The sequence below is a fragment of the Pieris napi genome, chromosome 1, assembly GCF_905475465.1.
Source record: "Pieris napi chromosome 1, ilPieNapi1.2, whole genome shotgun sequence".
Classification (NCBI taxonomy): Eukaryota; Metazoa; Arthropoda; class Insecta; order Lepidoptera; family Pieridae; genus Pieris; species Pieris napi.
In genome coordinates, this window is record NC_062234.1 from 9,432,146 (window position 1) to 9,493,093 (window position 60,948).

At 33.1% G+C, this 60,948-nt stretch overlaps 2 protein-coding genes across 2 annotated transcripts; one reads left to right on the forward strand and one right to left on the reverse strand.

Annotated features, from left to right (window-relative positions):
* Positions 1–13,413: 13,413 nt before the first annotated feature.
* LOC125053498 (lachesin-like) lies at positions 13,414–60,023 on the forward strand. Its single transcript, XM_047654855.1, has 9 exons — positions 13,414–13,583; positions 36,630–36,746; positions 51,504–51,610; positions 51,979–52,164; positions 53,656–53,848; positions 56,574–56,702; positions 57,225–57,344; positions 57,633–57,803; positions 58,178–60,023. Exons 2-9 carry the CDS (start codon positions 36,686–36,688, stop codon positions 58,435–58,437), a joined length of 1,227 nt encoding a protein of 408 aa, XP_047510811.1. The 5' UTR covers positions 13,414–13,583; positions 36,630–36,685; the 3' UTR covers positions 58,438–60,023.
* LOC125054543 lies at positions 25,635–29,069 on the reverse strand. The gene has a single exon (XM_047656547.1). It carries the CDS (start codon positions 29,067–29,069, stop codon positions 25,635–25,637), a length of 3,435 nt encoding a protein of 1,144 aa, XP_047512503.1.
* Positions 60,024–60,948: the final 925 nt, after the last annotated feature.

Genomic DNA, 60,948 nt, shown 5'->3' on the forward strand with positions numbered 1-60,948 from the left:
TGTAAGTTACCGAAAGAAACAACAAAGTGCTAGGTACAAGAACATATATCACACATAAACTTATCTCCGATATTAGAAAAAGTATACTCAGACACAAAAAGCCAAAAGATAGCGTGCTTACAACGCATCCAATCGTTTATTATCCTGGTATATCCGCAATGTATCAACGTCTAACACATATATACGTATATTGTCAAAGCCACTGCAATACGACTGTTTGTTCCACGGTCTTTTTATAACATGCCCTCTCGACTTAAGAGTTTCGGTCGATACACCTTGTAAAGTTTGAACCACTTCAAAGTTAATACTGTCTTCTTGGACCGTAGTGTAGTGATTTCATCTCTTTGTTGAACTCAAATTCATTTTATTGTATTCAACTGTTATTACATACGTTCGTATGCTTCGAAAGTGTTTCTTTTAAATCTTGAGGCCAAAATAGTCGAGCGTCGTGATATGATAATGTAGTTCGTCAGAAAGTTATGTAAATTATTATGTTCCATATATTGTTAAACTATAAATTTATATAATTATATATATAATAATAGTAATGATGACGAACACTTTTTATTGCAAAAAAATGAAAAGTATGGTGAATTAACTGCTAAATACAGATTATTCCAAATAAACTACAAAAAACACATATATTGATGTTCATCATCAAAATATATTGTTATGTACAAAAAATATTTGTAATAAACCTCTTTGGTCAATATTTCAATTACTTGCACTATGTGATTTTAACTTTAATGGTCTAACCACCTGGTATCTATATCCAATTACCAATCATAATTTCTACGATACGTAGGTGTTTCTTTTCCTTAATTCCGAAATACTGTAGTATTTTGTAAATATATAGAAAACAAAATTTATATGGAAATATTTTTCGCTATCATTGATTGTATTGAAATCGCCAACCAACTTCATACTGGTAATTATTTAAAAGCGCTTGTAATCATTTCATCGCCTGCCATTAAATATCAAACGCGATACGTGATTTGAATATGTCATTATGATTGTAATTGTCAAATGCATTTGGAATTCAATACATGTATTGAGTGGACGGGCTGACACGCCTTTCTGAGTGATACGCTCTATTGAATCCATTGTTTAAGCAATTTCTTACGATTATTCTGCTGTACTGGACATTCAATCGTTAACTATCTCAATTTTATACTAACGTGCAGCTATAAAAACGCATAAGTTACATTTTTTGAAGTTATACTTCTTTAGGCGCGTTATGAAAAATTGATGAGAGTGAAATTTTACAATGCGCGCGCGCCGCGCACCGTGATATAAAATTAACAGAATGAAGTTGCCCACGGATGATGCTACGGCATTGGGCATAATTTAAAAACAGCATTTGAATAATAATAGAATTTATGTTACACTTAATGTAAGAGAATAATAATAAATATTTATTTATTTAATTTTTCAAATGTAAACTGAACTTTATTGACTATAATGACTCCTTTTCCAGTCTTTGATTATTTAATTGTAATTAATTATTTGCATGCAATCAAAAACTATTTTTAATAATGCCAACGAAGTATAACTTCTTACGCGCGTACATAAGTACACGCACCCTTTTTTTCATCCAGTTCGTTTTGAAACATTAATAAGTACACAATTTAGACTTTAAAAATATGATCAAAAAAACAAAAATATCTGCTTCCTTAGAAGAAAGACGTCGTTCTTTATTGGACGAAAAACAACACAAATTAAAAATGCTGTTTAAACATATTTATACCTATATACTATTGTAAAATCCCACTTTTCAATAAAATACTTCTCCATAATATTAATATCGAGGCAAAAATGTCACGTATGCACCGGTATTCAGGAATTGAAATTGATTATTTGAATTTGTATCCATATTCTATATAATATGAAACCTTTTAAGGGTTATTGCAAAATAAACTCGCTTTTACCTATAAAGCCGAGAGTGACATTTAATGGTCACGCGGATGAAATGTCAAAAGAAAATCTAATATATAATGGTTCAGTTGTTAGCTGGATATGGCCTATTTATGATAATATGGCTCTTGCAACCTACGTAGGGAATTAAAAGGCAAATATTATAATAGACTTGATGGTCATTTAAACTGCAATTAATTCCATGATTTAAGAATACTACTTATTTTTACTTTGTCTACTTTGTATTTTTTAAATACTTGAAATATAATATACAATATATATTCTTATGTACTAGGCCACGTAGCTGAGTGATTGAGAGTGCAAGTAAGGTCACTAATGATTTTTTATTTCAGCGTATTTGCTCGTGCGTCAAACAAAAAACAAGACCGCTGTGATAATAAATATCAATCAAACCGGTGCAGAAATGTGTCTGTCCAATGTTCAATTTGGGGCAGGGGACTACAAGAACAACATTAGAATTATTTTAAATTAAGACAATTTAATATTACACGCTAAATACCCGCACAAGAGTCGGCATTCAATAATCTATTTTATTCATAGCTATGCATGAAATACACCGGCTAGAGTCCAGCTTTGGAATCTCCATTGCTATCGTGTCTGAGTCTCTGTTTCAATATCCAAAATACGAGACATGATTGCTCGACATTTTCATCGAGAGCGTATTTAAATAAAAAGAAAAAATTACGACTTGCAGTCCCTAGAATATTGAAACTATCGTCAGTTGATTTGCAAATTACATAATATCGTGTTTACGGTTTTTAGCACTAATACATGACTATATCCAACCAAGCAGCATCGTTTCGTCTTTTGTTTTACATTTTCCACCATTTTGATTTTTCACCGTTCCATTCAGATGTAACAAGATTATTTTCAATAACAATTAAATGCAGTGCAGTTACTATGTATAGATTTAAATTTACCTGAAACATAGAATAGTACTAATAAGTTTAAAAAAATGTATATGGCGCATATTAATTAGCCTAATTAAGATGTTAGTTAGCACTGGACATTCATAAAGTCCAAGCTGATTATTAAGGAATATTCTGTACAATTTTTATTTAAATTTCAAAAAGACAACCTCTACACTAGGGATAAGTTAGCAAAGGATGTCAACCGACATTTTTCTCATTAAACAAGTTTGCTGTGAAATCTTGAGAATTCTCATGAAGAATTCTTTACTTTTATGAGAGTTTCTATAATATGATCCTAATGATCGTTAAATTTAAAAACGTACGCTGAGTAATAAATTAGGTACAAAATATATTGACAATGATTATTTTTAAGGTCAATTTTATTTAACACCTTAAAAAACACATTACTTTCAAAGTGCTACACACTACATTTTACTACACTTGTAATATTAATCCTGAATCGAAATCTTACGTTTCTCATACTGTTCGTATATTTTATTCTGTTTTTACGAAGTTAAGCTATAAAAATTAATAATTTTACGTAATTTAAGACAATTTTTTATGAATACTAGCGGACCCGACAGATGTTGTCTTATACACACGTCTTAAATACAAAAAAACAATCTAATTGTAAAATAATAACACACGGACAGAATATTTATATATATATATAAACCGATATAAAAGCCCTTCGCCTTATATATATGCAGGATTAGGCGAAAACTCATTACACTGAACTGAACCATATACTCTCCGCATTCTAAGCAGCAAACATTTCCTTATAAAAAAACAGGTAACTTTAATACATTTAGTTGTGCTATAACAGTAAATCCCCATATAAAGGAGCGTCTAGGATTTAATGTGATTTCCTAAATCGGATGGCTCTCAGTCCTGAGTGCACTTGAAGCGTTCATTGAGTAAAAGGCACATCCCCAGCGCACTCAGCTGTCCGCTCCTTAAACATCACCACCTACAACATACATGTAACACATTATAGCTATACCACTTTGTTTATATACAGCTAAGGGCTTCCGTTTCAAAATAACGGATCAAAATAAAATTTTAAATTACTTAGCTAAAATGTCAAGACTAAACAATCGCGTATTATGTTGCTCGATGGTCTAGCCCAACAGTCACCAGCAACACGAACCATTTTTTTTCGCTTGGAACCAAAGTAAAACAAACTCGCTTTTATTTTATTTTTCATTTGATGTTCTAATCTTAAATGTTCTTCAAAATGCACTAACAAGAGACGACCGTATATTAATATTAATAAAGGACAAAAATAGATATGAGATAGTGTTAAAATAAAAATAAAATAAAAATTCTTAAAACGGCGAGATATAAGACTCTATATAGCTTCACATACTAAAGGCATAGCAACTTTTATAAAACTTCATAAGAAGTTCAGAAACTTAGGCAAGAAGCGCTCGTCCGGTTTCGAGAACTATTTAGGCTCCGCGAAATGGGTTAATGAAGGGTAAAATGACGTCATCTATCTTAGTTGGATTCCCCTTAGCATCGCAAGCCTCGCTGGCCTTAATTCACTTCATTATTTTTTATTTTTATCATAAAAAATAAACTGCCTGTGTTTTGATTTACATTATAGGCTATTAGAGTATTTATTTCGTAATTAAGAAAACAGCTCGAAAGAGGGAGAAATATTATCTAAATAACAAGGAGGCGCGATATGGCAATTTATAAAATTACTCAAATAAAGCATCGTTAATGGATATAACGTGAATTCATTTCAATTATACATATATATTTCAGACTATGACTGCCGAAAAGAACTGTAAATAATGCATACAATTTACAAAATAATTTAAAAATTATCATTTATATCCTACACAACTTAGTGCTTACAAACTTTATATACAGAGTATAAGTCCCTTATAACCAAGTCTTGACGGTACAAAATTTGCATCACAACGTATCTCAGGCTGAGTCTTAGTAGTCCTCAGTCCGTTATCTTAGAACCCACACGGTGCTTACTTTATATTGCCTTGCATTGAGAAACACTTGCACTGAGTATTATACTTATAAATAACGCATTTACATAATATTTCTTTATATACTATAACTTGTTTTTTATATCACGTATGCGTTAAATACTAATTGCATATTTCGCCCTTTTATCAGTAACAAACAGTTTTAGTAATATTAAGTCAGAAATTCTGAATTATTGTTAAAAAAAATTGCTACCACATTACTACAACCAAAACTTCGTTCTGCTATCGAATATATAAAAAGTAGACTGCTAATTAAAAAATAAGTTTTATATTAAACCTGTTAAATAAGACACATTCAATTTCATTCAAGTTTTTAATTTTATTCTGTGTCCAACCAAAATTTAAGCCAATTATATGTACCAGAGCGAGCTACAATAGATACCTCCACATTAAAGTGATTTGCGGCTATCTATCCACTAAGAGGTATCTGGCAATCTATACTGAGATATCATTTCCGGTTTGCTGAACACGTTGCTTTAACTAATAGTTAGATGTATCACTCGATAAGCTTAATTGCACCGGATATAATACGTATAAGGTCAAAATTGTATTATAATGTAATTTCAGGAATCAATATGACATGGCCACTAGGGTGGGTCAAATTTTTTTTTTTAAGTAATCGATTTCTAATAGCGAAAATATGTTGTAGTTAGGTATTGTTATAAACCCTTTAAAATATTATTTAATTATTTTAAGTGGAACAGCCCGCGCAACGGCCTCGAAGTTTTGAAAAAAATAGCTCAGGTACCCACTTTTACACCTTAAGTTACACGTTTGACGTTGGGTATAGTTTAATGTTTTAATAAGTATCCATTAAAATACACATTACTTTTCTTATATAAACTGTGTTATTTATTAAAAGAAGATTTTTTGAGGTAAGTACATTCAGAGAATTCATGTATCAATGTGGCTAGTTTCTAGTGAAATGTTGCGAAATTGTAAACTATGTATTTTTGCTTAAGAACTTGGAAATCAAATTTTTCTATCATGTCGAATAATAGACAGTTTTACAAGTGCCCTATATATATTAAAAACTTTAGAAGATATAAAAGAAATCGTGTTATCAATATACCAGGATGTCATGAAATGATACGAGTGGATAGACTACAGAAAATTAAAAATAGCAGTAAATAAGAGCCTGCGTTTTCCGAAATTGCAGAAATTGTAACTCAGAAAATTGAAGAAGAAAAGGCATCAATCCCTGTAGCTTTGCATACAACAGTCATTCAGCTCCTGAAAGCATTAAAAGGAACTGCGAAGGCCATTGAGGTATCAATAAACGCTTTTCTTTTCGCCAAAAATATAAGTACTGTTGACCTCCTGGCTATTTGGATGCGATGGAACAGTAACAAATACAGGTAAATTTAGTAGTGTCATAAGGCTATTTGAAAAAAGACTTCAGAGACCTTTGCAATGGATAATTTGCTTGCTGCATTGAAATGAACTGCCCTTGAGGCATTTGTTTGATTATATGGATGGTAAAACTTCTGGCCCATCTACGTACAATGGTCCTATTGGTATGTTGCTGGATAAGTGTGAAACGCAAGCTGTAGTTGAATTGGAGTCAATACCAGGTCAAAACCTGATGACTTAAGCACCAAAGTATTTGTATGAAATTACCTTAGCAGTAATTACTGGAAGAACTTAGCAAATAAATCACCTGGATAAATATCACATGCTCGTTGGTTGACTAAGGCAAACCGGATCTTGCGGCTTTACATTTCTACACCAACACCATCAACTAATTTTATAATTTGGCCCAATACATTGTAAAAGTATATGCCCCCGAGTGGTTCCAAATAAAGACACACTCATCATAAAAAGACGGATCACGGCACCTCTGGACATTGATTAAATGTTCGCGATTTTTATCAAGTGCATTAAAAGCAGTCCTAAATCCTATTATTCACAGAAACACATATTTGCCCACCCTAAAAATCTACTATTAGCGATGTTAACAGATAAAGAAAAGCGTATAAGAAAACTTGCAGCTAGAAGAATTCTAAAAGTAGTTCATCTACAACGGGAAAACTACCACGCACTTTTGAAGTTCCTAAGCTTAATTTTGATGCTAAATGTTACATTGATCGAATAAACTGGCCAGAAACCAACTTTCATCCACCTATTCTAAGAAATCAATGACGAACTTATTCAGATAATGGAGAAAAAGGTGACGAAAGGATGTTGTTTATTAGGCTACCTTGCCATATACTAGCGGTTGAACCAAGTGTAATGATAGTGACAGAAGCTGCAATGTCGGCATGTGATCGGAAGTGAAACTCACTTCAAGGAAAGTTATGGCGAAATTCAATAGTAGGCGGGATTTGTCGTATAAAAATAAATAATTTTTTGATAACCTTTATGTGTATTTGTTTAAGTGTTTTGTTTTAAACGTGAATATATATGTCTTTCACTTAATATTTGTAATGTTTCAATAGTATTTTAAGTAATTTCTAATAAAGAACTATCGTATTTAGTAATACATGTTTTTCTCAAAAAGTAATAACTTTGAAGCTCATGCGCGGGCTGAAAATGTATGTTTTATTATCCGTTTTTTAGCTAAACATACTTTTTATAGTACACTACAACATAATATTACTATTAGAATTTGATTCATCAACTTTTATTTTTTCCTAACTAGAGTGACCCACCCTAATGGCCACATTTCTACGTCTGTTTTATTTACAGGTTTCTAAACAGCTCTTTTATCTTTCTAAGTTGTAATTAACCTGTAGCTGTAATGTATTGTTTTTAGTAAAAATATAATTTTACAAAAGGTTTTCAGCTTTTCAATTAACAATCTGGAGAAATCCGTGTTGTCCTTTATATATAATAAAAGGTAAGTATAACTAATATGTAGCTTTTTTAAATGTTTTTCTTTTAGCAGTTGCACAATGACTTATCCAGTGAGCTTAGCTTTCTGCATCCATTAATATTGATCGTGAATCGCCGTTTCTTCATTATGCCTTTACCGGATGAGCAACTGTTAATGGCTCACATATCAAATTAATGTATGATAATTAGGAATACACTACATAGGAATAAAGTACTGTGTTTGAACGAACAACCTCAGTATTGTTAATGGAACACCACTGCGCTAAAGTTCCTTCATCGATCAATACGAATAAGGAAAAATAAAATCTTTTTTGCCTTCATTATACCAATATTCTATATCGAAATTATAAGTACGGTCGCAAAACGAAGCCTAAAAGTTGGGCAAGAGATAATACTCGGCGATTCTATCACGGCCTATGCTCGATAACGCTAATCCGATTTCAAGTCGTACTAGTTCGTCCGCTCGGAATATAGGTACAAAGAACTTCCATTAACTGACAAAAAAGCACTAGAAATATTTTACCTTAACGCCTTCTGTTCGTGCATCTCACCTTTTAGGATTTAGCTTACCTGACGTCACTTCAACGAACTGTCTGAATCGCTTCGCGTATCAATTATCTTTCTTCAATTTATGGGTTTATTTCAATGTAGGGTTTAAGAGTATTGTTACTTTAGTTATGCCAGCGATTTTATCTGAGCTCACGTGCTTTAATCCCAGCAGACTCACAACAAAACTCTATGAAAAGGCACATAAATGTCTGCCCTATGACCGATTGGGATCTTATATAATTTGTAGTTTTATACAGACACTACATTTGTGCTTCGTTATTTGTCACGAGTTTCTAAAATATATTACAATTATCAGAAAAAAAATCAAACATTATTAAAAAAATTGTATCTGTACAAAAACAATAAAGTATTACTGTTGAAAAAGTATTACACTTTTATCTAATAAAATTTTTTTTAAAAGATAAAAGTCATAATTATTTTTGCTATTTAGACCAGTGCAGATAGCCTTCAAAATAAATAAAAAGTGAAAAAAATTACAGTTGGATGAAACCCATTAGAAAGGCAGGGGAATATGATCAAAATGAAAGGAAAAATAAATTACGGTCGATCTGAGGTCGGGAAGGGGTAGGGGGGGAGTTTTAAGGGTAAAAAACGGTTTATCTCGATTTCCGGCAAAACTACAAGTCCTATCGAAGAAAGTTAAATGGCAAAGTTGTAGGTAATAAAAAGATCTAAAACTTTTGTATTTACACATTTTTCACATAACCTCAAAATTGGTGTGAAAAATTCAAAAAAACCAAGTTTTTGGTTTTTTATTTTTATCTTTTACAAAAATTTATTTTTTTAAACGAATTTTGGTGAAAACTTACCTTATTATGTCCCAAATATACTGTAATTTATTTGATTAAAAATATTTATTTGTTCGCCTTATTTTGAATTAATATCGAAAAAACACCCTAATTTTCAATCGAAAATTCTGACGTCAAAATTTCAGCTTTTTTCAAAGGGTTGGTGTGCTTTCAGTTCGTTGAAATCTCTACTTTCCTATGGTAAAAAAATATATATATATTACCATAGTAAATCTTCTCAGAAAACGCAAAAAATCGTATGCAGTAACGCCCAGACCTGTCATCCCCTTCCTTACTTCTCTATGAAATACGAAAATTTTAGCCCATCTAAAGGCTAAACTTTTTTTTTTAGGTCATTCAGGTATATATAAGTTATCTTAAAATAGTAATAAATAGGCATCTGATTATAATTTAAAGAAGATTCATAGAGAAGTAGGGAAGGGTATGACGGGTCTGGGCGTTACTGCATACGATGTTTTGCATTTTCTGAGAAGATTTTCTATGGTAATATATATATATATTTTTACCATAGGAAAGTAGAGATTTCAACGAACTGAAAGCACACCAACCCTTTGAAAAAAACTGAAATTTTGACGTCAGAATTTTCGATTGAAAATTAGGGTGTTTTTTCGATATTAATTCAAAATAAGGCGAACAAATAAATATTTTTAATCAAATAAATTACAGTATATTTGGGACATAATAAGGTAAGTTTTCACCAAAATTCGTTTAAAAAAATAAATTTTTGTAAAAGATAAAAATAAAAAACCAAAAACTTGGTTTTTTGAATTTTTCACACCAATTTTGAGGTTATGTGAAAAATGTGTAAATACAAAAGTTTTAGATCTTTTTATTACCTACAACTTTGCCATTTAACTTTCTTCGATAGGACTTGTAGTTTTGCCGGAAATCGAGATAAACCGTTTTTTACCCTTAAAACTCCCCCCCCCTACCCCTTCCCGACCTCAGATCGACCGTAAGTTATTTTTCCTTTCATTTTGATCATATTCCCCTGCTTTTCTAATGGGTTTCATCCTACTGTAATTTTTTTTGGTTTCAAAAATTATCGGCTCTGGTCTAATTATCTTGAATAACAAAATGAATTCTAAGTAAATTGCGCTGGTATTTCACACCGTAAACTGTTCTAAGACAAAATCAATGGTTTGATAAATTAAAGATACCTCATAAGTGAGTAATCAAAGAGCCTTCGCTTCTGTAGTGAAGCTTTTTAGATTCGCCGTACAAGGAAAATTAATATTTTCCTATTCCTATTTCCCGGACAAAAGTACAGTCGCGACTATTAATAGAAATATAATTATTTTGAGGTAATATTGCAATTTGTGTTCAGATTTTGTGTATAATGTGGGCTATCTGATAGAGACATATATGCATAGACAACATTACATATACATTATAATATCATTAATAAATAAATAATTAACGATTGCTAAAAGGTAAGACATACAACATTTTGTGATATTTTTAATGGATCATAGTGATCTAGGACACTTTAGATTTCTTTATTACACTAACGAAGAAGTCATTTTAGTAAGCAGCCCGCTGATATTACAAAAAAGTTTCTTTATTCGAAAGAAAAATTTTAATAAAGCGTCCCAATAAAAAGTGGCTGGAAGAAAACCAACGAAGTAATTATTCGACATTAAAGTGGAGATTAAAAAGTAACAATCTAAAATGGTCGCCAATCTGTGTGACCCTTATATATTGGCCCATCAATATATAAATGTTATTTAGTTATTATTTTTAATGTCTTAATGATTTCTCCCGTTTTAATTCAAGATCATAAGATATTTAAATAAATTTCCAATATAAAATAATTAGGACTGGAAATTAATAATAATCCCTTTTCAGGAAATTATATTTTTGTTATAGAAATTAAAACTGGCTTTTCTATCAAAACATAAAAAATTATATTTAATCATAAAATATTTAAATAATTTAATTAACTAATAGCATCTAATAAATACGTAAAATAAAATAACATTCCCTTTGAATAGATCAACCGACGATGGCTATCGAGAGGCTGTACTGATACCATCGAAAACAAGAGTGTATTGGACCTCCAATAATATTAATTGCTACGCTACAGTGTATAAACGATAATGAAGGTCTGTGAGATTGTTGAAATTAATTAATAAAAGCTATTGAGTAGAGTTATTCTGTTACTTTTCAGTATCGTATCGCATAATGCTGGTAACAAAATAGACTGACAAGTTACTTACCTAAATGTCCCGGTTACTCGCTGTTTACTGATGGTACGAAATCATATACCATGTATTGCAGCTTAAAATTTAAATAAAGTTTATCGAACTAGTAAAACGAAAATTTTCTTTTTGCTGTCATTGAACACAGTTTTGATTTTAAACAGTAGAAATCTATAATGTATAAGCAAAGAGATAGAGTCCACAAAGTTATATCATGAAAAGCAATATTGAACTCACAAGTACCGATTCACAATATCTACTTATTATATCCCTTTTTATTCTTGTCTTTGGAGCTGAACATTTATTACTGTCTTATTGCTTGTGGAGTGCTTGAGGCCGTGCGGGGGCAACAGTGTCAACATAAGGTTATTATGTTGAGACTGGCGAAAATTGAGCAAGAAAGCTCCGATCGCCAAGCGACGCTAAAACAACATCCATTCATCTTATTGATCTCGGCAGATGTTAAGGCTGCAATAGTTGTCTTTTATAAGTTTTTAAACTAAAAACTGTAAACTAAATAATGTTTACAAATAAAATTTACTGTTCCAGTTAAAATTCCAATTAAAATTCGTGTAATCCCATTCCCTTCCCTTCTGAAGAATGCGTTTCGGCCAAACCTATCTCATGTCCATAGTAAGCACTCAGATTAACAAGCTAGGTTTGGTCATGCACTGTTGTTTCCCTCACACTTTAAAACCCCTGTAAAAATTTAGGTTTATATTATTTTTACTCGTATAATATATAAAAACATAGTGTGTTTTTATTCTGCCACATGAAATATAGTATAGTTTAATAAAACTAAAAATAAAAAAACCTTTTAACATGATATTATTACTGTTATTTTAACATCCGCACTAGACTCATTTAGCCATAACTCTTATCAGTATTCCACGGGGTCGCTTCCGCATTCTATAGGGTAAAAAATAACTACCTTAATACTACGGTCATAGCTCATGCTTTGGTTCTGATTGAATATAAACATATTTCAAAGTCATAGGATAGGGTTAAAATACCAAATTTAAATTTAAATAACAATCTATAGAAACAATATAAATATTTAGATCAACTGATATTATATGCAAGTATAACAAATACTTTAAATTATTCAGTGAGAAGCCTTAAAGCTTAAAATCTCTTCAAAACGAAAAGGCAAAAGGATTACGAATGTATATCTGTAATAGTATGATAAGCAAACAGCAGTAAACGGATACAGATACGACTTATTTGTTGGATTTAAAAGCGTTGTGGGGCAAAAAGAAAACTCGTTGTTATGGCATAATGCGTATAAAGGTACATTTGGAAAGGATTTATGAAGGAGGCCTCGGCTGGTTTATTATGACAATGCCGCCGCGAAACGCCGAGAGCACCACCTCATTTCCTCACTGAAAGTTATAAAAACATATTGAAAATGAGATTCCCGCTGAGGACCTACCGAATGTTATCTTGTTTGTGATTTCACTGTTTTTATGTATGCTCGTATACCAAAGAAACTCGGTGAAACTTTGGGGACGCGAAGAAATTTATGTATTATGAAGTTACTCATATTTGTCAAAGAAGTTTTACAGTGAGAAATTAGCTTACTGTTTAATTATATAAATTTTTTTGTAAATTTGAGATACCTATTCAATAAAAATAAAATTTGAAATTGAATTCTATAAAAACCCGACATTTTTATTACTGTTTTTTTTGTTCATAAAGCTCCTAATAATACGTATTTTTGACGTGCAAATATAATATTGTAAGAACCTTATATTCGAATAAAAGGAAATCACATTTATATACATGATATATATTTAATAGCTTCAGACTCCAACTGGGCGTGTAAATTATTACTCTACAAACGTTTTCTGTGGCAAGAAAACCTTGTCTCGTATATCAATATTTATTCGTCACTTAATTAATTCGATCAAAAATATGTATATAATTTAAAATGTGACGAAGAATATAAATGCTTTTAAATTTACTTTTTAATAAAGACCTAAATATATATTTGTATGAGACTTACGCATCCATAGATCAATCACATCTTTGTAGCATATGAAACTGTTGTTGCTGTGAAAGCTGACAAGTTGCTGCTAGCTGGGGCTACTGTACTGGGAAAGATTGTCTTGTCAAGAGGGAAAGCTCAGTACGATGCGCCCCGCGAGTACGGGTGGACGGATTCGCGCACCTGTTTTACAAGCTTCGTAGAGATTTCGTAGCGCTACGAAAAGTTTAAGCCACTACGACTTGACAGTTTAACGTGAGATCATTTGTTAATAGTAACTAATAGTGATGATATATTTACGTGGGAATTATTTTAAGTAATTTGTGAGTATTTTATTACATTTAAATTATTAAGGAAAAAGTGTAGTAAAGAATAAATTTGAAGTCTATTTAACTTTTCTTATAATGTTTAATAATTCGAGATTCATCTAAATAAAAATAGGAAAATTAATTTTTAAACTTACAATAGAAAAATTAAACTTGAAAATAACGATATAATTTTTTTCATGTATAAAATATTTTCACTGTTCATTGACGGAAAAACGCACTGTGAAACAACAAAGAAAATTACTACAATGATGCCTCTGTTAGGAACTCGCAATTTTCTTTAGGGGCGCTTTGTTTTCGGCTTATACCAGCGGCTTTTGTCAAATCACTTTACCAGTTATAAAGATAAAAGGAAAAATAATTAGTCAAGATCATGTTAATCTTTGTTTCTCCATGTTGAAGTCGACCGCCTTATGTTTATAGATTTAGAAGAAAGTCAAATTTTGTGTATTATAAAAATTCAGAGGGGTTTCTGGGTTTGGTGTTAGCTTATACTAACTATATAAAATGTATACTGGCTTAATATTTTTGATGTGTTGACAAATATGATTGGTAAGATAAGAAGCAATACATTCATTTTAAATTTTAAAGTCCAAACTCATTTTTTTATCATTGTAAATAACAAGCAAAAGCGTTATAACGTTACATGAAAATTATTTCATATCTGATAAAATAATAGATAAGGTTCACGACAGCTCAAAATAATGTTAGTTATTAATACTGTCCAATAGTAAGATACATAGTTTTCTTCCAAAAATATTTGTTTATTAGAATGAAGTAAATTCTGCTTTATGCACTACACAATTGCTGGAATCAAACATAAAATAATATAAAAATCCACTAAGCATGTACGTTTTTAGTATTTGTCAAAACAAAATCTCAATTCAAAAACCTCACGCCTTTTTTATAAATCAAAAGCAAAGATACTAGGCTCATTTGAATACAGTAGCTTTGCTATTAGTCACTTTTCACTGCATGTCGCTTTCACGGACGTCGGTCACTAAAGAACTCAAAGAACAAAGCCTACCAGAATCCTTTCGGATCTTTCCCGGACGGATTTTTGGAACATTTTCATTACACAGTCTAAACAATGTTCACATTGCAACTTCCACTTTATGATTTTCCAAACTATTATTATATAATTATTATAATTGTCAAAATTGTCGAACACCTGGGATCCAATAATATCCAAATTGAAATCTCAAGAAAAACAATCCGCGAAAATAGAGGACACCGTGAGCCATTTTTGCCAAAACCCTCCATCTTTTAGTCGATACCAACTCCGGGGAAATAAATACAGATAATGCAACTTTCTCTACAGTTGTGATACTTTTTTGACATCCAACACCTTTTGTCTTCAGTCACCGTGACCACGCACGCTGTAAAGCACGCGAAACGCCGGATTAATTTAAAATTATGTTAAATAGTTGTAAATTTATAATAATACATAACTTTAATCCGGTTAAAAAGTTTTTTCTTTAATTATTATAATCTAGCATTAATGTTGGAAAAAAGAAAAATAATTAAACAACTTATTTATTTAGTTAGAAAAAAAGAAACAAGGTGTATTAGCTAGACCTAACTTGTGGTCTTGATAATAGGTTTGGATGGCGTGCGAAGACACAATGATATAATATAATCAATTTATATAAACCAAAAGTAACAAAAATAAAACGTGAGCCATCACAGACAGACGCCTGGCAGATGTGAAATAGCGAAATTAATTTGTTCAAGTAATATGCATAAAAGAACAGATTACGGCAGAAACTACGTAAATATGGCTAATGATAACAAATTATATTATAATATTTTATTGGAATTGATACCTTTATTAATTAAACATTTATTTTCATTTCAAAATTCAACAACTCAATTCTTTTAATCAGTAATTTCGGTACTAATTATATTTTCATATGGATGTTACCTCTGACGGTATTACGGTAACAATAATTGGTTGATGGTGACACATTACAACATAAGTATTATATTACCCGCGGCTATAGATGTTTCACATTAAAATAATCAGATAGTCCACAAGTATTTTAATTAAAACAGTTTCAGCACATTTTGGCTTTTAGTTATAATTACCAGCAAAACTGACTTCCGGGTGCGTACATACCATAAACAAAAAAACTATTTATTTATTTATTTAATTATAAGTAACTATCATGCAACAAACCTGAATCTGAAAAACTAAATAGTACTAAATTACATTAGATAATGTCTACTAATGTATTTGATTTGCAACTAAACTCTTCCAAGTTACAGTGATAAAGATCTTGTTTTTTTTAAATTATATATTTCTATTGTACTTTGTAAAGTGTAACTATTATCCTTGCAGAACTATATGGCTATACTTGCCGAAAAACATCCTCATATGTAAATCTAATTCATTTGTGTGACTTAAATTTTGTATTATATATCTGGATAATCGTTAGCTCGTAAGTTAAGGCTGATGGCAATCAAAGTGATTTCGAGGCTAAAAAGGTGCCAGTGTTTGTAATTAGCCGATGACCTCCATTCCAAAACCCACCAACCCCACGTTTTCTGAAATAAAATAGGAAACTAGTACATTTTTGATTTCCTTTATTCTATCAAAACATTACAGATGTTGTTTCATTAGTGAATCAAATCTCGGAAAGATTCAAACTAAAAGTTCTTCAGATGCTAGACAGTTTCTTTTTGGTCGTCCTGCAAGCTCGTTTACCCCCCCTATTATATAAAAAGAAGTTTAATTATCGAGAAACGTGTTATAATAAACATGATAATATGACTCAATTGAAATTGGTGAAACCGCGCAGGATAACATTATTTTTAATAATTTCAACCAGTCACTTTACACCTTCGGGACCTTGATCGACTACGTGTTTGTGTTTTATTCTCAGTATGGTAAAAAATTGACGGAGATTTTCTAGTACTACTTGCTTTGATTAAATGTAAATTTAACCCTGCCGTTTTTAATATTGGCGTACGTTACGTAACAGCTATCAAAATATATTAATTAATTTTGATTTTATAATGGAGATGGTATTCATTTTGGGTTGAATGTAAAGATGATAAAATATTTTCACTAACATTATGGCATAATCCATTAGCGGGATCAATAGTCGGGTGCACTGTGGAGTCATTACCGCGTCGATGCTGTCGTAACTTATTATCGTTTAATTTATGGCCATATTATATTAAAGCTTAGTCTTAAGCTCGTGATATAGCGCGGTATGATAAAGTATCACTCAAGTAGTAGATATTGTGACTTGAAAAATATTTGTTTATTGTTTAATTTCAGCTGATTACTATTTAAGAGAAAATTCGGCTTTTAGCTAAAGTGATGGACGGTTTGGTCTATGGTATCCAATTGTTTTATTCAGGTTTTCACAATTCCTATAGTTTATGTATAACAAAAATAAAAACTCGACAACTAATTAGTGTCCACATTTATTTTATTTTATTAATTTACAGTTCAAACAATCATCTCTAATATTGGGTTTTAAATGTGTTTATCACTTTAAAAAAAAATCCCATCTTTATATCGTAAATTCCCATTTTATCTTAGATATCGTAAATAAACTAAACACGAATTAAGTTCCGTGGCGGTTGTTGTAGATATGTTCAAATATATGTTAAATGAACACTATTAAATCTAATTATTGACTAAAATATATATACGTATATGTAATTTAACTAATGTTAGGTTACATAACTAACGTTTTGAATTGTATGCTATACTACTATATAAGGAACTTAATATTAATATTATTAGTTAATTGTAGTGCATATAACACGCATATATTTTTGGGAAGAAAGGTTTCTTGTAATGTTTGAAAATATTTGAAACACTGGCATGTTATAAAAACTACTTATCGGAACATTGCAATTTAAACATTTTCCTCTGTACTTTTCACAAGCTAAATTAACTTATCAAGTCTCATTGAAAAATGGAGTTGCGTCGGGAATACTATTAAGCGATATTTTTAACGATTCTAAATTGTCACTTGAACCTAGAGGAATCCAATGGAATTAGCAACCGAGGTTCTAAATTATCCATCAACCATTGATTCTATGAATTTGACGTTGTAGGCTGAAGAACATTCCAAGAATACTTCCATTCAAGTTTAGTGGCTGTTAAATAGAGATATAAAAGAGAAAGAGATAATGTATATTTGAATGAATTTTTGAGTCGAGATATTTGTTTTCTAAACTAATGAGATGTACTCGTAAAGTGCAAGGAAAATTTTTGAGCGCTAGTCTTTTTTAGGTAACAACAATATTTTCCCTGAGAATGTTCATTTGGCCACTGATATTGGCAGTTAAATTTAATCCACGTTATCTTAATTGTTATATAAATATCGAAATAGATTATAAATATCGTATTTATCAATGTTTAACAATTAAAAACAATTATTGTTCTACCTCGAAAAAAACCCATGCTTGATAAATATTAATCAATAAGAAAATAATAATTAATACAGAAAATATATAACAAATAATAATAAACATGCAAAATCTGTTTCAAGAGAACAGTAAAATGCTATAGTCCATTAACTTTTCAATTATCGTTCTATTGTTATCTTACAATCTTACAACTAAATTTTCACCTTGGTGATAAATATAATGAATTAATTAATAAAGCTTTATACTAATATTGAATAACTACTGAAATCGTCATATATCTAATCGGATTTAGATAAAGTTTTGGACACGTGTATTTTTTTATAAAAAAAGAAATTCAATTCCAATTCGCTATCAATTAAAAATCTGTGACAAGGATTTTTGTATAATCATAATTAGTTTGCTAAGAGTATCATGATTGTCATGTACTTTGACATAATAAATACAAGTACATTGACATGTACTTGTATTTATATTTATACTTTTGTGTTATGGCCTTAATTTAGTTCCCATAAAAGTAATTGGTGAAACACATATTTTGTCCCTTAATTCAAGATTAACAAGATAAATCATTATTACTTCGTGCTCAGCATGCGCTCGTCAATTTATCTCACATAAATGGTTTACTGTGCTATCAAGTATCAAATAAAATAGGTCGCAGTATAGTGCACTCTGTTTGTACTGCTATTATATTGTGTTGATCCATGAGATTAATGGATATCTAATTTATCACCTATTAATGTTTTATAACTCTCGTAATTTAATAAGCGTTCGTTATACGTTCCAATAAGCTGGGTAATCCCAGTAATGTTAGCTTAAACTCTGAACCATGAGATCATGCGTTCGTATCACGGCTGTGCACAAACAGAATTTTCCTTCAATGTTTTTTCCTAACACTTGCTCTTTTTAATCGAAAATGTCGTCAGGAAACCGGTATATCTTGAAATCCATAAATCCACGACATGTATCATGCACAGAAGGCTGATCACCAACTTGTCTTAGTAATAAAAAGATGACTTATATAAGATTGTGGCTCCACTAGATTATAAATTTGATTACAATCCTATAATACTGTATATTGATGCATATATTAATTCATGGATAACCTAAGATTATTTCACTGATCATTTCTCTCCATAGACCTCACCTACTTGATGATGAGCTTCCTGTGCTTGATACACGTCTAATTATGGGTCGATTTCGTCTAAGAAATCTATAGATGCACAGTACGATTACAAGCGAAGCCCACTTCATAATACAAAAGTAATTATATCTTGTTGAGTTTTATTAAAAATTGCTAAAGGTAAAAAACCTGATTATTAAAAACATTGATTTATTTTCCCGTAAGGTATCATTTTATTTATTTATTTATTAACACTTCGTTGCATTTTATATTGCTTTCCACATTTAACTTTGTAATGTTTCTATCTATTAGTATTAAACAGGTTAAGTTCAACTAGTTCAAATGTTCTATGATTTTTTCATAAAGATTTACCGAAGCTTTTACTAAAAAGCATTCGTATAACTTAGGCATTACAAAAATTTTTGGAATACTGTATAATATAGCTATATCTCAATGAAGGTAACAAGTAGTTTTTAAAACTAACAGCAATTTATGTGTTAGCAACCCGACTGGAGTAGTCATTTCTCAAAGAGACTAATAAAGGAAAAAGCCGTTTTGTGCAAGCGTTTAGGAAGAAAACATACCTCGAAGCAAGTGCTAATTCGCTTCAGGCAACACGGTCAAACGCGGTTAAGTTCATTTCTAAGAGGAATTGCTTAAATATGTTTACGTATGTTTAGTTTGATGTTAAAAAGTCTTATATTTTCTGTTGATATTTTAAATTACTTTTTTTTTGTTGTTCTTAGAATATCTGACGTTTTAATGAAGCTATTGATATGAAAAATGTTTATACAATTATGTATATAACAACATTGCTAAACAGTAAAAAAAATAAAAATACATTTTGCTAAAGTTATTCCTTACTTCACTAGAATTTCTTTAACTCGAATATAAACGTTATTTTACAAAAACATTTCATGTGCAATAACGAATAACGACAAATTTCTCAATTAAATCATGCACTAAATTGTATTGTTTAGATTTAGCTTGTATACGAAGTTATATAAACAATCTGTTTATCTGTTATATGCATGCGGGAAAATAAGCAGAAATAGAACAAAAAAATTGCTAATGTATTTTGTACTCTATTCTTGCGTTTCAAAGTATGTTTTAATTTGAACATACCTGCGGCTACGGGCTACCTAGACATGCATACGACATGCAGGATCGTTATAAAGGTGGACGCGTCCCTCAAAATATAAACAATGTCCAGATGTCGCAGATAAGCGAGTACAGCCTTTTCCCTAATGGAAAAATATTTGAGTAAAACTTCGCATACAGTAACATAATCTATTTTGTATTGAGTTTTCCGTCTAACACAAAACTACATCCTCTGACACTCCGGTTTCTGACGCAGAGCCTGAGACGTACAGTGACGGATGTAGAAAACCGTGATTTTTAAATTCAAAATGGTTTTAATTTGTTAAGGTGTGCTTGTGTCAATACCGATGATATGGTGGATGGTAGTATAGTGATGTAACTGTTACCATCTACTGCTCTATGATCGTATTTTTATAGACAATTTTAGTTCAAGTAGTTTGCCATATGGTTTAAAATATCCTCGTCTTTTCACGATGTTTTATTTCACTGTGAGTACATGTGTTATTAAATTTATAGTAATATCAATTTCAAAAATGAAATGAAATACTATTCCATCGAAGAACATGAAAGATTCAATCAATCTCGAAGCTTATTGGTTATCTGGCTATGGACTCCAATGATCTAAAACGAAAGACGTCAAAAAACATATATATGACATTGAATGTAATACACAGCGATCCAGAAACAACATAATGGGATTCTATTAGGCAGCTTTGTCTTACAAGATTGGGCTCCCCGATAATAGACCATACAATGTTTAATAAGACTGACGAAGGAATGCCCTCCCCAAGTCGCCGAGGTTTGTCTGACTAATTAGGTTTGCCCTAATGAATACAGGGCGAGCTTTATCCATAGTTGGCGGGGTAATTAACAGCTGAGATGGGAAATATTAATATTTATAAGCCTCGGGGTCGAAAGTAAATTTTCGTTATTAACAAGGCTCAAAGTGGCGCGATGAATTTTATACGTTAATTACAAATAGGCGGAATGGATCCTTGAGTATCGTTTATTGATCATATTTTAATTGAATGTGGGTTGGATGGAACGAAATGTAATATCAACAAAGTAATGGGTATATTGAAAGTGATTTAATTTTGTATTTAAAGTATCGATTTTCAATTGTGATAAGCTTTTCCGAATTTATACAACGTAGAAAAAACGTTATTGTATTTGTTTTTGTAGTCCAAGGGTATAGATGTAATATGAATATTTTCGTAACAGTACAAGGAAAATGAATTAAATTAAAAAACATATTTTCTCATACAAATTGAGATAAAATCATTAATTTAACACCATTGCAAATTCGTTCATACTTGACGATGGTCAAAAACGGCAAATGTGCGCATAGGCGTGCCAGTTCTGTAAATTTAAAAGAATAGCTACGACCGCGACGATAATATTATCGCTAAGTTTACTTGTGTCGAAATCATAACAAATTCAGATTAATAGGATTCGTATCCTATTATTAAAACAATCGTTTGTTTACGTTTTTAAGGTTCAGAAGTATCGTATGAATATATTAATAAATCTCAACTATAAACAATGTGTGCCGTGTAGCTTATCCAAACTTTACTCTGCTTTTTTGTTTATAAACAACACAAACAACGTATCTATAACTTAACAAATTTTGTTTTAATTATAATTGATATAAAAAAAATAGCAAGCCATATCTCATCGTTAAGTTGGTTCAGGTAATGAATAGAATAACAAAACATGTCTTCAGCGAGAAAGCCCATAAGGTGGTTTTGGGGTTTTTTGCGCGATACATACCTTTTTTAAGTGGTATGTATCGCGCAAATTTCCTAGAATTAGCGGTCTAAATACCTGGCTAAGATTATGTATCTTTGTAATAAACTTAATATGTTCTCGTTTGATTAAATTGTGTTAACTCAAGTTATTATACTTAACGTAAAAACCATACGTAGCATCATATAATTGTGTGATCTTTACACAAAAGATATTAAATATCTGAAAAGGTGGGAGCTTGTAGTTTATTGTTTATCAGAATGCCAAATCATAAAATGACTGCTTCACGACTGATTTCAGAGCGACCGCCGATGCGAAAACCGCTGTGTGAGTTCGAAAAGTGAGTTACAGAATCGCAGGGCTGTACGTTACAACGGTAACTAAACTTCTAGTTTAGTAGGTTTGGGACTTCACAATAAAAAAACATTAAATATTAACACAGCCATAAAAAAAACATATAAATCTCACAGGATGAGTATTATAATTTATAACGTTTATTACACAAATAAAGCGGCCGGAACAAATCACACATCGTAAAGATTTTATATCAACTCAAACAAAAACAAATCGTTTTATGTTTGAATTAAAATTTGAATATTGCTCAGGGGTTAAACCGCCTGTAATAAGGCGATGTTTTTATTACAGGACCCATCTAATAAGGACACTGGCTGTTTGCTTACAAACAATCTCATCCCATTTTGTAATTTTACACCTATACCCGCCGAAATATTTCACAAATTGCGCAGTAAAAAAGAGCTACAGTAACATTCATAGCGTTTTGTTTGGTTACATTGCGGTGGTTTACACCTCCGTTAGTATTTTTATGATTTTTTTATTCTTATAATAATAAACTAAATACGTATATCCAAATAGTAATCTAGGATATGTAATACACGTTCTTTTGATATGTTTATGGTCTCTTAGTCAACTTCACTTTTCGGTTATCGAAAATTTTGTGGACTTTATTGATGTTTTCGTCGGTAACAGCCTCTTTGGGGCGTTCACTGCATGCATCGTCCTCAGTGCTTCTCAACAGTTGATGTTCCTGGTCCGAATAATGTTTATCAAGCCAAGCCCTGGCTTCAATAGTGTTTGTTTTTACCAAAAAGCAATGCTTTAACACAAAATTCTTTTTAGATAAAATTAAAATAAAATTCTTTTGTTTATTTAAAAACAGATGTTTTTTAAATAAACAAAAGTTTCTTCACTCAAAATACTAAACTAATAGTATGACAGTTGTCAAATTTACACTAGTGTCTTTTGGGAGTTACGGCTGAATAAAACCATATTAATTTAATACTAGTAGCGTCATCTAAGTGTCAGTCTACGAACTTTTCAGCCCACTTAAGATAGTATGTGGTCTATGGCGTTCAAACCCTTGACATAATATTATATCTGTATCTGTTTCTTGTAGGTTGTGCCTGATACACGCCGTTGCTTTTTGGGCCTATGACGTGATAGTTCACTCACTAACAACCTCACATAAAAAATTATTGGTATAGCCTAGCTTCGTACACACGACCTCAGAGTTTAGAAATAAAGAAATATTTTATTTTGAATTGCTTATTTTAAACACACGTTGTAAATAATTTAGAACATTCATTGATTTTAATGAAAATGCGAATAAACGATTTCCTCTTAATATGTTATTATGGTAGGGGAGCCCACGATGCTAAATGGGGATTTACTCGAGCGTCGTAGAGACCTATTGGGATGCAAAGCTTAGATAATAAGAAGAAAAAAATGTTATATGATATATACCTTTTCATCGGTGGGGGAAGCGGCTATAGATTGTTAAATATGTAAAAAAAAACTGTTGCATGGACATCCTCGAGCGCGTCAGATATTGATAGCATCAATGCCCTACGTATTTTTAATAATGTACGTATGTTAATCTGATCGTTTGCATGATGCGGGTGGTTGTATTTAAGGGTTGAAAATGAAAAAAAAATAAAAATTATCGAGCGCGTCAGATTTTCTAAGGGAGTGTTAAGTGCACCAAAAAAAAGCTCTCATTCACTAATCTGACGATTTCGATGGGACGCAAACCCACGGCCATTTTCATAATTTGCAAAAAAAAATCGCAATTTTGAAATACTCAAGCGCGTCAGATTAAGCTATATGTGGTTCATCTTTATGTTCTAAACGTACTGTCTCATAATCTGACGATTATCTAGAGGGATTCGCCTGATCTGACAAATTTTTTTTAGAAAAACGGTTCACCTAAAGGGCCATCCCTGCAACTTCCCGCTAATTCCATTCTTGGGCGCTTAAAATTGATATTTTGAGCTCGCTGAGTTCAAAGCAATAACATTTCTATGCATTTGAGCTCTCCCAGCTCGAAAGTCTGATAGAAGTTTCATAGAACACTATTTTTGGAATTTTCAAACCGCAATAACTTTTGAATGGATCAAGCAATTTTCACGCGGTTGGCGGCATTCGACGCAGTTTTATCATCCTCATAAGTAGTTTAAGCAATTTTAGTGGATCGAACCACAAATTTCGGAGTAATCCCGAAAAAACACTTTTTCGGGTTTCTTTCGTTCACGATATCTCTCGAACGAAACAACCGCTTTTGACTAGCTTGGTGGCGATCGACGTGGTTTTTCAAGCTCAAAGGCGGATTAGTTTTTGAAGTTGATCGATAAAGAAACCACTTTAAAAAAAATATATTTCTTATTTTTTTAAGATTTTTCAAAATTTCTCAAAATCAATCGGTCCAAATCGGTTCAAATTCACAGGAAATGTAATTTTGAGGGAAATATTTAGAACGCCGTTTAGTAGATTCCGATCGGTTTAAGGAAATGTTGGCATTCTGCAGCTGCACGCATTTAACTTTATCGACGAATTTTTGTTATTTCGGCTTGCGGAAATCGTCAGATTATATATGTTGATGCCAACCCCCACGACACCTCAGAGACTCAGGCCTGCACAGGATTATACGTTTAGATGTTCGTTTGAGAACACCCGTGCAGTAACCAAAGTAACCTCGGCGCGGCTTTGAATACCGGTGGGGTTTGACTTCGTACGTACTACTGTTCTAGCCAATCCCGACGTCGCCTCAGAGACTCGGGCCTGCACGGGATTAGACGTGTAGATGTTCGTTTGAGAACACCCGTGCAGTAACCAAAGTAACCTCGGCGCGGCTTTGAATACCGGTGGGGTTTGACTACGTACGTTTTGTCAAGACGGTTCGACGTATCGCTGGCACCGCCTCAACCCACGCACCCCTGCTAGTGCGTAATTGTAGGATGTTGTCTTGAAATGAAACTGCGCCTTGTTCTTGTTTCTTGCTTCGCCGATTATTCTTGGGTCCCAGTTCGTTGCGGAGGAAAAAGAGGATTTTGCGTAAATCTCGCCGAGCTTAAGTACTCCGACAGTATACCGCGACGAGAGCTGCGCTTACAGCCATCTGTGCGCGTATACCGCGACGAGAGCTACGCGACCCTTTTATTCGGCGAAGCATATAATTAATTTATTTAACTATATTTTTCTTAACATATTTTTACCTAACATATTTATATATACTTAATTTCTACTTATGAGCTACTAACAATATTCTTATTTTTCTTATAGCTCATATCTACTTAATTTATATTGTATATATAGTCACTAACACTAACTTATAATAATCTATTCCTATTTATACATATGAGTCGCCAACATTCTCCCCCTCGTGCGTAGCACCGTTATTCCTGCGCGGCGACTTCGCAGGCACCATCATCACGATACTCGACGATGGTCTTCGCGGCATCAGCAGCAGCTTGGTTGCGTCGTCCACGATCCTGGTTCTTCCGTCGGGTCCGGGGTACGTGGTTTCGATGATTCCCCTCGGCCAAGTTCATGGTAACGTGCGATCCAAAATAAGAACCACGCCGCCTGGCTGCAGCTGCTCGCCTTCCCGTCGTTTTCCTGGGCAGTAGCGTGGGCAAGTTCTCCCGTAGCCATCTCCTCCAAAAGTGATCAGAGAGTCGTTGGACGGTCTTCCAATCTTCTCTGCCCACCAGCTTTACGTCAGGAAAATGCCTTATGCGCGCAGCTCCACCGGATCGCCCAGTGAGAAAGTGATTAGGGGTAAGGTTACTGGTTAGCGCCTCCTCTTCCAAATTATAAGCTAGGTTCGTTATTAGTCTAGAATTGACTATGTGTTCTGCTTCCAACAAGGCTGCCTGCAGTTCAAGCCTTGGCATAGAGATATATACTTCGGCTGCATACGACGTCTCCTTCGCGTCAGTGAAAGTATGCAGCTCCCCCTCAGTGCAGAATGTTGCCATACATCGCGGCAGCTGGATGTCTTGTTTTCTATCGATTTGTTCTAGGTAGCTCTTCCGCGCTTCGGTGTCGTCTTCAACGATCTCTATTTTGTTCGACGCCCATCCTCGTAACTCGAAGTGTGCCTTCTTATGGATCAAGTCGACTTGCTGTATTACTCGTTGGTAATCGTCGCTGTGGCTGTGGAAGCTATGCAAATGATCATGCATATAGTGCTTCCGCTCTATTGCTTGCGCCGCTTCTTCATATTTATGTAAGAAGGCCTTTGTGTTCTTAATTTTTATATAAATCGCAGTGCAAGGCGACGACGCAGCTTCAAAAACCAGTGATAACATTCTGTAATCCTTCACTAGCGCTTCCTTGTCTTTTCGCCAAAGGTATCTGAGACTATTTCTATCTTCTTCACATATCTTCCCCTGCAGAAACATTTGTTTTGTATCGGCCGCTATTGATACGGGACCTTGACGGAATCGCAATAGCACTCCAAATATTGACTGCAGTAAGTCCGGGCCGGACAGCATAACGTCTTTGAGGCTGACTCCATTGTCTTTGGCCGCAACGACAATTCCTAGCTTCTCATTCAGAGGGTGAACCACTGGGAAGTTAGGCAGGTACCATTTTTCGTTAGATGTGTAGTCGGCTGGTGCTTCTTGGGCGTAGTTGCTTTTCAACAGACCTATCGGCGCGCTATGTTCATTTTTTAATTTAGCGTCCTTACGTAGTTTTTCTTCTATTCTTTGCGATCTGTTGAAAGCTGCTGCGTAATTGTTTGGAAGTTGTATGTCTTCCTTTTTCCACAAGAGTCCGACCTCGTATTTGCCATCTTCCAACTGTCGGCTGGTTCTTTCCATTATGTCTAGTGCTCGCTGTTCGATATCCATTGAAGGCTTCTGCGGCTGAACTATTGTATCTTCGACGACGCTTACGTGTGCACATGTGTTTACGTAATTTATAGGAGACACGCTACTGCTGTCGGAGCCGTGGAGAACCCATCCTAACTTTGTTCGTGACGCCACCGGCTGCCCTGGCTTTCCACGCCGTATTTGTAACGAGACAATGTACTCCCAATTGTCTTGACCAATGAGCAGCTTCGGCGCCTCAGCTTCGTAGCACACGTCTTGTAGTAAGCCCCGCAAGTGATGACACTTCTTTAGTCGGCTTTTATCTACGAATTGAGGGGTTAATTTGAGCTCCTTGATAGTTCTTGCCCGCTTAAGTGTGCTCTTCTCGCTTTTCTTGATCCCTTTCAGTTCGATATCTAAAATCATGGAGTCGTGATTTTTCATTTGCCCTCCGCCGATAGTTTCTATATTCAGGGCTTCGCGAGGACCCTTGATGCCGATGCTCGAAGCCACGTTTTCGTCAAGCAGTGTCACCGTTGAGCCTTCATCTAGCAGCGCCAGTACTTGTTTGCTCCCAGCCGGTCCGTATATCTCCACCTTGAGCATCTTAAGAATAGCTTTCGGTGTGCTTATTGTATTGACCGTCGCTGTCTCGGGCGGTGCCTCTTCGTGACATTGTTCGCTCTCCGACGTCACATGTAGTAGGCTATGGTGCCATCTTTGACACAACTTGCACGGTGGTCTTCGGCATGTTTCTTTCCGGTGCTTCCTAGCGAGGCACTTGAAGCAGACCTTAAGCCTCTTAACTGTTTCCCATCTCTCGTTGACTGCCGCTTTTAGGAATCTTTGGCAGTATTTCAGTTTATGTGTACCTTCACAGTCTGGGCACTTGATTTCTTCAGGTCTACTCCTTTCAGCGATATTATACGTAACTTGCTTCACTGGCCTTCTTATCGCTGCGCTCGGTCGTACGCTTTTGCTGTCTTCGAGTACCGCGAATGCGCCGCATTGGTCCGCTTCTAAATTGAGGAAGTTGCTTATCGTTTGAATATCACTGAACGATTCCTCTTCCCTCGCAGCCGTGAAATCGTACCATCTGAATCTGAGAATTGGAGGCATCTTCTCTATTATAAGTTTCACGATTTCAGGCGAGTAGAGGTATTGCGGTCTCTTCAATCCCTTTATGGCGGCCACGCTGTTATTTATTTGGCTAGCGAAGACGCATATGTCCCTGGGATTTTCCGTCGTTCTGGGAAGCGCCTTTAATTTCTCCAGTTCAGCTAGCACCAGTGCGTCGGGTCTACCAAATCTTCGGCGTAAAGCGTTAATAACTTCTTCTGGCATCGCCTCTGAGTACAAGAGGCTCTTAATGCTTTCTCTCGCTGTGCCTTTAATCGCTTTACGTAGCCGCGCCATATTCTGAATGCCAGAGAACATCGGAGATGTGTCTTCATATACGACTCGAAACGCCGTCCATTCGGAGCTGTCGCCTTCAAATATCGGCAGCTCTTGAATGTACTTCGGTTGCGGCGCTACATGTGTCGTCATGGCTTCCTTTATTGCGTCAGCTATTGCTCGAATGTCGCTCTTTGTTTCTATTTCTTCTGGCCTTTGTGCCGATGAGCGCATCCAGTTTGCCACCTTTTCTTCATGGTTATCGTTGACGTCTTCTATAAAGGAGTCTTCCTCTTCCGTTTCTGCTTCTAATCGTAATCTGGCCAGGCGTGCTGCTGCCTGCGCTTCCCGCAGCTCGCAGCGAGCCAGCTCTTCTCTGGCCTCGGCTTGTCTTCTTGAGCTGGCTCTGGATACGGCTCTCGATGCTGCCCGCCGGGTGGAACCCGCTGGTGCCAGAGTCAATGCTTGATCTGGCTGGCTGGCTGCGCTCGTCGACGTGGACTGCTCTATCGTTATCTCTTCGCCTGTGGTCCGGACTTCGGACCTTGTGGCGGAGGTAACAGTCGTTGTCGATTCCCCTCGCTGCATCCCGTTCTGTGACCTTGTGACTGGCATTTTCTTTTCACAGTATTCACTTCTTGATGACAACCGTTGCAGGATCCGGCGCTCGAAGGACCACTGTTGATGCCAACCCCCACGACACCTCAGAGACTCAGGCCTGCACAGGATTATACGTTTAGATGTTCGTTTGAGAACACCCGTGCAGTAACCAAAGTAACCTCGGCGCGGCTTTGAATACCGGTGGGGTTTGACTTCGTACGTACTACTGTTCTAGCCAATCCCGACGTCGCCTCAGAGACTCGGGCCTGCACGGGATTAGACGTGTAGATGTTCGTTTGAGAACACCCGTGCAGTAACCAAAGTAACCTCGGCGCGGCTTTGAATACCGGTGGGGTTTGACTACGTACGTTTTGTCAAGACGGTTCGACGTATCGCTGGCACCGCCTCAACCCACGCACCCCTGCTAGTGCGTAATTGTAGGATGTTGTCTTGAAATGAAACTGCGCCTTGTTCTTGTTTCTTGCTTCGCCGATTATTCTTGGGTCCCAGTTCGTTGCGGAGGAAAAAGAGGATTTTGCGTAAATCTCGCCGAGCTTAAGTACTCCGACAGTATACCGCGACGAGAGCTGCGCTTACAGCCATCTGTGCGCGTATACCGCGACGAGAGCTACGCGACCCTTTTATTCGGCGAAGCATATAATTAATTTATTTAACTATATTTTTCTTAACATATTTTTACCTAACATATTTATATATACTTAATTTCTACTTATGAGCTACTAACAATATTCTTATTTTTCTTATAGCTCATATCTACTTAATTTATATTGTATATATAGTCACTAACACTAACTTATAATAATCTATTCCTATTTATACATATGAGTCGCCAACAATATATTTTTCATTATTCTTGAATTATTTCCTTCAAAATAAAAAAAAAATTAGCTACGCTCGAGAATGTCGAGATGACGTTTTTTTTTTACAACTTTGTTGCCCTCCCCTTTTTTCCCGTCACTCTCAAATTGTCAGATTAGTGGAATATACACTTTTTAGGATGTAATTAACTCACCCTACCTTAATCTGACGCGCTCGGGAATTTGTGATGGTCAATTTTTTTTTACTAATCTGATCCTGTCTCCTTCACGGGCGGTCTTATATATGGGCCTCATATTTTGTGGAGGTACTTAACCGGGTACAAGGTATCCCCCTATATATTAATCTGCCGCGCTTTAGTAAATCCCGAAATCCCCTCTTGGGCTCCCCTACCATTAACAAATCACTGTAAACTGGAACAATACCTTGGCATCATAAAAGAAATTTTGCACGAAAAATTTTGCCACATTTAGTTATAAAATTCTTACAACGGCGAAATTTATCTATAAAACATAATTTGTATATTTGTATGAAACTTCGTATTAATACTTGAAAATGTGCAAAAAATTCCCTTGGCATTTTCCTAAAATAACAATATTCTTTTATCATACCGTTTTGTGACACGTTTACATTTATTTGGTGAAGAGTGACGCTGTGAGACCTTCTGGTTGTGTCACTTTGGTGGATTCCTCCGGACCGCAAAGTGAAACAATGGAGCCTTCTTTAACTTCATTTTCTAGTACACAAAATGAGCGTTTGTTGCGAAAATGTAATTTATATTTTTAAGCACCGAAACATTTCGCTCGTTATTTTCTTTACTGATTCATTAAAAAAAAATTAAATCACGGTCTATGGTTAATCTGGGTTTTTTTACATATCCTAGTAAAAATACTAGTAATATTTCGCAGACCAACTTTCACTAAAGTTGTAAAAAAATAAAACATAACATCATAAATAAAATTACGTAATTCTGTCCTAGGTATAAAAAACATTGAAACAAAGGAAACCGAAAGAATATTAAAACTGTTAGACCTCATTGCATTGAAGAAGAATGCGCTGTCAGACTATAAATATGAATTGCGTCTCCAATATTATTTGCACATTACCATTAAGCTTGTACAATATAACTGCATTATCTACTTAATATTCATGAGTAAGTTGCTTCAAGTGAAACGGTGACGACAGCAGCGCCTTATCCTGATGGAGTTTGTTCAAGCTATGAATATGTACCGCAATACAAGATAAGCTTCTCACGATAGAAAGGGTTTATGGGCCGCTGTTAAACATCTCATAAGTGCGATCTTTTATTGCCCAAAGATTAGTGTTTATGTCCCTTGAGTGACTCGGCGGAATTGAATAAGAGCGCGAACGATTCTATTACGTGTAGGATAAGTGTATTAAAATGTAAAGTACCGTGAATATGGAGCTTGGTTTCTTTATATTCCTAACAGCCAACTCGATAGTTTTATATATTAGATTAATGTTATATGAAATACGGTCATTTGTACTCTGTAAAGATAATATATAAACTGTAATAAATCATAAGTGAATATATCCTATATATAATATTATTTCTGCAAAAGTTTTACTTTTACGAGAACTAATGTCAGCTAAATGGATGATATAAAAGGAAAAAGCAGCATCAAAGATAATACCAATGTTCGATTAGACCCGGCCTTCGAAATCGAATACTATCGGCTAAATAATAATCAATATCTCAATCGGTTGTGAGTTTCTTCACAATCCATTTGCTGTAAGAACATGCTACGTCCTGAAAGCTTGGGGCTCTTATAGCGAGATCCGTTAGGGTCATACTTGAGTGAAGCGGAACCTTTAGGGCTTCGCTTCCGCCCCTCTGAGAAATACCCAAGATAAGAGACATTTTGGCGCCATTTATGTTTATGGCAAGGCAAATGGCCATAGAATATTGTATTTATCAACGAGAATTTTCGAACATTATTTTAAAGAACGGAACCGTTGTAAAACCTCATTGAAACTCAGCAAAATTCTTTGGCAACAATGCGAACTTGGCTCATATAAGGGAAAGTTACGACAAAGATCTGATTTCGAATAATAGCCTATTTCATTTCAAACCCTTAAAAGTATACTTATAGTAATAAGCTTAATATCTTTTTAATGCAATCATATAAGTTACGTGTATATTTTTTGAGATTTTAGAAAACAGACGGCAGAGTATATCCGTAATTATGTCCTTCTTAAAATATAACAACCATTTAGAATTAATGTTTTAACTTAATTTAACAAAAAACCATTAATTAGCTGTCGCAATAAATGTAAATTTTCAAAAATGAAGCAACGGAGAGCATTTTATTGTCCTTTTAAAATTAGAATAAAAAATAAATTAATATTGTTTCTAATCTACACTAACACTTCACTAGCTATAAGTAGCTATACTGATTTATGAAAATGCTTTGGTTTAAAATCTCAAACGGGTGATTAATTTAAATTCAGTTGTCCTTTGTTTGATGTACATAATATATATGAAACGGGCTGTGCTTTCATCTTATCTACAAATTTGGCTAAACCATATTCTAAAGTGTAATAGGAAATGTGTCAAGTGCAAAAACACGTATTCTGAAAGACTCACAAAGTGGTCTCGTGTTCCTCTCAGTGAACCTGCCAAAACAACGTTTTTGTAACATTATTCTGTAGAACCATTTTTTGTTCTCATCTAATATGAAATTTATGGTCAAACTGTCTGCCTCCTACTTTGCATCGGTCGCATATTTATAACAAGTCACTGTAGAAATATTTAGCATTTAATTAGCTTACCATCCTTTTCAATTTGAATGAATAAAGATACTTAGGTACTATACTACTCCAAAAATGTGGGAATGGGTGGGCAAGAACTCCTAAACCGATTTGTATGTAACTTGGACAATTGCCCTATGTTAAAGAACTTGGTTTGAACGGATATGACTTATTTCTGATAAATATTTGAAAGCCTAAATAGAACCAACTCCATTTTCAACATCAACTTCCATTTTTTTGTCAGTTAAAAAGGAATTACAACAGATAAACCACAAGTCGAGCCCGTAGTCGAATTATTATTATTATAGTACAAGCAAGTCGTTGCACACATAGGTAAATCCATACTTATACTACCAGAGATTGAAATCGCGACCCCAGGACTAACGCTACAAATATATTATTTAATATAAAACTACTTTTAAGATACCGAATAGTTAAATATAGCAACGGTTAATTCATAGAAGTTTTGTCAGACATTTACAATGGGCATATATAATTAACCAATAAAATACTTAGCGTCAACCACAAAGACAATAGGTCACATCAAGGCTGCCTTGAGGAGCTAACCGCACGTCTGTTGCGCCGTTATAGCACTCCTTAATGAAGATTAATTGTGGAATACGAGACATAATACTGCAATATGTTTCAGAAAAGCACCATCCTACTTAATACGATGCATATAATTTGTATTTTACGTCAATTTGGTTTAGTCAAAGAATCTTTCAAATATATATTATCAGCACTAATAAGAGCCCTTGAATGCATTTAATAAGTGGCCCTACAACCTCTTTAGGTCTAGATCTCAGATTTCTGAATCTGTTTCATGATCATTTTTCAATCTAATAGGCAAGTAGGTGATCAGCCTCCAGTGCCTGACACACGCCGTCGACTTTATACAGGTTAGTTGTATTGAGGTTATACAAAAAAAAAAATCTTTATAGTATTTGTATATATGATAGTTTAGTTACATAATGAAAAATCTAAACATACTAAAGTGATTGTCATAAGTTTTGGCACAAAGAAGTCCTTCCAAAGAATATATTTCTATAAATTTTACGCGCACTACAATCACGTGTAAGTTACAGGAACTATTTATAATTGTGTTAAGTTACATTAATCAGTAAACGTGTCACGTATAAAATCATGCATTTTTTATATGTAGAATTTCACACAATTTCGAAAAAAGAAAACCGGAAACCCGCGAAAAATTTATGTGTTTGCTTGCGATAATGAAACTATGTTAATGAGGGAGTTTAATCTACGCGGCGCCGACAGTTGTAATGTCGAGAGTAACCATACGTTTGCATTTCATTGTCCCATCTTATCGCGTGTACTTCCACTATACTAATAGCCGTAATTGAATCGAAGCCAAACAATGACCCTTTGATTAGTATTGTTTGAAATAATCGGTCGCACAAGGTCTTACTGCGGCTAAATTGCCGCAATTTTTAATCGCGGACGCTAAGGAAATTAATGAAAGAGTTAATATGTGATTTTTTGCACACTTTATTATTTCAGTTATATTAAATAATAGTAGACAAAATTAAACTCGTAGCCGCAATGCAGAAAAATGATGGTAGGCTTGTGGACGAATATTTCTTTACACACCAAGCCTTGTAATGACCGAACGTATATGCTAAAAAAGGTTTATTTAGATAGTAGAGTACGTAACTTTATTAGTATGGCATTATTAGTATGCATAGTCAAATCAGAAAAACACAATCAACTAGTAAATATATATTTAAATAAAGAGCCATACTCCCCTCCCATAACACAAATTCTAATTTCATAATTTGCAATAAACCTAAATTCTCTCGAAAAATCTCCATATAAATCTTCGTTATTGCGAAATGTGACAACGGACTTCGCTCCCAACATTTCGACCATTCATACTAATATCTAATCCATTTAGCCCTTCGAAACCCATTTCATTACAGCCCCTATGCTAACTGAACCTTACATTGTTAGAAATACTTGAAATCACTTCCTAGACAATTTGTTTGAGACGTTTAGCTAAAAGCTGCTCCCTACGCTATCAAAACTAAATCAAGTTGGGCGATGATCATAAACTCGACCGCCCTTGCATGACGATAAAATGTGTAGGGAAGTTACATTCACTCGTGTCTCCTTATGCATGAAGATATACTACCCATTTTCCTTAACGATATCTTCATGTTGCGTCTAGAAGACCTTATTACATTCAATCCAGTGCTATAAATTTGTTTGATATAAAACTTTTAAAAGGCGCATAGGTACAAGTTATTGGTTAATGAATTAATAATAGTCTTCACAGCTATATTTAAATATAACTGCAATCAATTAGCTTTTTCTATTATGATAAAAGGTGAATATACGAATATAAGAGGAAAGATGTAAATCAACAAGAGATAGACAAGAATTTTAAAACAGACACTAAACAACTAATTAATTCCATTACTGTTGACCGTCTCGAGCATTCTCGACCAATTTTTTCTATAAAAAAGATCCGCTATACTGCGTAGAAAAGACTGGATATTCTCAAAATTAACAAATATATCGCATAACGGTCTTTTGCTGAAAACAATATTTAGTTTGATTGGACAAAAAGTTGGTTTTATTATGATATTTTAATAATAAAGTCGAGATTATCAAATATTGCGTGAAGATTCAAAAATAGACCAGTGCCGATAATTTTTGAAACCAAAAAAAATTACAGTAGGATGAAACCCATTAGAAAAGCAGGGGAATATGATCAAAATGCCATTTAGTTTTCTTCGATAGGACTTTTAGTTTTGCCGGAAATCGAGATAAACCGTTTTTTACCCTTAAAACTCCCCAGATTAGTTCGGTCATTCAGTTTCTTCATAGTTTAGTGCGCAAAAGCACTTGACAATATTGTTTTAATTTCGTTTAATACATAGGGTAAATATTAAGGATCCTATTAAGTTTATTGTATAGCTGAAGTGGCAGTGCGAGAAATTAGAATATAAATTATATTAATTTATGCAATTGACGCATTCAAACAGATACAGATTGTAAATAGTAGGTGTCGTAAAAACATAATTTTATTATATGTATATTTTTGCCGCTTTAACACATACCATTACCTATGTTTTAGTAGCAGGTAAAATCCGTTTCAAAGAAACGTTATTGTTCTTTCGTATTTCGACGTCTTGTAAGTGCAAGTTGGTGAGCGGAATAGGGGCAGGGAACGAGCATCTGGAGCGGTAATTAAGCGCATCTGCCTACGTTCAATTTTGAAACGCGGCTGAGTTGCCCTCGACGCCGTCGGGTCCATTTGGGTAAAGCAAATTGCTAAACTTTCAATTAAAGAGTTGTTATTCAAACCGCTCTCGGTTCCTCGAGGAATTATGTTTTATTTCGCAATGAAACTCTGATGGATACTTGTACATTCTACTTAACAGTTTAACAATTTCTCAAAAGGAACAGTTTGGGCCAATTTATTGTAATAATTGTCTATTCAATTTGGTTTGAGTTTTCGTGAATAATACCTATTAATATTGTTGGTATTTTATTTGAAATATCTTTAGGAGAAAAGTCGAAGGCGGTTGCCAACGCTTGAAGCTTAAATCGAAGAATAATATACAAGCAATGTTTTAGTTTGTTCATTTGAATCTTATTTGACGCAAGCTCAGGTTATATGGGCGTGTGGCATATAACCACTCGTAATCCGCGTAAAACTCCTTTTTATTACGCAGCCTTGAATGACAATTATGCATAATAGACAGTCTATATAAAATTATATTTTTTTCTTTTATCAAATATTTCCTGTAGTGAACTTAGATTAAAGAAAATATATTATTCAATTTTAGAACATATAGAAATAATACTATGTACTTTATTTCATATATAAATATATTTTTATTAACAAACATCTGTTGCAAAATAGGCCTTCAGAATATAGATTTCAACAAATCGCTAAAACAATCCCTCACGAAAGTAAGTCTAATTTTCTTTTTTTTCCAGAAGTTTGGATGACGAAGTGAGCGCAGCTAAATGAGCGGCTGGCGCTGCGCAGGAGTATGCTAGTACACCTCTTGGTTCTTAGCACCGCTCTAGCGGCGGCGACCAGTGGAAAACATGGTAAATTTATAATATTTAACAAACTTTATACAGCTTTTTTCATATTACCAAAACGTATACTGTATCGTCAACTTTCAACATTAAGAATTGACTGTGTTATTACCATTTTGTTATACCTTTCCCTAAAACCACAATTATTGCCAATGTTCGCCTTAACATCTCTTGCTTGGATATGATCCTACACTAGTATAAAAGCTCTGAGTTCAATTTAATCGACTAAACCAAATATGCACACACACAATAGACAAGATAGTAAAACGTACATTAATTTACTTTCGTTTAGTAATTAATTAATAATAATATAAAAAGTGTTATCTCATAAGAACTAGACTTCAGTAGGAAGTAGGTGGTAAATAGTGTATAAAAGTATTTTTTATAAGCTCATTGTTAGCTTATTAAAAGTTCTCATTCAATATAAGCTTTAAACGCGTCTGATGAAATAACGTAAATTATAGCAATTTTCCCTTACCCTTGTTATAACCTAAGAGCGAGAACCTTTAATGATACATAAAACCGAATTAAATTGGCTCTGGGAATTCCTAGATTGTGTCTGAGCTTCGTGCGTCTCGAACACTGCACAGTACTCAATGACAGTAACATGCTATATTTACAATTGTATAATTTATCAAATCGATTCTGCATTGTGACTCAATATATAATGATAATGAAAGAAAACTTCTGTATGTGTGTTTAGAGTCGAATCTTTGCATGACAAATACTATTTTTGAGTTATATTATATATTATAACTTAATATATATACATATTATATTTCCCCCCTCCCTATTTTATCCCTTTAGAAGTTTTATGTAAATGGGTGTACAACAATTTTAGTATAAATGTTGATATGAAAAACCACCATGTGTATGATTACGGTCAAATAAATGTTGCAAGGATGTGTAAAGTTCTAGAATAGACATTACTAAAATATATATTAAATTTATACAGGCATAAAAGCCAGCGAACATTCTTCTTGTATGGTTGACCATTGACCTAAGTATGTATGTATGTATGGCTTAAGCCGCGATGTAGGTAAATGACCTAATCGTGTATTTTTTACAGTATTTATGGTCTCTTTATCAAGGAAATAATATTTGGGACTAGTGAGTAATTTGCACGATTGGGACAATACTTCGTATATCTGATATTTTATTTGTACTTAAATTGTCGTAATACTTAACACTAATTTAAATTCGCACTAATCCTAAAGGTTTTTTCAGTCTTGTCATTTACAGAGACGGGATATATTCTAATAAAAATATTAACGCAAGGTTTCAACCATTAGTAATGAAGTGTATAAGGTCATAATCCACCAAACTGGTCCTACGCAGAGCGGTCAAATATAATTAAAGTCTAATTTAAGATAAGATATTCCATAATAAATTTAAGATTAATATAAAATAAAAATTTGGATAAAACTCTTTCTTTCTCCGTATGTGTCAGATATAATTACGTTTATTGCCATTGTATTTTTATGATATTTTTTTATTCTTAATTAACATGAACGTATACGAAAAAAAGCATGAATATTGTATGAACAGACTTTCAAATAATACATTGTTTTAAGAATAATTTTAAGTCCATTACTCAAAGTTTAGCTTTAAGCCAAAACACATTACTTTTGATGTTCTGTATAAGAATATTTTAATCCAGCCCTTGTTTGGAAATAATAATATCAGTCTTGGCAAGTTAAAAAATATTCGCGTTAAATTTGCATAAACCTTGCCGAAGCTTTTTATTTCTTACGTTCAATCTCTGGCGTTATTTTCAGCAGTCCCTCATTGTGTTAAATAGCTAACTTTTTAAAATTATTGCTTTATTGAAGGGCGTCTTAGTTTACGGAAATTTATTAAATTTTGCTCTAATTATTTTGTAATTTCAGATAAGGTTTTTTATTGAGGGCATTTTTAGTTTTATTGTTTTGAAGTTCAAAAAACGTACATTTACAAGATGTATCCCTGGTTTCGTATCTACAGATCTCCTTATAATAATATTATAGAAAAACAAATGAGCTATAAATAAGCCTAGCAATATATTAAACATTATAGAACAGACAAATAAAATAAAAAAATAAATCAGTCCAAGACCTAAAGAGGTGGTAGGCACTACCACTTTAGGTCTTGGCCTCAGATTTCTAAATCTGTTTCATGATAATTTTTAAATCTAATAGGCAAGTAGGCGACCAACCTCCAGTGCCTGACACACGCCGTCGAATGTTTGGGTCTAAGACATGTCGGTTTCCTTCACCGATCGAGCAAATGTTAAATGCGCACATAGAAAGAAAGTTACATTGGTTCACAGCCGGCGATCGAACCTATGACCTCAGGTATGAGAGACGCACGCTGAAGCCACTAGGCCAACACTGCTCTAGAACAGATAAATAGATACATACTATAGTTGTACTCAATAATAGGAATATAATCAATTATTTCTAAGAAATACCTGACATCAAATATAACTAAAGGATATTTAGCCATATATATGTATATAGTATATTCATTTTAGAACAAAAAAACATAACCTCAGTTAAACTCGAACTGAATCCCCAGAGGTTTACGTCTTTTCGGATCAGGCGGCTTACGGAGCACGAGGGAACTCCTTTCCTTCATAAATATTTACTTTATGAAATAACGCCGAGCCCAGCTTAGTCTAACACACGGCTGCTGGCAGGTGATAACTGCAAAATGACACTAGATATGATGTTTCTTTTATTTTAAGCCACTACGTTCAATGACAACCTTAACAGAAAAATATGATGTCGTGGTATCAATGTTCTGTGGTGATGTTGTTCTATTGATGCAAACATTTAATTATTCTAAATATTAAAAATGTTGTTTATTAAAATCATCTTAAGTCTCGGAGATAGATACACAATACACATGCTCGCTTTATTAATAATAATTTTTAGGCTTTTATTTACATCCATAGATTGAAAACGATCGCATTTACCTTAACATTTTCAAGAAATAAGTCTTGCATCATTCGTTCACATTTAATATAGATGACTATGAAATGTGGATTATAATAATAAAACCAAATCAATCAAAAAACATAGCCTGTGAAATATTTTATTTATTTAATCGTATTTATAAATAAAAGCTGTAATCTTCAATTGAAACTCAATATTTAAATTCACGCTTCAAACTGTCCATATTGGATAACATAAAGCCAACCTGCGTCTATATCACTTTACTGATATCGACTATTGTATCAATCAAATTCTACAAAAATATAGGAGTTCGTATGAACTGTACAAAGCTTTTTCGACTATTGTAGATATAAATGATAGAGAGTTAGTGACGTGTGAAATATAGGCAGGCAATGGACATGTGAACGGCATCCATCGATGGTCAATAACGTTCACTCGTGAAAAGTTACATCCAATTAGTAGAAATCGATGACGCGCGAACTTTACCCGCCCAAACGAATTTGACGACCGCTGTCATGGCTTTAAATGACGCTCTATGGAACAATGCTTTCTATTATAGAACAGATAATAAAATGTATTCAACATTTGATAATAAAACAATTTTTTACCGGATTGAAGCTATGTATTTACAATTATTTTTCATAATTTTAAATTTAACCGACGTTTCGCGTGCGTGGTCACGGTGACTGAAAACAAAAGGTGTTGAATGTCAAAAAGTAGATAGAGGACACCGAGAGCCATTTCTGCCAAAACCCTCCATCTTTTAGTCGATACCAACTCCAGGGAAACAAATACAGATAATACAACTTTTTCTACAGCTGTGATACTTTTTGACATTCAACACCTTTTATATTATAAGTTATTAATTTGTTTAACAGTCAATTCAATGCGTTTTTATATTAAGCTGTTTAATCCCCTTTAAAGGTTTCATCACATTACAAAAAATTCTATTGTACTATATCTACAATTTTCTTATTTTTGTAAGATCGATGATAAATTATCAAAACTGTTAAGAAAGTCGTAAAAGAAAGTACCTCTCGCAATAACATTCTGTCGTTAACTTTTTTCGCTCCTTGAAATAAGAAGCATTTCAAAATGATTTATTATGTACAATACAGTGTAAACCTCTTCTTTAAATTGATATCATTATTTATTTTAAAGTAACTACATTTTATGCATTTATTTATTTTTATAAATCTCATTCAATTGTATAAAAATTATGGTAACTTTAAGTATTTTCCTCCTTCTTACTTTAAAAACCTAAAATGTATTAAGCTTACCTAAAGTTAAAATATAAAAAATCTTTGCCCAAAAATCTTATACGCATTTAAAATTTTCACCAGGCTAAAAAAATCATACATTTATGTAAAAGCATTTCAATAAAACATCGTAGCAGTTATTACTAAACTTATTCCTAATAAGTAACAGTTTAGCTACTAAGACTAATATAAATATTTTGAATGACGGTATAATTTTGTCAAATCATGTCGGAAACAAAAGCGAAATGATAAGTAAGTGCCCCTCGAGGGTAGTTGTCGGTCCGTCTCGCCTTTGTCATATTTTAATTCTATATTCAACGGTGTTACTTCGTATATGAAATTAAATTTGGTTTTATATCTTGAATTTCATTGCGTTGCTTTTATTACATTTATTAATATATATTTATACCGTTATAAGTAGTAAATTCTAAATAAGTATTTTCACTTCGACAGAATGTTATTGCAAATGTGATCATTAAATATTCCATTTTTTATGACTCACTATTTTAATATTATCGAGCTGGGGTTTGCCATAACAGGATATGAATCCATTAGCTACTAAGTGATTATAAAATAAATTAAGTGCGGGTTCAATAAGCCAATTTTAGTCGAGTAAAAAGGGGATATCTTCAAATAAATGAAAGCAGAAGGTTTAATAATCTTTATGAGGTACAAATCGCTCGTTATGTAAATTGAATCTTTTGCAAATTTAAATCGCTTTCATAAGCCAATTTGCAGAGAATAAAAACAATGGAATAGGCACTCCTCTGATAAAGAGTTTTCTTACAAATGGATATTTTCCTATTCTAATAAATATCTCCGATATCAAAGAAATAATTAGCAATAACTGGCAAATTCTTTTGTTTTGATATAGAACATCAAAAGATTTTTATTTTGAAAAAGGCATTGTCCAAAATAATATGCATTATAGGTTTATTATTATATACTATTTTAGCTCGTCTTTTGTCAAGAATTCGAAAGAAAAAAATGGAGGGATAGTAAAGTAGTTAGGTAGTTTTTGATCTGTCATCGACATATTTTCGTAAAGTTTCCAATAATGGTTTCGTTTATTTCCGATTGATTTTTAAGATTTAGGACGAAAATGTATTGCTACACGCGAAAAACGTTGAACTAATGTTTATCACCGTCAGCACCGCTATTTGACGTTACGGTCACACTGAACGTTCTCTAGGAAACCTACTCCGATGTTATTTATAGGCAACGTATGACGTCACCCAACGCTACATTACGGCCGTTCTAGGAAACCTAAGCTTAACAGCACTGTTAACTGTAAGTTTATTTTATTACAAAATTTATGAAACTTTCAAAAGTATAGTGCGAGACTAGCGCGTGAGTAATAAAAACCGACGAAACAGTTAGTACGTTAAGCAGCACAATGACAGAGCTAGACAAGATGTCAAGTACAGAAAATTATGTCCATTCAAGCAGCGCACCCGAGGATTAAGCGAAACGAGGGCGCATCTTCAGGCTGACTTGCAAGCCTCGCCCCGCACGACGGAATACTTCAACCAGCTCGCTTTTAAGCACAAGTTCACTAATTAAAACGCTAGCAACACTTGTTTGTAACAATGCAATATTAGATTTACGATTTATTGAATATAGCGTTTACTCCTGAAAATATTTGCTGAAATCTGAATAAAGTGAACCTATTAATTAGAATAAAATCTGGTTGTTGAACGATATTTTTCAAGAACCAAACTACTCGTATGCAATACACATGCGGGGCTTGTTTGTTATAAGAAACAATTATTTTCCTAGAGAATCCTCGTAAACGTAATATAAAAATTTCATTGAAATATACAGATCCGCGACCCTAAGTCCGTATTAGTAGGAAAAAGGTAAGTCTGGCCGAATTTCTTGGTTTGATCTTGTCAAATCAGTGGGCTTTCTTATTTATATATTTACCTTATAATTAAATTGTAATCTACTAGATTATAAACTAATATCACAATCATTTGAAATTTAACCAATATCGTATATTGGTAACATTTTTATATTATATAACCGCCAATCTGAAACGATTCAATCAATTCTAAAATAACTACAATTATATTTCATGTCACGTTTAACGCGTCCTGCCTTTATAAAATTGCAATATTGGATATTATTTGTGCAGCCGTATAAAAACGTTAATCATTGATATAATATTATGGCATGTGGTTTCGTTACGCAAATTGGTTATTGATATCCATTTGTAATTAGCCCATTATGTTAATAAAAGGTAATTACGCATATTGAATTCAATTGATTGGTTACGGGCCATATGATTTTCTAAAGGCCCTCCTAATGCTGATAACGCTGACGCAAGGTTTTTGGAAGTGTGAGTGCTCAAAAGTATAACTCAACAACGAATGGACCTCCTGCTAGTTTGTTTTAGAAAAAATAATTTTGATTACTGAACGATTGATGCCAGATTTCGTGAGAAACATCTAAATCACAGACAAAAGCGGGAAGACTGGTTAATGTCCCCTGGCAGTAATTAAAACTTTGGAACGGCTCGAAAAAGGGTTAAGAAATATGGCATTTGGTGGATAGTAATGACGCTGCGGTCTTGCGTAATAACCACAGTTTTTCTTCACAATTGTCGAAATTTGAATCTGAATTTTCCCTTTACTCCGTTTTCATTAGTTTGATTATCACGATGTTTATTGACACGCGATTGCGCACAGATAACGATTGACGTGATAGACGTGATATGTAATTTGTTTAAAGAACGATCGAAAAACCATTTTCTGGACTCTGAAAGTATTAATTAATGCCCTCATCAATCATTGCCACTCTTGACGTCATTTATGATTACAGAAATCGGAAATTCCCCTTACACCCTTAATGTCTAGTTGAACATGAGAATGCTACTGTGTTTCGCAATTATCTAAAAATATTAAGGCGCAAAATTCCTGAAACCGTAACTCTATAGAGCAGCATTCAAAATTGTCTATTTAAAACCAATCTTTTGACATCCGGTTAATTCTCCATCGACGCAATTATAATCAGGAAGCACCATGATGGGGTATACAAGCGTAAACGTCATTTCTCAGTTCAGACTAGTCGTTAGACTATAGACACATTGTCATCGTTACCCTGCGTATGCTTGCATAGTATATGCAAAATTATGGGGTAAATGGTCATACATAGACCGATCATATTCCTTTATAGACGTACGAAAGCTCCGGGTTCTTTCTAGGCCTGACAGCACGATGATGGTGATTTTGGGTTTACGTGACTAGAAAACACATCTTACTGTATTAAACAAGTTATTTACTTACTGGAAACATCAAAACTTGTTTATTTTTTAATCACGATGTGTTTGATTGTGAAAAACATTGGCTTTTATTGAGCTGAGCCATGATGAACTTAGCTAAAAGAACAATCAAAGCTGTTTCGAACTCCACTTCGACAGATAGCTCCAATCAGCGACACAGAATACTAACCCAATTTGCGGGTTGGAACATCTGAAAAATATTTTGCTCCACTTGCAAATCATCTACCACTTGTTTTCGTTGAAAATATTTTCTGTGCATTCCAAATTCAAACTTTCAAAGTTTCTCCAAGTTTTAGTCTTAATTTGGAGAATGAATTCGTAAATTTTAAAATGATAAAGATAAACAGGTTAATTCAGCGATGTACCGTAGCCTTCCTAATAAACAGACAAGATCCGAACCCTCCTTTAATTTCAATTTCCTTACTTGTTTCCCAAAGTTTAACTATTGTTTCAGTCTTTGTAGATTGAAAGAGAAGGGAAGTCCAGTTTGCCATTAACTCTTTGTAATGAATTTTTACTTGTTAAAGTTCCAGGTATTTTATAAGGAACAACATTTTAAATTAATTTTTATAAAAGCCTATAAACGGACATTTGAACTTTTACATTAATTTTTCTCTTAATTTTTATACAATTCTAAGGGTGAGATCTATAGAGCGCACTTAGACTTTGCTCAGACTTAACTATAACCATTCTTTACTTTTTTAAAGGATAATAAAGAAGGTATTGCATGAAATGAAACTTCAATTTCTGTCTTAGCTTGAGCTTAGCTTAATCTCACCGTTAAAATGTCTATAAATATACTAAATCATAGTTAAACCTTAGTGTTTTTCGTAAGTAAAGTCTGAGCAAAGTCCAAGTGCGCACTATAGATCTCACCCTAAGAGTGTTATGGTGTGAGATGTCGGCTGTAAGCCCCTCTGGTTAAGGCTATGTGTGATAAATCAGTCGACAATATATATCTATTTTTATTACACTTTAATGTTAATATTCTACGGTTTCGATATTTGTAAATATGTGAGAACATGTATACTAACTTTTTAGTATAGTAGTTTATTCTAAGAGTACATTGTCTTCACATATAATTATTTAACAAATGTAACAAAATATTGTAAACCTATTTTAAAAGAGTAAGTTTCTTGCCCATTCTTCTCCACACGAAACTACCTTTTGGAAGGGGCAACTAGAATCTTCTTTGTATTTTGTTTGATGTTTAAAAGTGCCATTTTAGGTGGTCTAATTACTCTATGGTGTAATTGAAATAAATGTTTTGACTTTGAATAGGCGTTAAAAACCACGTATAAACAATAATTTATTATTACATAAATGATGATAATACAAAAACATCTCAAGAAAAAGTAATAAACGAGATAAGTTGATAACTCAGCCTAATACATACACTAGTCAAATTACATTAAGAAGAAGTGCGAGTCGCCGTCACGCGATCTCTAATGGCGTAATAAAGTTAGACGAAAGAAAACTTTGTACCACGGTAACTCCTTTGCGTATTATTAACGACACCAGTGTGAAACGACCCAAAGTCTCCTCTAAACTCCTCGAAGAAGGATTTCGAGGGGTGAGAAGCTGTAGGTCCACGTTATATGGTCGTGTTGGTAAATCTGTTTGTACTAAAGTCGTCACGTGCACCCGCTGATGAGCCGTAGACGTGATATCACTCACTTGTACGTGTTCCTCTTTCTTTGAAATTTTGTGGAATTTAACTTGGGAACAACACTGGTCGTTCTAATTGGCGTAGTGGAGTTGGATATAGATTTAATGAACGTAATAAGAATTAACGAAGAACAGTTACTATCGAATTTTATACATTTTTATTGTGTGTTTGCGTTGCCTTATCAAAGGTAAGATGAGATGGATAGGCGGGAGAACACGCTGGAAAACGATGCGAAGATTTTGCTATTTCATTCTATTTCAGCGTGCTAGTGGTTGTAGTGTTGTTAAAAATAACATTAAAATAGTTAATGTTTAATGTTTTATATAAAATATTTTATTGGATGAGGCTAGGCTATATTAGATATATATTATGTAGTTCCTAGATATAATAGACTACACTTATCCAACAATGTTAAAATTTTTCAACAGCCTATGTACGGATCTTTACTATACTAATAATACAATTATATCTATTCTTTTTAACTTAATATCCTTTGTTGTAAGTTATTCTCTTTTCTTTCTTTCTTTCAATTAATTATTTTTTGGTGTAGGAAATTGATATACTTAATCATTAACCATGTGCTTCTATTGTTGGAAAATAAAATTACACTTAACTATCTTCCATTTTGATCCACATCCATTAATAATATAATGTAAGCATAATTATAAAAATGAGAAATGGAAAAAGTTTGCGTTGGTGGCTTCGTTGAGTCCAAATTTTTAATGAAGTCAATTTTTTTCGCTTTTACGCACAAATTTCTCATTGTTTGTAGCTCGAACAGGAAAAGTTTATTACAAAAGCGCAATAATTATCTATAAGCAATTAAGGCTTTATCGCTTATCTACTGTAATTGATATAATTATATACTATTTAAGTGTTTACTACGTATTTACTACAAATATTCGTATTTATTTACGATTCATAAATCTATAAATTTACGATAACGGGACTTGTACTCAAGTCGGGCTTAATCCCGAAAAAAATACGTAGAAAGCTATAAGCAAGTGGCCAAATCAAAATAAATAGTGTGAAATAGCTGAAAATCGTCGCCTTAAGGCGAAACATTAATGTTTTACTAGCATGTTAATAAATATAATAAAACGTGAACTATCACATATTTAAATTGTTTAATTTCCGAAACAATATAAAATCAAAAGCCTACATTTCAACACAGATTATCTACTGATTGGGTACTTTAACTCACTCGGTTTTCAATAGCGAAATATTTTTCGTGATATGGCCAGTTCGGATGTCGTCGGATTACAAAGGCACCTTAATAGAGCCTTCCTGATGACCTTCTCGTCGAATCTATAGGACTATTGGAAATTTGACCTTTTCCTTCAATATAACTTGAATCTCAGTTCAAAGACAAAGACGCGAAAGCGTAGAATAGAAACATATCATGATCGATTTTCTATATAATACCTAATAGCTGACCTGGCAAAAGTTTGTTTGTTTTAGTTCAATAAAAATAACTATCTACGATAATAATAAATAGGGGTTGATCGTACAGGGGTTGTTTAGTATGCTGTCTCATAAAAAATAAAAGCAGAAAAAATATTCTAAACAATAAAAAAATTGTTGCGGTGGACACCCCTTATCACTTAGGGGTTTGAAAGATAGTAGCCGATTCTCAGACTTACTGAATATGAATATAAAATTTTATAAGAATCGGTCGAGCCATTTTGGAGGAGTATGGGAATGAACATTGTGACACGAGAATGTTATATATTAGAAGATTAGTATTCTTATTTAAGGCAAACGAAAACGAAAGTGATTACTAATCTATAGTAAAATGTGTGCATCTCAAAAATACTCTCTTGCCCTTGTCTTAAATTTAAACGAGTTACTTGGAGGAGAACACTAATTAGACATAGGGTCTTCCCTTGGCCTAGATATGTACTTTATGATATGAGTGCATTATTGCAATCAATCAAATTACTACATAAAAGATGTTAGAAAAATCTATTCGTATTGTCGTCTTGCACGTAGAAGATAAAAATAATTAAGAATTAACAAAATAATAGTTCATCTTACAAATCTTGCAAAATATATTTACCCTATCGTCATACCATAAGGCTTTGAGTAGTAAAGAGCAAAAAGAAATGTAACAAAAGTGCCTCTAAACGTTATGATAGCTGATATTAATGTCATGCTGTAAACACCAAAAATATCGAGTAAGCCATAAATTATAAGACCTCATAAATATTCGTATAGCAATATTATTGAAACCCATTTTATGGGCTGGGTAAAAACATGACAGGCGAAATACAGCAAACTTCACGAATAATTGAAAATCTTTAACATCAATTTAAATTCAGAATAATTGCATCTCTTGAAATATTTAATCATTAAGAATGCCTATTTGTTGTCTCCCCGTTGTTGCTTGTGACTAAATAAGCAATGCTAGGGTCTTTGGAATATGAGTTGGTTATTACTTAATATTTATAATTTTGTATAAAATACATAACAGCCAATACAGCAAGTACTTACTACGTCATAAAAAAAGGAGGAATTAATAAGGATTTTATTGTTAATATTATAGAAATTAAATAAACGTAATCTAAATTATAAATCCATTTATCATAGTAAAAATCTTGTAAAACAACTGAATTTTATAAAAATTATCACAGTGACGGCATCTGCCGGCGTTGCACGGCTAAACTTTTTTTGTTGGTAACACATATTCCCTTTTTAGTAAGGTTACATTTATAAGTAATATATAGCATGTAAAGCATTCAAATAGTAATAGAATTTCGAAATGGGCTAGTATTTTTTAAGTTTACTTGTTACAAACACACAAATACAAATATTTCCTCTTTTTGTAACATAAGTATAGATAATAGGATGATAGGAAGAAGCAATGTAGAGAATTATGTAATAAGAATGATTTTTAATGATTATGTATTATATAATATTTCAGAATGGAAGCCTGATGTAATGAGTTATTAGATACGTTAGGTTCTCAGTTCTCACCCTCTCATATATTTAGTTATGTAGTGCAGCTTGCTAATAGATACGCTACATATACTATTAAGATACTCCTGACACTTATTACATATAAATTGAAATATACATCTCACAGTCCGCTGGCTGGCAAGCTGTATATCATTTTTATGACAAAATTTTTGTGGAAAATAATTTATATAGAAGATTTTCAAACACTGTACCCTCCATACAGCCTCATGTAAATGTATCTCGTAAATGAACGTAAACGACTTTACGTTCATACGTAGAAAGTAGTCTATTCGTGCACAGCCGAGATTCGAACGGACGCCCACTGGGTTCAGGCGCACACTCAACCACTAGGCCAACACTGCACATATCATACCACTCGATAGTATATTGTAATATAATATAATAAATCATTGTAATGGAAAAGTAAAATGAATTTGAGATAAATATCAAAAGAAAAAACAGAATGTTATTTTAGGATGAAATTCATGACTTTCAAAGAAGTGAAGTAATTATTGCGTTTTAACAGAGACAAATTTAAATCTTACCTTTCCAGATAATATAATTACGATCACACGTAATTTTTCTGTTAAAATAACAACATAGACTATATTTAACATCATCTCATGTAGATGAATCGACGAACAGCTATGAAACGCAGTAATGTAATGCATTATAAACATCTAATTACTGGACCGATTTCATGCAATCTATCATTGTAGTAAACAAAAACAAACGCTAACAGAGCGCTATCTGCAAAAAGCAGATCAGCGAACACAAGCTGTGTTACGACCACATTAATAATTTATCAGCCACATGACGGCTGTTTGCTAATAAAGCGTGAATTCGCGCTGGAAATATTAATAAAAGCAGCTTGCCGGAACTCGCTTCGTCGGAACCACGCGGCCCGGCCACCCGATGACAAATGACCAGTTGGAACTTTCATTTAGTTTCCATTTAAATTAAACAAGCAAATCAGGAAACATTGTCTGCTGCAAAAAATTCAAAATGCAATTACCGGTTGAAATGTTTATTTGTAGTTGAGTCACTCGCGTTGCAGTTTGAGTTTTTAACCCTATCTGTCTGCAGTGCTTTGGTCCTTTATTCAAAGCATAATAGGATTGTTCCGTAAGAACAATATTTGAATTTGATTTAATGTTGGTAGTTGGTCTGCGGCACTAAAGCGAAATTAATGTTACACAGTTATAATAGATAAGATTAAATATGTAAATCGTAACTTATTTTAATAAGTACATGCTAACAAAGAAGTATTAAAAATAGTTTAATTATTTTAATTTATAATATGTTATGGCATAGATCTTCATATTTTTTACAACTTTATATCATATAATACCGGCTTGCAAATATCGGAAAGATATAGATATAGAGCTTTGCATTTATATTGCCGTCGTATTGGCATAAAGGGTTAATTAATTTTTTATTTCTAGTTGCAATATAGAATTTTAATGAATATGGATATACGAGAAACTCTATCATTAAAAGTTTATAGAAGCACTGCACTCTTTCAATTACCTGAAAAAATTAAGTCCATTTAAAAAATCTGCGCTGAGTTCTCCAAACACTGTATGATACTTCACCAGTCGTGCATTATTCCGAGGATTCCTTCATATCCTGAACTGATTTAAATATTTAAATCAGTGAATTTATGAAGCAGGTACTTTTTGCTCTATATTGTGTGCCATACTGATTTATCATTTGCGTGATGGTCGACATCGCAAGCGCTGTCTTCACGAGAAATATATGGCCTCCTTGAAGCGCAGAAAGATGGGTAATTTCATTGAATTTATGAACGTATCACCGTCGAAATTGCAAAGTTGAAAATTGCAACGTAAAATTGCGATAAACATTGTGACTGTATTACTCTTACAATGTCGCTTGATATGTTTATAAATGGCTCGCCTTTTATACGTACAGATTTTATTTTACATTTATAATAGCATATTTCATTGTGAAGGTTTTTGGGCAATACGAAAGGATACCTACCTAATAATATCTAATCACATTAAAGCTTCAAGCAACTGCTTTTGTTGTTGGGAATAAATGAAAAGGAAATATCTTCATTTATCAGTTTTCAGTTAATAACTAAGTTCGCATCGTTGATATGTTCTTATGTAGGTCTTAGTTGTGCAAATGCAGTCGACAGTATCGTAGAACAAGTAAGTTTGTGGTGACAGCTCTGATAAGACTATACTCGGAAAGTTGCAAGGCGCGTTCATCAGTCTTAAGGATACTCTAGCAATTGTTCAATCGTTATAGTAAATCTACCAGAAACCGAGCTCAGGATTCTTGTTTATATTTCCACCACTCTAAATAATACAATTACGTATATATACAATTATCTGATTAGATAGTTAATGTAAACCAAGACTTTTGAAGTGCTTAATCGTTCGGTCGACTTCACTGTTACCTTTAGTAAAGATGAAATTAAGTATCAAAGTGTCATTCGGAAGCCTAATGAATTTTCTTAAAAATATTAATTTATTTTATTTTATTTCATTTAAAGAGAATTACACAAGGTAATAAAGATTATAGAGGAAATATATGTGTGAATTAGTACCAAGTGATTAAATATATATTCGTCAAATTCTATTAAAAACAAGTGCTTCGTACATATAAGTGTATTTCAATGAATAATTGTTCTAGGAGGTGTAGAAGTACCAGAGTTCGGGGAGCCAATCACAAACCTGACAGTCCCCATCGGCAGAGACGCGACGTTCAAGTGTATTGTCGTCAATTTGGGCAATTACCGAGTAAGTACTTGCGCTGAATATACGTGGTCTCACAAAGTCTGTAAACTTCGTTCTAATTTATTCTCACAAGCAATGAGATAAATGCAGATAAATAAAAATATTATAAATGTACTTCCCGTTCATTATGTGTACTTAATTTAACAAAAACACTCATGCATTAATATTGCCTAATAACCTGGTCTTAATTTACTTTAAGTGTGGAGGTTATATTACTTCCAAACATTTCATACTTTTGGTAATATTGTCTTATTGGCGAGTGTTTTTTTTTTCTCTAATACCTAATTAACACACTCAATCAACCAGGAACTTTGTTGATTTCTTTTAAGTATTTTAATTAATTTAAGTTATAGAATAATTCAATGTTATAGGTGGGTTGGGTGAAAGCCGATACAAAAGCCATACAGGCAATACATGAACACGTCATTACACACAATCATCGGGTGTCCGTCTCCCACTCTGACCATTCCACCTGGTACCTGCACATCAAGAACGTACAAGAAGAAGACCGGGGTCAGTACATGTGCCAGATAAACACGGATCCAATGAAGAGTCAGGTAAGGTTACTTCTTAGCAATATTATTTTATCTAAAAAATAATGTGTTTCTTTAGTGAACACTGAACACGTATCATAATCAATAAACATTAGAAATTATATTGCAATACGAAAACACGGCGTATTTCGCTTAATTGTCAATTATCAAACTGTAATACGGGTCGCCTAACACAGATTGGACGATGTTGACCAGCCAGAATTGAACGAAACACGCTATCGTTAAATATTTTAACTCTTTATTATTTATAGCATTCATTGATTTTACATCTTATAATAATGGAAATTAAAACAATTAAGTATAATTGTAAGAACAGTATATATACGAAACAAAATAAATTACAATTATAGTTATTAATTCTTCGAGAGTTTGACTAATTATTAAAGTCACACATTTTTACAATTCACATATTTAAGTATTGCCATTGTATGAAATACATAATTATTCTGACAATATTTACGTATATTATCTATTAAATTAATATTAAATCGACAGTTATATAAAATTTAGACTGAATTGTTATCGACGCTGGTTATAAACTTGAAATTTAGGCATTTTGACACACATGCAAGAATTTACTTAACAAATTTATACATATTTTTATTTGTTTATACTAAATTGCTTCGAAAAAAATATTGGTGTTGGCGTCAATCAATCATCAAAGTGAACCGACTTCTCGTTGGCCTCCTCTCCAATAAAGAAAATCTTTTTTTCACGCCATTACCAAAGTATCGATATGAAACCGCGCGCTAGTCTCATATGATTGCAAACATTAACATTTAACCGTGTAAAACATTAATACATTTTATATGTATTGGTATGTAGCAATTATGAACGCCGCCATTCGCAGGCGCTGTAAACCAAATTGACTTGGTGTCTATTTAGTGTTCGCCTCCAATTCAATACAACGTCCATATTGAAAAGGCTTCAATTAATTTTAAAATGTGATTATTGAGATGAACGGGCAATCCGTTATAATTTTATTTTGTGAAAGCCATTTTATAAATTGGGCGGCTGTACTTGGAAGCTATTCAGCGGCGTTTGTAATTGGCAGAAATGGTTAATTTCTTTGAGCATTTAATATGTACTTTCTTAAAGGTTAAGGATATGTTCTTAAATATTTAATATTATGGTTGAAATAAATACCCATACTTAGATTCAAACAGAGCTTTGTCATTTCTTACCCGGTTTAAGAAGTTGTAATAAAGAAGTTTGTTTGAAATATGAGGGTAGTTTTAAATACCGCTGTTACGTTTGAAACTAGATTTGTGTACTGAGATGGGTAAGCAGAATAAAGATAGTAAGCACGACATGTGTTTTTGAATTAATTTTTGTGTTCATTTTTATTAAGGAACTAGGCCAATTTTCATATCAATTCATTGTCTGATTTAACACTCGGCCATTGATATAATAAGTATTGAAATTCATTTATATTTAGAGCATAGATTCTACGCTTTTTTATTTGCTTAAAATTATACTCTCATACATTTTTAGATGGGCTACTTAGATGTGGTGATACCTCCGGATTTCATACCAGAAGAGACGTCAGGTGATACAATGGTCCCGGAAGGTGGAATAGCTAGGGTTTCTTGCAAGGCACGGGGAATCCCACCACCCAGGGTCATGTGGAAACGAGAAGATGGACAGGATATTGTTGTGAGGGACAGTATCGGAGCAAAAACTAAAGGTTAGTTATATACAAAATATGTATATAAAATGTATCAATATCCACCAAAAAACGTCAGCATTTTACGCGTGAATACGCATAGTATTTTTTTGCTTATGATTATGATATATATATATATATATTTGTTATTCTAAGATGCAATCCCCGTCCAGGAGAAGGCCTAACATGACGTGTAATACTACATAAGAACGAGATGCTACCCATCGTATTTAATTGAGATATTGTTTCATAAATACACGAGTGTAATCCAGGCCTGTATACAAACAGCCTGACGATAAAATCAACATTTCTACACGCAAACCTAAATAATAGTGATTGAAGTCGAGCGTCAGAATCATTACCTTCGACCATTACCGAAATAACACACTTATAATTGACAAACATTATAATTTCATGTGATTATAACCTTCGATGTTGATGTTTATAAATGTTTAATTGTATTACGCTTTCTAAAAAAAATATGACCATTCTAACATTTAAGCATGAATAAAAAATATATACATTAACTATTTAACTATACAAATAACTTAAAATAAACAAGTTACTATTCCATGTGTAAATCCAAACACTCCTTGGGCTGTGTTAACTATATATATATTGATATTGCTGGCCGTAAATGAGTTCTGAAAATTCCCTTTATACTTATTGCCATTAGGAAGAAATGTTGAAATAAATAAGGTAGGATCTATACGTACTAATGACGCGTTGAAGGTACGGAATATTTTAGCGACGCGAAAGTTGTTCTAGTAATGTTAGAAATTATTTATTTTAAAAGGCACAAACACATACAAACACTTACAGAGAACACAGGGCATACAAAAACAAGATACATGCATGTGCATCAATGACAAGTGTCCACAACATTGAGAGGGAAACAATACAATGATAAACAGAAAATAACTTAAACATTAAAAGTAAAAAACAAACTAGATAAAAAAATACAAATGTGCAATTTAAAAAAAAAAATATTTCTACTTTGTAATTGTCAGTATTGATCACGGATCAACAGTGGCTGCAGCATCTTACGCCTGAAGACATGGAGACTGTCATGGATCTGCTTCGCATGTACTCAGAGCGCCGTTCAATGCCGATAGAGATCTGTATAGAAAAGCATTACAACCAACATTGGTACTCACTGCCCAAACGTAAAAAAGATTGATGTGTTTCTTGTGTTCCTCTTTAAGAGGAAGTTCACTAAAACAGATTTACATAGTAAATATAATATAAAAAGTTAATTCGAATAAAAAAACTCGTTAATATAAGCTTTGAAGAAGATGCATACACGCAAAAATATTACGCCATTATTTCGGAACTTAGCTTAATCCAAACAACCACTATTCCTCGTTTCATACACGCCAACTTTTCTTCCTTTGCTCAGTTGAACTTTCAAATAATCGTAAAGCTTTCTATGAAAAGTCAACAAAGATGGGTTTACTTTTAAAGAATGAAGAATTGTTATTAACTTTTAACTACGTGTGATACAAAAACTTTAATACCAAGTGGATTTTATTACCGGAAGCTCATATACGCGCATAATTTACACATCCGTTCAAATATTATTTTACTAAAGAATTACTTTTGCTACACAAGTCATTCGAAAAACAGCAGCTTCGCGCGTTTTCACTCGTTGACCTCAAATTATGCTGAACTCGACAAGAACAGGAAAATATTTTATTTGTCTAAGTTTATTTGAATAGCGCAAGGACAGCATTGTTTTTCTGAATATGTATAATGCGAATGTCTGTGTGACCGCATTTGTGGGGCTACAATGCGCTCTGGCGACTATTCTCGGGATGAGTTTCGCGTCCAGTATTGTTTAAAGTTTGTCGTAATTAGTAGAGTTGTGCAATGAATGGACTCCTAGATCTCATTGTACACCACAAACCTTTGTACGAACCTCTGAAAAATCCTCTGAAAACCTAATTCGAGGTTTATGTACACTGTCCATTTTCTAGGTACAATCAAGCAATCCAGATTTAAATACGTAACTAATATTATAGAATGCAAGTCTTCACTGACCTACTTTTTTCTACATTTCACATTCAATTTCATTTGAAAACTGTTTGATTCCTCCATAATGCCGATTGTGAACCATATCATCTGAACCCTTTTCCCCCGGTTTATCCTACATAGAATAAGCCTATACGTAAAGTATAAAACCGCAGTATTGCGGTTAAAACTAATTATTTGTTAATATATCTGTGGCATTTTATGATAATGAGCGACATGTTTAGAGTTTAATCTAGCAAAACCCATTAAATGTGCAATTGATCTATTCGTGATCTGGTAATTGAAATATTCATTCATTAAAACGTAATCTACTTTGGTTTCTGGACTAATATAAAAGAGTTCTTAGTTAAATAAAACATGTATATTGTATATGTTAACAAGAAAGAAATATGTAATTGTTACAATTAATGTTCAATAAAATTAAATAATTTTATTGAACAAATTTAAGTTTAAACTGTGTCCAGTTTGTGTTTCCACCACACCAACTTCTTTCTATTTAAGAGCATGTATATAATAAATAAATGAAAAATATTAGTTAAATAAAATATGAGTTATATTAATCATCGCACGGAACATCCTATATGTTCCGTAGGCATTTTTATGCAAATCTTAGATATTCATACCATAAAGTGATCTCCTTCAAAAACACCCCTAAATAAAAATATATTTCAGCAAAAAAGCATTCTCAACAATATAATGTGATAATTTTTCACAGTACATACCTACCAAGGCGAGGTGTTGAATTTGACCAAGATATCACGTTCCGAAATGGGGACATATTTATGTATTGCCGGTAATGGAGTACCGCCCACCGTCAGTAAGAGGATCCACATTAGTGTTCACTGTAAGTTAATACTTTTTCAACATTGGTATTCACCTCGCGAATGTTCATAAAACTAAAACTGTACACGTAATTTCAGCTACAAAATATGAGTTTCATATGACTGTAATATATATTTACCTACTGACGATATACGACCTATATCCGTATATTTTTGAAGTTATACTTCTTTAGGCGCGTTACGAAAAATTGATGAGAGTGAAATTTTACGATGCGCGCGCACCGTTACACAAAATTAACAGAATGAAGTTGCCCACGGAAGATGCTACGGCATTGGACATAGTTTAAAAAACAACATTCGACTAATAATAGAATTTATGTTACTCGATGATGATACTATGAACCTTATTGACTATAATGACTCCTTTTCCAGTCTTTGATTATTTAATTGTAATTAATTATTTGCATGCAATCAAAAACTATTTTTAATAATTCCAAAGAAGTATAACTTCTAACGCGTGTACGTAAGTAGAGTCTGATTTTGTACATGTTTATATGATAATTACATGAGTGTATGATTTTTAGTTCACCCAGTGATCCAAGTACCGAACCAGCTGGTGGGAGCGCCTCTCGGCACCGACGTCACCCTGGAGTGTTACGTCGAATCCTCGCCCAAGTCCATCAACTACTGGGTCAAAGATCCAGGTAACGATAATACTATCTTTATTGCACATCCATTAATTCACAAAACAGACCCACCTGTCCAAAACATAAATCTTCGTAAATAACATTTTCATTAAACGTTTATGTAAAACACGGCCACAAATTATTAACTGAGTAAAGAATCCCAAAATAAAAACGAAACAAATTATAAAGCGGATATAAAACTCTAGGTGTCTGCTCGAACTTTTTACATTTTTCATAAAACTTCGCACTGAAAAGATGAAATTCTAATATTGGATTTGAAAGCAAATATTTTATAAATTGTTTCAGGTGAATTGATTATACCATCTGAGCACCACGAGATGACTGTCAGGCAGAAATCCATGTTCGAAGCTGAAATGTCCATGACCATCAAGAATATTAGAAGGGAGGATCTGGGCAGCTATATTTGTGTGGCTAAGAACTCCCTCGGTGACGTTGAAAGCAAGATAAGGTTGTATGGTTAGTACACAAACTCGGAACTTAGCTGATGACTATTATTAGATAACAAAGCGAGTATTTGCAGTTTAACTTAGTGATTGTCTTAAACCTTTTGTGTAGTTACGAGTATATACCTATTTAATCGGTAATTATATAACATTAGTATGAAGTATAATCGTCCATAAAATATAACTTATTTTTTGCCTTCACATATTAAATTGACTAAAATACACCTTTAAAATGATTTAGCGCATGGGGTTATTCACCTTCTTTATAGGATTCAATTGCTAGTTTTTTATTTTAGCCAATTGAGGCTGGTATTACTTATAAAGATTAAAATATTTATTTAAATTAAGCTTGTAAATCTTGGTCATGACTTGAACATTAATTTGCAGAAATCCCCGGCAACAACAGGCACATTTTTAACTATCCCGACGAGAGGACAACTTCAGACGACGAGTACGGCACCGAAATATACGACGAGGATTTTGAGAATAAAGTCGATGAGAAAAGCAATCGGGTGCCCGATCGCGCGAATAAATGGTACGCAAACGAAGGTAAAATCATCCTGACAACACTCAACAACGCAGCCATTTGTTCCACTACACTGACAATTACGACTATCTTCTTACGCTTAATTAAATTTCTCCTTTAAACTTGTGCAAAACAGTTTTTTGCCCGGCGACTGATTTTTAATTAAACAAAAAGCAAAGTATTAATTTCAGTATTATACGTCATTATTCTGGAAATGTAGATAGAAATAATTTCGGTTGAAAATTAATATTGCGTTGTCTAAGTTACTCCTAGCGTGTAACGTGATAATAATTAGATTTAAGTATGTATATAATTTATTATGCTAAGGAAGACTATTATCTTAATACGGTTAGTTGAATGTTTATAACGAGTTTAACAAGATATAGGTAATTGTATCATTATAATCTAGTTTTTATCTTCCTTTGTGTCGTTATACGAAATATTATTTGTCGTATACAATCGAACCTATATAAGAAAAGTTTCTAAGTATTCTAATTAAAACCTTTAACATTTTATACTTGCTATATAATACAACATATGTAACAAAGCCGTATAACGAACTCACTATAAGAAGTCTTTAAAAGCAAACATAAGAAATTGGATTAGAAATATCGATTGAGATCTTCACCTGCATTTTAGCATAAGCAAAGACCACGTCTGTAGATTAATGGTTAATGCTCATATTGTATACGTCGATTATTGGACAATATAAAGAGCTAAAGCATGAATGAAACACGTGCCACGTCACATTGAGCACACACAACGACAGGAATAAAATCTTTGCTTATCTAGGCTCGATTGTATTTCTCCAAATATTGATGTCTGACAAGTCTTTGTTATGAATAAATAATACGTTAAAACTGTATAAATATCTTGGCTATTAATGCGTAGAACAGATGTTATTGTTTCTGCCAATATTTATCGAACTATTTTTATTACGTGATATATTAAGCATTGTAAATACAGCAGAATATATAATGGACGTTATACGTGAGCAATTTCATTTCCGTTGTGAGAAGACTTTAACCAAATAAAACTTTTTAAATTCTAGCAATTATTTTATAAGTGTATACTTCCGAAAATATTGTTTGTATAACATGATCTTCCACGAACTGTACTTTACAAACAAGAAAACTTTGTAAAATTAACCATATCAAAATTGTTATACTTAAATATGATCAACCTTTGCAGTTTTAATATTCATAAAGGCCAAATAAAGATAATATACAATTTTGGTCAGTTTTTCTGTTTTAAATTTCTAGATTACATGAATTCTCGTACTGTTTTACAGACTATTCTTCTATTACGAAAATCAAAGGCTAAGTTTATGGTATATAAAATAAGGCATAAACTCCTCAAACAGTTTTAAATATTCGCTCATTAATTGGCATTATAGTACATTACGATTTTAATTCGTGTTTGGCGATCTATTCCGCTATTCTGTACTACTGCTTACAATCATTTAGCATTGGTATAGTACCAACTACTAACACCGCGTCTATATGACGGCACTGAAGACCGATTCGATATAGATCTTTCAATATCCCTTGATTGGCGTGGTATGAAACTCATCATTGTAATCAGTATTAGAATTTGAGGGTAGCACTGCCGGTTCTAAGAAACATTCTCCTATTCTAGTCAAGGCTAACTGTGTAATGTACCTACGTTTACCATGTCGTTACAAAAAATAAATGAATTGTGTATAAATTTCTTGTTTTTTTTTGTATTCAAGTTCCTTAAATAATATCACAATATTCAGATATTATATTGTAGTAAATTATAATAGAAGCAACTGTTTCACACTGAGCGTGTTAAATACGAACAGACAAGTGTTTTAATACGTGATTATGAACAGATTTCTACAATAAGCCAATCAATGTACTTGGCGCCTACATTAAAATACCAATACAAAAAATATGGAAGATCAGCTATTATTTTTATTATTATGTACTCGTAAATCTGATGTGCGTATTTGTAACTAAGCTGATCCGACATCAGATTTCGATAACGTTTGTGTGATCAAGTGGATTCGAGAATGGTTTAGCTAGTTAATTATAAATTTGAAATAATTATATTTAAAAAATGAAATATCATCATTAAAATTATTGCAGTATAGGACTTCCGAGACTCGTTATGGTAATTTTATCTGAGATTAACATAATATTTATAACTATCAAATCGAAAATTCAAAGAGAGAGCGTGCTTCTTCTTAAACAGTATTCAATTCTAATATAAACACCAAAGTTTTTTATACGACAACGCTTCAACGGATGTGAATAAAATATAATATAGGTTATATTATTATTGTATTCCATTTCCTCATGTAAATTCAATTCAAAGTTAAAAAAGAGATTTTATTGAACTTCGTAAAGAAAGGCGGGATAAAATTTGAGGTAAAATAACCTCACATGTTCCCTTGTTACGGCACAAGTCCTCCTTGAAGGTAATAAGATTTCCAATGATTCGGGATTTGTAATCTAGTAGAAAGTATCTAATATCTATAATTTCCAGAACATTCCGCGTCGAAACGTCGCCGCGTCTTTTAAAAGCCTTTTATAGTTATATTTCAATTCATGCTATCGTAAAAAATAATCTGTCATTTGTTAATAACAGTAACGTTATTTGCCCTGAG

Coding starts and splice junctions, on each gene's coding strand:
- LOC125054543 (XM_047656547.1), bottom strand. CDS start 29,069: ATGCCAGTCACAAGGTCACAGAACGGGATGCAGCGAGGGGAATCGACA.
- LOC125053498 (XM_047654855.1), top strand. CDS start 36,686: ATGCTAGTACACCTCTTGGTTCTTAGCACCGCTCTAGCGGCGGCGACC. Junction 51,611..51,978: donor TCAATTTGGGCAATTACCGA/GTAAGTACTTGC, acceptor TCAATGTTATAG/GTGGGTTGGGTGAAAGCCGA. Junction 53,849..56,573: donor TATCGGAGCAAAAACTAAAG/GTTAGTTATATA, acceptor AATTTTTCACAG/TACATACCTACCAAGGCGAG.